The 55500-nt window shown below is 42.0% G+C and overlaps 1 protein-coding gene across 2 annotated transcripts; it reads right to left on the reverse strand.

The window, feature by feature from the left end:
* Positions 1-9215: 9215 nt before the first annotated feature.
* LOC144888237 (X-ray repair cross-complementing protein 5-like) lies at positions 9216-51980 on the reverse strand. Of its 2 annotated transcripts, none has more exons than XM_078769472.1 (9): positions 51793-51980; positions 33628-33750; positions 27911-28063; positions 25842-25956; positions 24689-24827; positions 24373-24485; positions 13568-13630; positions 12935-13072; positions 9216-9356 (listed from the first exon to the last, which is right to left on the reverse strand). In XM_078769472.1, the coding sequence occupies exons 1-9, from the start codon at positions 51843-51845 to the stop codon at positions 9237-9239; spliced, it is 1017 nt and encodes a 338-aa protein (XP_078625598.1). In that variant the 5' UTR covers positions 51846-51980; the 3' UTR covers positions 9216-9236. The 2 variants fall into 2 exon arrangements, with proteins under 2 accessions (XP_078625598.1, XP_078625597.1); XM_078769471.1 differs by lacking the exon at positions 51793-51980 and adding an exon at positions 41388-41550 and having other exon boundaries at positions 9220-9356.
* Positions 51981-55500: the final 3520 nt, after the last annotated feature.

Genomic DNA, 55500 nt, shown 5'->3' on the forward strand with positions numbered 1-55500 from the left:
AAAATCCCTGGCAAGCTGAAAAATGTTTTGACATTTCATGAAAATAACAGCAAAAAGTCTAGAACAGCACTCAGTGGAGCGCATACCTTCGCCAGGCTGAGCAGTTTACGTTTTATATTCCACTGATAGGCCGGATCTGCATCCGGACCTAAACCAAAATCGAATCAGCTTGTTCTTGTCACCTAACCAACTTTTGTCATAACTATTCCGCAACGTTTTGAAATATCCTGCTATATATCGTAATTGACCTTAATCTCAATGGTGAAGAATCACTTAAATTCTCGTTTCTGGATCCTCACCAAAATCAAATTAATTAGTCCTTGTCACACACACAACCTGTCCACCAAGTTTTGTCCGAATCCGTCCATAACTTTTTGAGATATCCTTCTTAGACAGACAGACAAACAGGGGTTAAATCATAATCTCTGTCCACCTTCGGCGTGAGAGGTAAAGAGGACAAAAAAACCCCAAAAACAACAACATTGTTTTGGCTTCATTAATCTCGAAGAATGTTCAGACTACTGGGATGAAAATGAGACTCTCTGCTAATGAGACTCTGTAATGCCGTTCACTCAAGCATGGGAAAGGAAGATCAAGCGATCTATATATAAAACTGTGTTTTATATATAATATATAAAACAGTTTGTGTGTGTGTAATGTTACCGATAGACTCCTAAACGGAGAGGCTCACGTGCTTGATATTTGGCATAGACATGGCCATTGAGCCTGGGAAGAACATGGCCTACCTAAAGATTTTACCGAGATCCATATTTTTTATTCATATTTACCTCAGCGCATTTCAGCGAGGAATATTATACACGGAATCTGAGCCGGTGGCAGAGCAGCATGCTGATTCGCTCAGAGCGATCACGTGATGTTCCATCCTTGCCGCCATAAACTCACAGTTACGCATTCGCACGTAATTCAGAGCGAAAAGCGATTGCGTTTTTTCACATTTCAGCGAGGAACATTGCCATTCACACCACATAGGTTTTTTTTTCTTTCATCTTTAGATCCATGTGTGTACCCTGGATAAGAATAGGTACACCGTATCCCTGAGTGTCGTAAAAGACGACTAAGAGGGTTGGCGTCAGGAAGGGCATCCGGCCATAAAAACATTGCCTCAAAAAGGGAACCATGACAATTACAACTACATATGGGCAGGGTACAGCCCGAAGTGGAGATCGGTTTCTGAGGTTTGGGACATGGAATGTCGGGACAATGACAGGGAGATCAGGAGAAGTGGTGGAAGTATTGGTCAGAAGAACAGTAGACATATGTTGTGTGCAAGAGACGAGATGGAAGGGAAGTGGTGTGAGAATGGTGAAGGGGAGGCAGGGACAGAAATACAAGTTTGTGTGGCAAGGGCGCCTGGAGGGCGTGAATGGTGTTGGTGTCCTGTTTTCTGAGGAGTTTGTAGACAGTGTGGTGAGTGTGACTACAGTGAGTGATAGGTTGATGATGGTGAAAATGATGATTGGAAAGCTCTTGGTGAACATCATCTCGGGATATGCTCCGCAGGTTGGTCGAAGCGATGAAGAAAAGGACAAGTTCTGGTGTGTGATAGAGAAGCTGATGGAAAACGTGAAAGATGAGGAAGTTGTTGTGGTAGGAGGAGACCTAAATGGACATGTGGGAAGGAGTATGGACGGTTTTGACGGAGTTCATGGGGGTTACGGATATGGTGTGAGAAATGGAGAAGGTGAAAGGATTTTGGAGTTTGCTGATTTGTTGATTTGTAATACTCAGTTCCAGAAAGAGGATAATAAGCTTGTTACATACACGTCAGGTGGGTCGACGACAACTGTTGACTACCTGATGGTGCGTAGGCGAGATAGGGGGCACCTACGGGACACAAAGGTGATCCCGGGGGAGGAGGCTGTTTAACAGCACCACTTGGTTGTCTGCGACGTAAGGGTGAAAGGTGCGAGGAGAGCTCGGCGGGTGAAGTACCAACCGAGAATGAAGGTGTGGAGGTTGAAAGAGGTGACAGTAAGGGAGGCATTAAAAGAGAGGCTGAGTAGGGTCGAGGATGATGTGGTTGAGCTTGAAAGTGGTTGGATGTCAATGAAAGCTAGTCTGTTGGGAGCCGTTGGTGAGGTATGTGGATGGACAAAAGGACCACCGAGGCACTCGGAAACATGGTGGTGGGATGATGAAGTTGGAAAGAGGATTGACGTGAAGAGGAAGAAGTTCAAGGAGTGGCAGAAGACGAAGGGTACGGGAGCAGAAACAGCAGAGCATGAAAGTTATAAGGCAGCCAGGAAGGCTGCAAAGAAAGAGGTAGCAAAGGCGCAGGAGGCATGTAGGAAAATGTTCGGAGAACGCTTGGATTCGGAAGAGGGTCAGAGAGTGGTATTCAGGATTGCAAAGCAGATAGCGAAAGAGAGGTGTGATGTGATGGGGGTGAGTTGCTTGAAGGATGAAGTGGGACAAATCGTTGTCGACCCAGATGGAATTAAAGGAAGATGGAAAAGATATATGGAAATGCTGTTGAATACAGAGAATGAATGGGATGGCAACATAGAGAGTAACCCAGTTTTAGGACCGGCAGAGAAGATAACTGAGAAGGAAGTTGAGGAAGCGATAAAAGCAATGAAGGGTAGAAAAGCAGGAGGGCCAACGGGAGTTGTGGGAGATATGTTGAAGGCAGCAGGAAGTTGGGGTGTGAAGAGAATGACAGAGATCTGTAATCTGGTGGTGAAAGAAGGCCGCATTCCAGTGGCTTGGGAACTGAGTACCCTCGTCCCTCTATACAAGGGGAAAGGTGACCCTCTGGAGTGTGGCTCGTACCGAGCGATAAAGTTATTGGAGCATGGAATGAAAGTCTTGGAAAGGGTGTTGGAGAGGAGGATAAGGAAGAAAGTGAAGATCGACGAAATGCAGTTTGGATTCATGCCAGGAAGAGGAACGACAGACGCGCTTTTCATTGTGAGGCAGTTGCAGGAGAAGTACATGGAGAAGAGGAAGAAGTTGTTTCTTGGGTTTGTTGATCTGGAGAAAGCATTCGATAGGGTTCCACGCAAAGTATTGACATGGGCATTGAGGAAGTTAGGAGTGGAGGAATGGTTGATCAGAGTAGTGATGGCAATGTACAAAAGAGCGCGCACAGCTGTAAGGACGAAGGATGGGAACAGTGGTGAGTTTGAGGTGAAGGTGGGAGTGCATCAGGGGTCGGTACTAAGTCCACTACTATTTGTAGCTGTGATGGAGGTGCTGGCTCAGAACGTAAAGGAGGGTTTACCGTGGGAGTTGTTGTATGCAGATGATCTGGTGTTGATTGCAGAAAGTATGGATGGACTGAAGGAAAAGATGAACACGTGGAAGGAATGTATGGAGACAAAAGGTCTGAAGGTGAATATCGGAAAGACGAAGGTGGCAAGTGGCAAGTGGTAAAGCATGTGGTGAGGTGGAAAGAACTGGGAAGTGGCCCTGTGCTGTGTGTAGGAAGGGTGTCGGAGTGAACTCCATTCAATGTACAATGTGCGCTGAGTGGGTTCATCAAAAATGTAGTGGTCTGAGAGGGTCATTAACCAGTGCGGCAGCTACATTCAAGTGTAAGGTGTGCACAAAGGGAGCTGCAGATGGAGGAGATGTTGAGTTGGATCTTGGAGACGGCGTGAAGCTGGAAGGTGTGAAAACATTTTGCTACCTCGGAGACATGCTGAATGGAGAAGGTGGATCAGACTCGGCAACGGTTGCTCGAGTGAGATGTGCATGGAAGAAGTTTCGGGAACTGAGTGGCATGCTGATGATGAGGGGAGTGTCGTTGAAGCTGAAGGGAAAGGTGTATGCTGCATGTGTGAGAAGTATTATGATTTATGGGAGCGAGACATGGGTAATGAACGTAGAGCAGCAACGAAGGTTGGAAAGGGTGGAAATGCGAATGGTTCGACGGATGTGCGGAGTATCGTTGAGAGAGAGGAAGACAAATGATGACTTGCGAAAGATGATGGGAATAGAGCCTGTGATTGATGCTGTGAAGAGGAACAGGTTGAGATGGTTTGGTCATGTGTTGAGGAAGGATGAAAGTGACTGGTTGAGAAGAGTGATGGAAATGAATGTAGAAGGAAGCAGAGGACGGGGAAGACCGAGAAAGACTTGGCTAAAGATGGTGGAAGAAGAAATGCGGGCAAGGGGGTTAACAAGGAGAGATGCAGAAAATAGGGCAAAATGGAGAAGATTGTCATGGGGACCGCAAGGCTAACCCCCGCTCTAGCAGGGAAAATGGCCTTTTAAAATGCATGTTGTTGTTGTTGTACCTTTAGATCCATTTTTTTTTTCAGCGAGGAATATTATACACGGAATCTGAGCCGGTGGCAGAGCAGCGCACTTATTCGCTCAGAGCGATCACATGATGTTCCATCCTTGCCGCCATAAACTCAGTTACGCGTTCACACGTAATTCAGAGCGAAAAGCGATTGCGTTTTTTCACATTTCAGCGAGGAACATTGCCATTCACACCACATAGGTTTTTTTTTCTTTCATCTTTAGATCCATATTTTTTGCCATAACGTAGCGCATTATGGCTCGCTCGAGCTCGAGTTAGCCAATCACCTGGGAACATGAGGCCACGTTGGCCACGCCCACGACACGACGCAGAGTTGCAATCTTGCGCTTGCGTCGTTTGTTACCACGTGTAAACGTAAAAGTGAAAAAAATGAATTTGTCTACGAGTGAGTGACTGGAAGACTGACTGTGATAAAGGCAATGGCACCGAAGAAAAGAAATTTGTCGCGTTCAACCTCCCGAGCAAGGAAAATCGCTGATCGGAGACTCCATGAAACCGATGAAGATACTTTTCACCATCGACAAGCCAATCAAGAACGTGTCTCTAGATTCAGACAGCAAGAGACAGAAGATGAGACAGAGGCACGTCTAAACGCCAATCAACAACGTCTGGCGAGGGCCAGACAGCGAGAGACAGAATATGAGACAGAGACACGTCTGAACGCTAATCAACAACGTGTAGCGAGGGCCAGACAGCAGGAGACAGAAGAACAGCGCCAAAAACGACTCAACAACTGGCAACCATCAGGCAGACGGCAGCCGGCCATTGCATGGGAGAAGGCTGCATTCAGTTACAATCCGAACACTGACTACTCCTCAAACGTTGATATTGGCTCCATGTCGTTCACCTGTCAGTTTTGCCATGCCTTGAAATGGAAGGGAGAAACACCAGGAATGTGTTGCAGGAGAGGCAATGTCCTTTTGCCTTCTCTCCAATCTCCACCGAAACCTTTGAAAGAACTACTTCAATCAACTACGACTCAATCCAGACACTTCCTGAAGGAAATCCGTAATTACAACTCTTCGTTCCAAATGACTTCGTTTGGAGCAGATCGCGTCGTCACTGAGCAAGGATTCATGCCTACATTCAAGGTGTCCCAAATTCAAGGTCTTGTGTCCCAAACCCATCCCTCTCTGTACCCACTGTACCCAGTCATACCCAGCTGCTCCTGGACTCTGTGTCCTTTCCTCTTGACAAGGTGGAAAAGTTTCTGTCAACCCTCGACTCTGATTCTGCAACTGGACCTGACGGCATCAGCCCACGGGTCCTAAAATCCTGTTCTTCCACTCTTTCACTCCCTCTCTCTGTTCTCTTCACCCTCTCTTTTGCTCAAGGTCATCTGCCATCTGCTTGGAAATCTGCCAACATCACCGCTTTGCACAAAAAAGGTGCAAAAACAGATCCCAGCAACTACAGACCAATCAGCCTTCTCCCAATTATCAGCAAAGTCATGGAATCCATCATTGCTTCAGATATGAAATCTTTCCTCTTCTCCAATGGCTTGATCTCTGATCATCAATTTGGTTTCAGACCTGGTCACTCTACTCTGGACTTGCTGCTTCTGCTTTCTCAACAATGGATGGAGGTCCTCAATGCCAAACAGGAAATTAGAGCTGTCTCCCTTGACATATCACGTGCCTTCGATACGGTCTGGCACCCCGCTCTGCTCACCAAACTCTCCTCTTTTGGTATCCATGGAAATCTCCACGCATGGCTGGCGGACTTCCTCTCTAGTTGTAGTCAACGTGTGGCCCTGAATGGGTTTCTCTCATCTCCTCTTCCTGTTCAGGCTGGAGTTCCCCAAGGCAGTGTTCTGGGCCCTGTGCTTTTTCTGGTCTTCATCAATGATCTCTCTGACTCTCTTGAAAATCCTCTCTATCTCTTTACTGATGACTCTACTCTCTGTCGCTCCATTCTTCATCCCTCAGATCGGCAGTCTGCAGCATCCTCACTCTCTGCAGACCTGGACAAAATCACAGACTGGGCATACAAGTGGAACATGTCTTTCAATCGTGACAAATCTCACACTCTTACGATGTCTCTCCAAAAAGACCGACTGGACAACCCTCCCATCCACTTTCTGAATAATCCTCTCCAAGAAGTTCTGTCACTCAAGCTTTTGGGTCTCACTATCTGCCATGATCTTTCCTGGGAAAACCACATTTCAAATCTGGCCTCCAAAGCCAGTCGCCGACTGGGCATCCTCCGTCGTGCGAAGTCCTTCCTTGGCACACCTGAGCTCCTCACCACATACAAGGCTTTCATCCGCAGCTCAATGGAATACTGCTCTCCCCTCTGGGCTGGTGCACCTGCCTCACACCTAGCTCGTCTTCACGCTGTTGAAACCAAAGCATTCAGAATCATTGGAATCTCCCGTGATGAAGCTAACTCCAAGGGCCTCTCACTCACTCACCGCAGGCAGGTTGGTGGTCTTTCCGTCTTCTACCGACTCCTCTCTGGCCTTGCCCCCGCTCTCTCTGGGCTCTGTCCAGCAAATATTCCTACAGGTCGCACAACATCTGCCTGCAACCCTCTTATGGTTAAACTGCCAAAATCAAGACTCTCTGCTCACCTTCACTCCTTCATTCCTCTTTTCTCCCACCTCTGGAACAAACTCCCTCACTCTCTTCAATCCCACTCCACCCTCCAGGTCTTTAAAACAGCTGTTCACCACCATCTCTTATCTTCCCCCATCCAAAACATTGATATTTTCTATCCCCGCTAATTTCACCCCAATTCCACTTTTTTGAAATACCAACTTCTGTCCTGGAAGTCCTTGGTGTCCTTGTGCTTGATACTTCTGCCACCCCCCTCCCCCCAAGCCCTCTCCCTCCCACACATCTCCCTGCTCTTAAATGTTGTGTGCCCTCAAGTGTTTGTGTGCTTCCCCTTCTCTTGTCTTCCGCTCCCTCTTTTTATATATTTTGTTTGTCTGGTTGATTTGTTTGTGAAATAAATGTCAGCTCTTTCATGAGCCTCGATTCAGCATACAAAAAAAAACAAAGAAAACGTGCAAGGCCAAGTATATGATGTCTCACAATGATGACATATAATTCACAGAAAACGTTGAAGCAACTGCGTAATATTGCGGTGATGTTTAACTCTGAGTGAGAATAGTTCTAAATTTTAAAAACTTTCATCTGATATTTGTGATTTATTTCAAACAAACTGTATTTCCCAACTACACAGCCATGTATTCCTATTAACGTTATGTAAAGTACATAAATTGTGTGGATTACATCATTTGTGGATGTGATCAATTGCCAGTAACCATCTATATCCCTCCCGTCCCCTTCCCTCCTCCCCCTGCCTTTTCCCCTCCCCCTCCACCTTCCCTTCCCCCTCCACCCTACCCTCTCCCCTTCCCCCCTCCCCCCTCCTCCCTTTCCCCCCTACCCCTCCCTTTCCCCCCTACCCTTCCTTTCCCCCCTACCCCTTTCCCCTCTTCCCCCTCCCCCCTCCCCCTCCCTCCCAACCCCCTCCCCCTCCCTCCCTACCCTCTCCCCTTCCCCCCTCCCCCCTCTCCTCCCCTCCCCCTCTTCTCCCCTCCCCCCCCTCTCCTCCCCTCCCCCCCGTGCCCCTCCCCTCCCCGGTAATGCCAGGTACTTCTGCTAGTATTTTATAACAATCAAGGGTGCTTATCATTCGGTACGTCATCCTCACTACAGTAAATCTGATCATGCTTCAGTTTTCCTGATACCAGCAAATAAACAGGAACTCAAGTGCTCAAAACCTGTCATAAGGATCATACAGTGCTGGTCAGAAGAATTCATTGTTCAGCTCTGAGGTTGTTTCGAGACAACAGACTGGAACATACTTAAGGACTCATCTGTTATCTGGATGAATACACGGACACTGTTATCTGTGCATTCTTCCCTTTTTGAAGTTAAATTCGACAACTTTGCTGCAATTTACTTGATGAAAAAAAACCCAAAATGCACTTTTAATTGGAGAGGGTCACCAGAGTATATAGATTACATTAGATCTGAGAATTAACAAGCCCATATTAAAGTAGATCTATGAAAGGACTCACACTAAAATACTGACACAAAGACCGATTACCATGGCCTTTCATTTCGGTGGAGGCTAAGTATCAAAACCTTGTTTTTATAACAAGAGTAGCAAGGCCCACAAACAGTAATCTGGTTACTTTCACAAGTACTATCCGTGCATAGCAGTCACTTCGCTCGATCACTTCATCAGTGATAGGTATTTCCCATGCTAGACTCGGTATTAGTTAATTTATTTTAGTCTCGATTCGTCATGGAGCTTGTTGTCAGAATCAGATAGTTCATGGTATCTGTGTTTTACATCCTGGGGTAAGTCATCAAAATACAGTACTTAGAAAATGCCATCGTGTGTTTGACAGGGTGGCTTCGCTGTCACGTTTGGTTGGCTCCAGTAATGGTGGACGGGCTTCGTATCCCAGATCGATGTGACATGAGTGAATACAACATATTACATGTCTATCTGTGAGACTCAATGAAGATGTAAAATGAAACACTCAAAAAAGGATCTTTTATTACACGTAATTGGTGTTGCTACTGTCGTCATGGCTGTGGTGGTTGTAGTTGTTGTTGTTTGTGTGCTCCTTCCATGTACTATTATATATTTTTTCTTGCTTCGAGAAGTATTACCAAGTATAATTTCGTGTGCTTCTTCCGTATCCATCACACTTTATTTTAAAGGGTTCCTACTGTCACAGAATAATAAAAATGTTACTGTTGGAACAGTTACGTTGAGCTCCAAATCTTGCTTCTTCTTCTTCTTCTTCTAATCTCAGAACGACTGGCTTTTAAAAAATGGACACCTTTATGATTAAACTGAGAGTAATTTTTGTTCCAAGTAAATTGATTGTGAGCTTTCCTATGGTGTCATTTTATCATTCTACAACAGCAGTAACCCTTTAGAATAAAGTGTGATGGACACATGGAAGATGCTCCTTTTAGTAATAGATTTTAAAAACTACATTACCTGTTGGTGCAAATTTTTTGCTATTCCGCAGAGAAGGAAAATAATAATCTCTGACATCTTCTGCGAAGGGAAGTTGGATGAACATCAAACACTGTGAGAAATAACACAAATAGTTAGACATACAACATTGGATTGGAATGTGAAATAAGACAAGTATCAACTCCACAACAACAACACAACAACATGCATTTTAAGGCCATTTTCCCTGCTAGAGCGGGGGTTAGCCTTGCGGTCCCCATGACAATCTTCTCCATCTTGCCCTATTTTCTGCATCTCTCCTTGTTAACCCCCTTGCCCGCATTTCTTCTTCCACCATCTTTAGCCAAGTCTTTCTCGGTTTTCCCCATCCTCTACTTCCTTCTACATTCATTTCCATCACTCTTCTCAACCAGTCACTTTCATCCTTCCTCAACACATGACCAAACCATCTCAACCTGTTCCTCTTCACAGCATCAATCACAGGCTCTATTCCCATCATCTTTCACAATTCATCATTTGTCTTCCTCTCTCTCAACAATACTCCGCACATCCACCGAACCATTCGCATTTCCACCCTTTCCAGCCTTCGTTGCTGCTCGACATTCATGACCCATGTCTCGCTCCCATAAATCATAACACTTCTCACACATGCAGCATACACCTTTCCCTTCCGCTTCAACGACACTCCCCTCCTCATGAGCACGCCACTCAGTTCCCGAAACTTCTTCCATGCACATCTCACTCGAGCAACCGTTGCCGAGTCTGATCCACCTTCTCCATTCAGCATGTCTCCAAGGTAACAAAATGTTTTCACACCTTCCAGCTTCACGCCGTCTCCAAGATCCAACTCAACATTTCCTCCATCTGCAGCTCCCTCTGTGCACACCTTACATTTGAATGTAGCTGCCACACTGGTTAATGACCCTCTCAGACCACTACATTTTTGATGAACCCACTCAGCGCACATTGTACATTGAATGGAGTTCACTCTGACACCCTTCCTGCACACAGCACATGGCCACTTCCCAGTTCTTTCCACCTCACCACATGCTTTACCACTTGCCACCACCTTCGTCTTTCCTATATTCACCTTCAGACCTTTTGTCTCCATACATTCCTTCCACTTGTTCATCTTTTTCTTCAGTCCATCCATACTTTCCGCAATCAACACCAGATCATCTGCATACAACAACTCCCACGGTAAACCCTCCTTTACGTTCTGAGCCAGCACCTCCATCACAGCTAAAAATAGTAGTGGACTTAGTACCGACCCCTGATGCACTCCCACCTTCACCTCAAACTCACCACTGTTCCCGTCCTTCGTCCTTACAGCTGTGCGCACTCTTTTGTACATTGCCATCACTACTCTGATCCTGGTGTTGTTGGGCCAGCGGCTAGGGTGCCAGCTTAGGATCCTAGGATCCTGGGTTCAAATCCCGGTCGATCGCTGAATTAACGCCAGGGGGGTTGACTCAGCCTGTCATCCTTCCGAGGTCGGCAAATTGAGTACCAGTTCACTGGTAATTCCTTGTTTGTCGTAAAAAGGCGACAAAAAGGGTTGGCGGCAGGAAGGGCATCCGGCCGTAAAACATTGCTTCAAAAAGGGGACCAAAAAACAACAACAACCACAGTCCCCAAAAAAGGCCAACCCCCGCTTGCGGGGAAAAATGGCCTCTAAAGGTGGTTTTTCATCACTACTCTGATCAACCATTCCTCCACTTCTAACTTCCTCAATGCCCATGTCAACACTTCGCGTGGAACCCTATCGAATGCTTTCTCCAGATCAACAAACCCAAGAAACAACTTCTTCCTCTTCTCCATGTACTTCTCCTGCAACTGCCTCACAATAAAGAGCGCGTCTGTCGTTCCTCTTCCTGGCATAAATCCAAACTGCATTTCGTCGATCTTCACCTTCTTCCTTATCCTCCTCTCCAACACCCTTTCCAATACCTTCATTCCATGTTCCAATAACTTTATCACTCGGTACGAGCCAAACTCCAGAGGGTCACCTTTCCCCTTGTATAGAGGGATGAGGTTACTCAGTTCCCAATCCACTGGAATGTGGCCTTCTTTCACCAGCAGATTACAGATCTCTGTCATGCTCTTCACACCCCCAACTTCCTGCTGCCTTCAACATATCTCCCACAACTCCCATCGGCCCTCCCGTTTTTCTACTCTTCATTGCTTTTATCGCTTCCTCAACTTCCTTCTCAGTTATCTTCTCTGCCGGTCCTAAAACTGGGTTACTCTCTATGTTGCCATCCCATTCATTCTCTGTATTCAACAGCATTACATTATATCTTTTCCATCTTCCTTTAATTCCATCTGGGTCCACAACGATTTGTCCCACTTCATCCTTCAAGCAACTCACCCCCATCACATCACACCTCTCTTTCGCTATCTGCTTTGCAATCCTGAATACCGCTCTCTGACCCTCTTTCGAATCCAAGCGTTCTCCGAACATTTTCCTACATGCCTCCTGCGCCTTTGCTACCTCTTTCTTTGCAGCCTTCTTGGCTGCCTTATAACTTTCATGCTCTGCTTTTTCTGCTCCCGTACCCTTCGCCTTCTGCCACTCCTTGAACTTCTTCCTCTTCTCGTCAATCCTCTTTCCAACTTCATCATCCCACCACCATGTTTCCGAGTGCCTCGGTGGTCCTTTTGTCCATCCACATACCTCACCAACGGCTACCGACAGACTATCTTTCATTGACATCCAACCACGTTGAAGCTCAACCACATCATCCTCTACCCTACTCAGCCTCTCTTTTAATGCCTCCCTTACTGGTGTTGGCTTAGCGGTTAGGGTGCCGGCTTGGGATCCGAGGATCCTGGGTTCGAATCCCGGTCGATCGCTGAATTAACGCCAGGGGGGTTGACTCAGCCTGTCATCCTTCCGAGGTCGGCAAATTGAGTACCAGCTTGCTGGGATGAATGATCCCGGTACCCCGGTTAGAATAGGTACACCGTATCCCTGCGCATCATAAGAGGCGACCAAGGGTTGGCGTCAGGAAGGGCATCCGGCCATAAAAACATTGCCTCAAACAGGGAACCATGATTGTCATGGGGCCCGCAAGGCTAACCCCCGCTCTCGCGGGGAAAATGGCCTTATAACGATCATTCATATTCATTCATTCTTACTGTCACCTCTTTCAACCTCCACACCTTCATTCTCGGTTGGTACTTCACCCGCCGAGCTCTCCTCGCACCTTTCACCCTTATGTCGCAGACAACCAAGTGGTGCTGTGAAACAGCCTCCTCCCCCGGGATCACCTTTGTGTCCCGGAGGTGCCCCCTATCTCGCCTACGCACCATCAGGTAGTCAACGGTTGTCGTCGACCCACCTGACGTGTATGTAACAAGCTTATTATCCCCTTTCTGGAACTGAGTATTACAAATCAACAAATCAGCTCCATCAGCAAACTCCAAAATCCTTTCACCTTCTCCATTTCTCACACCATATCCGTAACCCCCATGAACTCCCTCAAAACCGTCCAAAACGGAACTCTACAACTGGACGGAACTCTATCAACTCTACAACAAAACAAGAAAATACGGTGCACAACTATTTCAGCATAGTGGGTGTTATAGTTGCTAGGACAAGTACAGGTCGAGAGATTATCTTGAGGCATGTCAAAACTAATAAACAACAGCAAAAATAAAACATAGATGGAGGTCAAAAGTCCTCACCTCTTGTGTGTCGTTACTCACAGGGAAGGCAAAACCAATCCGAGGCATGGTAATGGCATTGTAAACATACCGCATGATGGCTACCTTTTCCAACTCGGCCAAAGCATGGATCAATGTCGACAGTGCTCGAGCTGCGTGCTGCAAATAATGGGTGAGAGCTTATATAGTGGGCTATTCACTGCAACTAGTGGTTGTGATGGGGAACACAAAATCTTATGAATGAACTCGGCCAAATGAAGATGCATTGAACTTCCAACTTGCTTTCCATCAAAACCAAAATTCTACACCGTTGTTTTCTTTTTTTGCTACACAGTGAAGCTCAAGAAGCAAAGCTAAGGTTATCTACTCTTCCAGCCAAACTTTATTTTATATTCATTTTTTTTAAATCAAATAATTGTTGAAAGAAAAGCATGGAAAATCTCTTGAAGCAATTTTTCAGTTTACATCATATTCTTGGATATTCTGTTGCAGTCAAAATGCTGAATTTGATACAAGGACATTTTATGAATGTACAATCAGGCAGTCAAAATGCTGAATTTGATACAAGGACATTTTATGAATGTACAATCAGGCAGTCAAAATGTTGAATTTGATACAAGGACATTTTATGAATGTACAATCAGACTCACTTACCTCATCATCTTTTCGAGGAGCAATCTGCAATACCTGGTTGCCCAGATAGTGATGGCGTCTGATCTGATGAAAAAAATCCAAGTAACTTAAATGTTACAAAAGAAAAAAAAGGAAAACGAGTCTTTCAAATAATTTTCTTGACAAAATGTTGAGAGAGGTGTGTTAACCACCAAGGGAAACGAGGTGAAGGGATGTTTCAGGTTTGAGTCCTCTCTCTTGCATTGAAGTGGTCATGCCCAAAACAACGCTTCAAATTCTTTCACACGGCAGTTGGTGGGCCTCTCTCAACATTTGGTTGAGAAAAATAATTGTCCTTAATAAAAACAAGCATTACGCCTAGGTCCCCCGTTGGTGAAGTGATGTGAGTTGACAAAGTGGAAGACGCAAGGCGGCCATCTTGGATTTTGACGTGGCGACCCAATTTTCAATAGCGTTCTTCCTTATGCGTAGATACACCCACACACCAGATTAGAAGTTAGTAGTTCGTTTATTTTTCAAGATATTTCGCTCAAAAGGTTCAGACATATATATGGTGGCTGCCATCTTGGATTTTGACATGCGACCCAATTTTCAATAGCGTTCTTCCTTATGCCTAGATACACCCACACACCAGATTAGAAGTTGGTACTTCGCTTATTTTTCAAGATATTCCGCTCACAAGGTTCACAAGGCTCACAAGACATACATGGCGGCGGCCATCTTGGATTTTGACGTGGCGACCTAATTTTCAATAGGGTTCTTCCATATGCCTAGTTGCACACACACACCAAATTAGAATCCGGTCCTTCGCTTACGCACACACGGACGCACACATGGACGGAGGGGAAAACCATAGTCCCCCTTTCGCTCCGCAGTGCGACGGGGGACAAAAACAGTTGCTAAGGGTACTAAAAGATGTACAACAGTTGGTGACGAAACTGTGCAAGATTTGTCTTTTGCCGATGATATGGTAGTTTGTTGGCAGATATAAAAAATCCTCATTACATTGGTATTGTCGTGTCCCCAGGGTTAAGACCCCAAGAGGACGAATGACCGAAACGAGCTTTAACTCTGAGACGTACTGCGAACTTGGCAGGATTATGTTTTCACACACGCATGAAGGTTTGAGGCCTTATCTGATCAGAAACACACGAGGTTATTCCGAACCCACAAACAAAGAAACGAACTAGGACAAGAAAAGTAAAATTCAACAAATAATGAATTTATTAAAAGTAATTGTAAACCAAATAAAATGAATATGAGGTAAAAAACGATTTCCTAATTTGAGACGTCTCCATTCAGACTCGTATACAAACAAGGGGAAAATAAAGTAAAAATAAATGACGTTTCGTTTCAAGCCGGCCGGCACTTAGCTTTGGGTCCCCAAATGGCTGGTAAGGCTGGCTGGTCATCGCCTCGAACCACCGCGTGGAAAACGCACAAAATGGCGTGAAGTCACGCTCCTCGACGTCCCAACGTGAGGTCCTTCTCACGCTGCCGACTGCCCTGAACCACTCTTGTTCAGTTCAGCACACGAGCCAAAGATGCCCCACCGCCCACGACCAAGCCGGAACAAAGAGAAAATGCGACCGCTTCCAATGAGCGCCAGGACAGAGAGAGAGACAGGGAGAATGCGACTGCCTACAACGAATGCCAGGCCGAAAGACACCAATATGGTGAGACAGCTTCTCTTTCCTTCAGCTCTCGAATGTTCCACGCTGACGTCACACTCTGTCCAATCATCGAGCACTACTCAATCATCCCATCGCCCTTCCACCAATCACGAAGGCAGTCCATCGTGTGAAGGCAGTCCATCGACGAGTCGTCGGGGGCCGAGGTCCAGTCGTCATTCGGGAATGTTCGGATGACGTCGGTGGTCGTGAGGCGGGATTTACGTGCCGATCGCCAAATGTGGCAGGTTTGTCGGACCTGGCAGCATGGTGAGCGAGTGGAGTCATTTGCCTGGCCGGCTTAGTTTTATAAGAACATTAGGAAAAATTACAAAAGGCATTTACACACAGGGGATTTAACTTTACAGACCCTATCTATATAGCACAACTCCACTCCTCCGTGTGGAGACACCTAAACACTTAACAGGACATTCGACTCTACATAGATACATTGAGATGGCTTCTTCTATGCGACACTCGGAGCATGCTAATTTATACGATTCTATCTCGACGAAGGTATTTCATCTACCCCCATAAACGTAACAGTATTAAAATGGGAAAAAACTAAAATTTCGTTTTTGTAATTAGCAAACAAATATAAATAAGTGAAACGGTGTTAGTGAACAGCAGAGATGTCAACAAGTCACTTGAGCAAAGTCTCAAGTCAAGTGTCAAGTCGTTGAGATCAAGTCTCAAATCACTCTCATAATACTTCAACTTGTGTCAAGTCCCACATTTACTTCTAAATCTTGTTGGAGTACAAGTTATCAATAATTAATTAAGACAAAGGGCTTCATTTATTGCAATGTATTTTCTGAAAAGCTGTTTAACTCAACTTCATACAGTGGAATTTTTTGCTTTGTTTGCAGCAAAAAAAATGTTTTGTTAAATTTACTTCTCATATCTAGTGTACATATTTGAACATATGGTAGTAGTCATTTTTTAGGTTTGTTGGTTGTAGACAGCAACCGCTCAGGGCAGTACTACCATTCTGACTTAGGAGCGTTAAAGTGGTGCCCGGAACCATCTTACACTCTCCGTGTCAGGATTGGTGGTCTTACTTTCTGTCTCATTCAAACTACAGCTACCGGGCTAGCTTCAAGCTCTCTTTCTCACAAACAAACACCATGCACTTTTCTTACTCATTTCAACTCCTCACCTTTACATTCTCTCTTTTATTTCTCTTTCCTCACATTTCCTCAGAGACGTCCAATTAAATATGAAAAGGTCTGAAAAGCTATAGGCCCCTAGTTTCCGGCATTATGGGGTGCAAAGAATCTCCGGTGACCTGCCTGTCTCTGCTGCAAACGAGAGGGGGGCTCAGGCAGTAGCAGTATCAGTCCTAACCAAGACCCCTACCTGTTGAATCAACAACCTGATTCTTTTTCAATTTATTTCACCAACATTTGTGGTCTTTCTTCAAATCTTTCCTCTGTTGAACATCATCAAGCAAGTACCTCTCTTAATATCTTGCTTCTCTCAGAGACCCAATTGTCACATGATGTTTTTGTTACCTCCATTAACATTTCAAACTACAACCTTCACTCACGATTCCACTTCAAAGGAGGAGTCTGTGTCTACTCCGACATCAACATGCCTGCTGTATGCCTTGTGGACCTCAAATCTCCAAACGTTGATGTCATCTGGCTTAAGATTTGTCTCCAGACCATCAATATTTTTCTCTGTTTCACTTACTGCTCTCCCAAATCTACAAACTTTATAGTGTTCTTTGACTATCTTAATTCCTGCCATGAGACCATGACATCCGAACACCCTCAAGCAGAATTCCTCTATTTAGGAGATTTCAATGTACACCACAGGGAGTGGTTGAAATCTTCCCACACAGATGTTGGGGGGAGCTGAAGCGCTTACATTTTCCACTCTCAATGATTTGGAACAAATTATCACCCACCCTACCCATATCCCAGATCGTCATGACCACTCTTTCCAATACTTTGGATTTGTTCTTCACCTCCAATCTGTTGCGTTAGAGTTACACAATTTCACCTCCAATTGGTTCTTCTGAACACAATCTTGTGAACATCACTTTACTTACCACCACTCCTTCTCCTCCGACTAAACACCAGTATTGGCATTTCAATAGTGCAGACTGGACTGGTTTACGAAACTTATTTTCTGATTTTCCCTGGAAAAACAACTGCCTCTCCTTGGACGATGCCTCTGTCTCTGCTGAACGTACAGCTGAAGTTATTGTTGCAGGAATGGAGGTTTATATCCTCTTCTCTTTCAGGTTTATCTCTCCTACCAACTCTTGGTTCAATAATTCCTGCTTTGCGGCCATTCGTGCAAGGGATGCGGCATATTCGACATGGAAAAACTCTTCTTCCTCCGATTCGCATTCAGCTTTCATATCTGCCAGAAATCACTGCAAACAAGTTATTCGTGAGGTGAAGCATTCCTTTATCCAAAATAAATGTGACAACCTCTCATCTTCTTCCACTAATAGATCTTTCTGGTCGTTAGCTAAAAGTATCTCCAACAACTTCTGTTGCTCAACCTTTTCTTCGCTTTTCCATTCTGATGGTACTAATCGCTGTCTCTCTGTCTGATAGAGCAACTATTTTCGGTTCTCTTTTAGGAGTGCAACATGGCAGTGATGGGCCAAATGGCCGCTTCCTTGCTTATGGTCGCACAAGTTCGGGCAACAACTCCGTATAATTGATGTAGTCCTGCATCCGGCCGTAAAACATTGCTTCAAATAGGGGACCGAAAAACATCAACAACCACGGTTCCCGCAAAAGGCCAACCCCCGCTTTGCGGGGAAAAATGGCCTCTAAAGGTGGTTATATGGAAATTAAATATTTAAATACAATAGGTTAGCTTCCTGACAGAACATTGACATTCACAGTCAAAGCTGACTCAGAACTGACTCACGCCCCACTCCCGGCCGAGGAGGTCACGTGGCATACAACGCACAATTGCCGAAAACGCTGTTATTTAATGTTTTCTTTTTACATCAATATGATTAGGAATTGAAAGTTTTTATTGCGACGTTGGCAAATTTTGGGGACATTGGCCCAGAGGGTTTGGAAATGTATAATGAATGAAAAACAAACATACAGACAGAGTCGTGTGTATGTGTGTGTATATATTAATTATATTATTTCATATGCTGCCTGTGGCTACTGGTTGCATCATTGCTGGGAGCATGAATGTGCCACTGATGCAGTGCCTTGTGATTCCAATAAGAAGACCACTCCTTTTGCATCTTGAAATGCATAGGGCTGCCGAAGCACTTTTGTAGACTATTGGGCACAACTCTGGACAGGTCGTCATTCCGACATAGGCAAACTCGAATGGCTCATTCTTCCCAGTAAGCCGATATTCATTTTCCCGACCTCGATGATAGGCTGTCAACCTACCTGGTGTTAATTCAATGGGTTTACTGAAGACCCTGAGATCTCAAGCAGCCACATTAAACCATTAAGCCAACACCAGGCTGTAACTTTCTAAAAATTAATTTAATTAATTAATCAAGAATTAAATAATTAATTGATTAATCAATAAATGATAAATGGAATGATTGATTAACCAATAAATCAAAAATATTCTTTATAGCCACATCACTTGGTCACTGTTGTGTCCAAATATCAGCATCCTAGCTCAAAAGTTGCCTGAGATATTGGCCAGATAAGAAAGAAAATAAACAAGCATTCTGAGTATTGCACTGCAATACATGTCCCCTACCAAAGTTCAAAGTGCCATAACTTTGTCAAAAATGATCGAATATGCAAATTTATGCACGGTTGATGCTGGTTTTCAAACTTGATCTGAGGTATGCTGAGACACACGTGTGTCACGCCTCGCCTCGTTGATAAGTCCGCAAGGTCGCTCCATGGAGCGGCCTGCATGTATTGCACTGTGTGAATTATATAAATTATTACCAACTCACGGTCTGAGGTACTAGCGATTCAGGAGATATCCTTTTTTTTTTTTTTTACATTTTCGTTTAATTAACGATATCTGCCAAACCATGTGCCCTATCGCAAATTCCAAAAGGACATTTTAGTAGACTGACATGCTGAACAGATTTGTGAAGTTTCCCCTCGATTGGATCAAAAATGAGGGAGGGGATCGGTTTTAAAGGTTCATGCTTAAAAACGTCATAACTCTGAAACCATCAGTAATCTATATATATAAAACACAGTTTGTGTGTGTGTGTGTGTGTGTGTGTGTGTGTGTGTGTGTGTGTGTGTGTGTGTGTGTAATGTTACCAATAGACTCCTAAACGGAGAGGTTCATGTACTTGATATTTGGCCCAAACATGGCCATTGAGCCTGGGAAGAACATGGCCGACCTAAAAATTTATTTCATTATATTTTTTTACCATATTTTTACCTCAGCGCATTTCAGCGAGGAATATTATGACCGGAATGGCAGAGCAGCGCGCTGATTCGCTCAGAGCGATCACGTGATGTTCCTTGCCGCCATTAACTCAGTTACGCGTTCGCACGTATTTCAGAGCGAAAAGCGAATGCGTTTTTTCACATTTCAGCGACGAACATTGCCATTCACACCACATAGGTTTTTTTCCATTTCATCTTTAGATCCATATTTTTTGCCATAACGTTGCGCATTATGGCTCTCTCGAGCTCGAGTTAGCCAATCACCTGGGAGCATGAGGCCACGTTGGCCACGCCCACGACAGGACGCAGCGTTGCAATCGATCGCTCAGAGCGATCACGTGATGTTCCTTGCCGCGCGATTGCGTTTTTTCACATTTCAGCGAGGAACATTGCCATTCACACCACATAGGTTTTTTTTTCTTTCATCTTTAGATCCATATTTTTTTTCAGCGAGGAATATTATACACGGAATCTGAATCGGTGGCAGAGCAGCGTGCTGATTCGACGATTCGCGCGCCCTCCCCCCTCCCACCCCTGTCCCCCCTCTCCTCCCGTCCCCCCATCCCCCTCTCCTCCCCTCTCCCCCTCCCCCCTCCCCTCCCCCCCTCACGTTTATACACGGAATGCCGGGTACTTCCCCCCCCCTCTCCTCCCCTCCCCCCTCCCCTCCCCTCCCCTCCTCTTCCCCCTCCCCCCTCTCCTCCCCTTCCCCCTTCTCCTCTCCTCCCCCCTCCCCCTCCCCCCTCTTCTCTCCTCCCCCCCTCTTCTCCCCTCCCCCCTCTTCTCCCCTCCCCCCTCTCCTCCCCTCCCCCCCGTTCCCCTCCCCTCCCCTTCCCCCTCCCCTCCCCCACCCGGCAATGCCGGGTACTTCTGCTAGTTTATTATATTTTTCAGTTCACGATCAATTATCGATGTTTATATATGTGTTGCTCGGCTTGGCTCCGCCCCTCCGGAAAGCGCGCGCTGTGTCGCGCTGTTGACGTTCGCGAGACGAGGCTGAGGACGCGCAGTGCGGCTTGAGGAGAACTCGAGAATAAGCAAGAGATATCCATTTTTAAAAATATTTTCGTCTAATTAATGATATCTGCCAAACCACGTGCCCTATCGCAAATTCCAAAAGGACATTTTAGTGCTGAACAGATCTGTGAAGTTTCCCCTCGATTGGATCAAAAATGAGGGAGGAGCTCGGTTTTAAAGGTTCATGCTTAAAAACGTCACAACTCTGAAACCATGTGACGCATGACGTCATGCTCGCTGACTTTTTTGTTCGTCATGGGTATGCGATTCTACCTGCAAAGTTTGGCCTCGATCTGTTCAGCCGTTGCAGAGAAAAAGGTGTTTTCGTGTTTTCACGAAAAGCAATATGGCGACCGAACCACGTGACCTGTGACGTCATAATTACCATTAAAATATTCTACAGACCGAGTCCATCATATGGTGAAAATTTTATCTCAATCGGTCCTATTATTGCAGAGAAATTGGTTTTTAAAGGAAATTAAAACTTAAAATGGCACTGAGTTAAGGATCATCAGAATTATCAGAACTAGGACGTGCCCGTACGTGGGTGCCCGTTCCTTGCCAAAAAAAAAAAAAAAAATGTCTTCGCCCATGCATGCATGGGCGTGCCCATGGGCCCATGGGCGTGCCCGTAAGTGCGTGATGTGACCGTACAATGAATGTATCGTCACGACGCCGCAGCTCGGATGGCGCTGCAGTTAATCGGGCCTGTATCGGCAGAGTTATTATAAACGTGTACTACAATCGATCGTACCTTACAGCGTCTGCTCGCCACGTTCAGCATCAGTACGTCGTCACTATGACTATCCGTAAGTCCGGAAGTGACGTCCTCATTTGACTGTCCGGAAGGTCGCATATCGCAGTTACGATGAATCGCAAATTAGTTTTAATTAGTTTTAAAACATAGTTTAACGCCAACATAGCGCCAACATAGTTTGCCAACGTGAAATAAATGAATACGCTCTCAAATGTGCCGTCCGAGGCAGAGTCTGTTCGCCACGTTCGGCACACGTGATAGCTTGCTGCTCTCTGATTGGTTGAATCGTTTTTTGGACATAGCTCGGTAACTACTTGTCCGATTAATATGAAACCTTGAAAAGGCACATCCTCAGGTCCCCAGCAATATATCTGGCAAGTTTCAAGTATATCGGACCCGTGGTTGTCGAGAAACAGCGGTCACAGACAAACACACAGACACACAGACAAACACACACACACACAGAGATTACTGGAATTATAGATAGACTAGGGCATGCCCGTACTATATATATATATCTAAAATTATATCCCCCCCCCCCCCTCTATTTACATGAAATGGTTTGGTCCATTCGCAAAGCCAAAGCGAACGGCTTGCGAGTACGGTGACAATCCCCCCCCCTCTATTTACATGAAATGGTTTGGTCCAAAGCGAATGGCTTGCGAGTACGGTGACAATCCCCCCCCCCCTCTATTTACATGAAATGGTTTGGTCCAAAGCGAACGGCTTGCGAGTACGGTGACAATCCCCCCCCCTCTATTTACATGAAATGGTTTGGTCCAAAGCGAACGGCTTGCGGAGTTTGGTAAAGAAATCGCCATAGCTCGGTAACTACTTCTCCGATTAATATGAAACCTTGAAAAGGCACATCCTCAGGTCCCCAGCAATATACCTGGCAAGTTTCAAGTATATCGGACCCGTGGTTGTCGAGAAACAGCGGTCACAGACAAACACACAGACACACACACAGAGATTACTGGAATTATAGATAGATTACCAAAGTTCAAAGTGCCATAACTTTGTTTAAAATGATCGAAACGTCGTGAAGTTCGAACTTGATCTGTAACTTATCATGGGGAAACCATGTGCCAAGTTTGAAATCATTAGCATTAAGTGTTTAGAAAAAAAGTCCGGAAAACTGTTCTTTGCGTGACGGACTGACGGACTGACGGACTGACGGACGGAGGGACGGAGTGCAAACCTATAGTCCCCTCCGGTGCACACCGGTAGGGGACTAATAAGTGATTAATAATGAAAATAAATAAATAATAATGGGAATATCATTAATTATTAATCAATTGGCTCATAGAATACCTAAACCACCACCGTTTCATCCAAATCTGTGATTAAAAAAAACAACTAATTAATTCAGTCATCAATCAAATGATTAAATAATTATTCGATTAATCAATAAATCAAAATGTCCTTTATGGCCACATCACTTGGTCATTGTCATGTCCAAATATCAGCTTCCTCGCTCAAAAGGTTCCTGAGATATCGCCCGGACAAACAAGAAAGAAAACAAACAAAAAACAACCGGAGTGAAAACTGAGTACTCCTTTTCAGCAAATGTCATCGCCGGGCCCTCTTCGGTGCCTGGCGATGACGTCATGCAGCGCCTGGAGATGGCGTCGGAAAGGAGCAGTGCACAACAAGGAGCAAGGATGTGAAATTTGCTGCACATGATGTGCAACGTACGCAGAGTAAAACAAATGTTCATTTATATCTGAAGGATGTCTAATAAATAAAGAAGATATCAGCACACCTGACACTAGGCCGAGGCTTCAGACTTTTGCACGCTCACGAGACTGCACCGTCGAATAAACTGTTCCAAACCATCATATTTGACGGGATTTTTACGAGTTTCCTATAAAAATTTTCTGTGTACAGTTTTCATGGATTGCCATATGAGTTGTTAGTGTGCATTGGTGACGTTTTAAGTACAGAATACGCAGCTAATGGAGAAGCAGGCTGGTCTGCTAAAGCACCGGCATTGACCTCAATCAGGTAAACCAGAGAAATCACTTTAGTGGCCAAACCGAATGAAGTGGTATTGAATTGTGGTATTGAATGCAAAAAGTGATATTGAATTTGACAAATGATATACTACTCTGTTAAACAATTTGTAAATTTACCAATTAGTAAACCCACCTTCCATGAGCCTTGACCTCTATTATAAAGATTGGGGTATGCTGTGCACTGCAATAATTACCTCGGTCACCAAAGGTGGATGGAGGTTATGTTTTCACCCCTGTCTGTTTTTTCTGTGTTTGTTTGTGAACAAAATATCTCAAAAAGTTGTGGATGGATTCGGACAAAATTTGGCAGAGATGTAGCGTTTGTCACAAAGACGAAATGATTCGATTTTGGTGAAGATCCGGATTCGGCTACTAGAATTTTTAAAGTGATTCTTCACCATTGGGAGACAGGGCCAAAAACAATACATAACAGGATATCTCAAAAAGTTGTGGACGGATTTGGACGAAACTTGGTGGACTGGTTGGGTATCCGACAAGGACAAATAGATTCGATTTTGGTGAAGATCTGAATATGGATTCGGATATGAGAATTTTTTTTTTTTTAAGTGATTCTTCACCATTGTGAGATAGGTCCAAAATGATACATAGCAGGATAACTCAAAAAGTTATGGACGGATTTGGATGAAGCTTGTTGGATAGGTTGTGTGTGACAAGGAAGAATCGATTCGATTTTGGTGAAGATCTGATTATGGATTCGGATATGAGAATTATTTAATTTTTAAGTGATTCTTCACCATTGAGTGATATGGCCAACCAGGCGGAGGTATGCTCTCTACTGAGTTCCATTCTAGTTGTGTTTGATTTCAATTGCATATGAGAAGTTGATTGCGAAAGCAAAAGTAAAATGATTTTTTTTCCTTTGTATTATTTTTGGAACAAAGTCAAAATATGATCAGAAATGGAAAAACTTTCCAACTTTCAATATAAAAAAAATTAGATTATAAAGGTCTTAAAGAATATAATTGTATTCTCGCACTTGAGCAGCTGTGGAGAAGCCAAGAACTGAGAAGCATTTCCCATCAGTTTTGTACTTCAGCTGCTGTTCATCTGCCAATGCAAATGGGATGATGTCCCTGCCATAACGATAACCTGTGCAAAGCCACAAACAACGTTGTCAAGGAACTTCGAAAAAGGCAATGTAACCATAGTTAAAGTATTGGAATTACATTTTATGTGATCAATATGTTTGGAAAGTTATCCAGGATAAACCGGATAGCAAGTTAATCAATGTTGGGAGGACTGATTAACAAGAAAGTGGTTTTAATACGAGTCTCAAATGAAGCATTTCTCACCCTGAATGAGGTCATCTTTCTTCACCTCAGTCTCATCCTCATCGTCCAAACAATATACATGCTCACGCTTTACATCATCTGCAAGCCGAGACTCTGCATTCACTGTAGTCCAAGATTTCCGTGGTGTCTCCTCTGTGACCTGCACATGGCAACATGTGATGAGGGACGATGACCTAATTTGGTGTGTGAAAGATACATTCTGTGAGAATTTCACCTGAAATGTGAAATGTAACAGTTTGGGTCATGAATATATGAAAGAGTTTAATTATACAACAATTGCAGGCATGCAGGAACTGAGTGAGGAGGATTGCGGGAATGAAGAGGATGGATAGAAGGAGGATGCATGAAATGAGGGAGGAGAGATTGGTGTGCATATGAGCTTGATGGGGGAGATTGGTAAAAAGCCGGCTGAAGTCAGCTGGACACAATGCAGATGGAGGAAGAATGGCAAAGAGAGCGAATAGGTTGAGGGAGCAAGGTAGGAGGAATAAGAAGTGGACCACGTGTGAGAGGGGAAGATTGCGTGAGGAAGGCTATCAATAAGGTGCGGGTGGTTGGAGAGTGGAGAGAGTTGGCTGAGGACAGAGGGAAGTGGAGGCGTATCGTAGTCAACGCATGATTAGAAGCTCGGTACCATTGGACCACACCACTTATAAAGGGAAGAGAAGGAGAAGATGAATAATGAGCAGGGGGGAAAAGTTTGACTGAGATAAGCGACCTTGAAGCTACTTGAACTTCTGCTACCAATGACCTTTTGAAAGATGTGGTGGCATTATGTTTGGGGTTTGATGCACTCCAACCTGTAGTCTCTGGTTGGGGACTGTTCAGCTGCTCCAACAATATGTGCCTGCAACCATCAAACATACACGTCTACAGGATGTTCAGGGCCCAAATACTGTACTCCTCATCCCCAAGGTATTGGTGGAGTATTGGACATTAACCAATCACATGAGAGGCTGTGGAAAGTCTCCAGCCATGGACATTAGGCCGGAGTGCATTAAACTAAGGTTTATTTTTCTGACTGCAAACTTGTAAAGGTGGTGTTGTGGTATAATGCATGATGAATGTTCAACATTATTATTGGTTGTTCCACACACACAACCACTTTCTTGTAAGAAATTAAAGGCTCAAAACAGGTTAAAAGTTTACTTACCACTTTATAAGCGCTTATGGGTATAGAATAGTCGGACCCAATTGTCAAACAGCATTGCCAAGGGTAGGGCCTTTTCTCCAACTTCTTGAAAAAGGCAAGTTGCTCCATAACATATCTGAAATTTGTGGCACAGCTGTGACATAGGTCCTTCACACAAAAACACCTAATTTGTAATTCAAGAAAGTCCTGCAAGACGTCTCCATAGTTCAAAGACTAGACATATTTCAACCAAATGAAGCCACTGTTGGCTTACAACTTTATATTCCTGAAGGAAATGGGTGGAATCTTAGATACAGGAAATCATCAGGACGATCATACCTGTGTCATATAAATAACCCGTTAATTTATTGGTATGCGAGAAGGAGAGCGAGAAGCTATTTTCACAGTGGATACGAAATTGTCGACGATTACATTTGACATTTTGAATGCAACAAAATTGGTTTCATATCAGTCAGTTCACCTTTGCTCACTGAACAAAATTCACACACACACACACACACACACACACACACACACACACACACACACACACACACACACACACACACACACACACACACACACACACACACACACACACACACACACACACACACACACACACACACACACACACACACACACACACCACTGTTATATGAGACAAACACAGTCAGTGAGGTTGGAGAAAGTGTGCCGTCACTTCCCGGGGCACTCTCGGCAAACTCACAATCAGCGGAGCATTTCCTAAGGAAGAATTTCCAATTTCCTCCTCCCCATAGATGCCAACCTATGGGGCTTGTGCGTCCTCTTATTCCTTTAAATACTGAACCCCAAGCAAAGAAACAGCACGTGTACCTTTTTTAAGTCTTTGGTACAACTCAGCCTGTCATCCTTCCGAGGTCGGCAAATTGAGTACCAGCTTGCTGGGATGAATGATCCCGGTGTGTACCCCGGTTTAGAATAGGTACACCGTATCCCTATGGATAAGGCAACTAAGGGTTGGCGTCAGGAAGGGCATCCGGCCATAAAAACATTGCCTCAAACAGGGAACCATGAGGTCATGGGGCCCACAAGGCCAACCCCCACTCTAGCGGGGAAAAATGGCCTTAAAACGATTTATTCCTTCACAGCTGCACTCTGGTGTATGCAGTTGCTCTCATTGAAGAGGACAATCGTCTCCTGACAAGGGGTGAACAGTATTTGCTTCAAATTGTGACAGAACATCGCAAGAGGTTTCCCGATTGCAGAAAATCAACACTTATCGGGCAACAATGAGTGGCTGGCAACAATGGGTCACTGTGCAACCCCTAAAACTTGATGTATTCAAAAATATTTCACATACAGAAGTTTTACCTCAATACCAAAAAAATTTAAGGTTAAGAGTGAAACAATTCAATTTTTTTTTTCTTCCTTATTTGCCTATTTTTTTGCCTAAGAACCACCCTACTGTTGAGTGTGAAAAACCCAGCTGCAGTGCAGTTGTTGACACACTCAAACCGGTGCGCCTGGCACGTACTACCATACCCTGTTCAAAGGTACTTAATTAAATCTTTTGTCTTGCCCAATCACCCTCTGAATGGCACACATACACAATCCACGTCTCAATTGTCTCGAGTCTTAAAAATCCTTCTTTAACCTGTCTCCTCCCCTTCATCTACACGAGTTGAAGTGGATTTAACAGGTGCAATCAAAAAGGGATCGTAGCTTTCACCTGGATTCACCTGATCAGTCCAGTCCATTGCATGGAAAGAGCAGGTGTTCCTAAGGTTTTGCACACTGAGTGTATCAGCAACGTTCCAAAGGGGGTGGAGACAAGGAAACAAATTCTGGATATTTTATGATGTTTAATATCAGATTAATATTGTTTGTCAAAGTAGATAAGCGGTTGACTCCCAAATCATTGGTGAATCTTGAAATGTCATGAATTTTTGAGTGAATCCAGGTGAATCCTTCTCTGCAGTAATCAAGACACCATGTTCATTAAACAAGCATACTTGAAGATTAAATGACCTACAAAACACACACACACACACACACACACTACTCAGCAACCGAGAAATTATTGACGGAAGTGGTTCATGCCTTACCGGAAAGTGTACACTTCATCTAAGCTGTCTAGGCCATCCGAGCCCTTCAGAATTTGCTGTACGACATTCAGGCCTTCCCTTTGCTGCGGACTCACATCGTAAGTCTCCTTGCCATCTCCTTGATTTCCCACTTTATCCAGTGGAAATGGAAGACTATAAAGAGCACACAAAAACGACTGAGCATTTAGCAATTCAAAGAGCACCTTGCCTAGATATACTGTTGTGGCCAAAAATATTGGCACAGTTTCCACTTTTTTCAAATAATGTACCATTTCTTCCAGAAAATTGTTGAAATTAAAACATCTTTTGGTATCGACATATGTATTTCTTTGATTTGCAGTGGAACAAAAAGAAAAAAGCTGAAAGAATTCCTAAATCTTACCTTATTCCACACAGAAATCCTAAAATGGGCCGGACAATATTATTGGTACCTTTTAGAAGTTGTTAGAAATAATTAGATTTCAAGCAGGTGATTCTCCTTTACTTTGAAACCAAACTCACCTGTGGTGAGTTGCAGGTGCCTGCAATATAAAAATAATTCATTCAACCAGTTTGAATAGAGAAAAAGAGTCATTCTGCTGTTTTGTGTCACTGTGTGTCCGGCAATGAGCATGGAGAAAAGAAAAGAAAACCCGAGAATTGTCTGAGGAGGTCAGACAGAAGATTGTAGCCAAGCATGGACAATCTCCAGGCTACAAGTCCATCTCCAGAGACCTTGATGTTCCTGTGCCCACTATACGCAATGCTATCAGGAAGTTTAAGGCCTATGGCAATGGAGCCAACCTCCCTGGACGTGGCCGCAAGAGAAAACTTGATAGAAGATTGCACGGAAGGATTATTCGAATGGTGGAGAAAGCACCTTAATCAACTGCAAAACAGATTTAAGCTGACCTTCAGACACAAGGTTCGACAGTTTCAACTCGCACCATCCGTCGCCAACTCAATGAAAGGGGGTTCTATGGTAGGAGACCCAGGAGGACCCCACTGTTGAGAGACAGAGACATAAGAAAGCCTGACTGGAGTTTTCTAAAACACACCTGAACAAGCCAAAATCCTTCTGGGAGAATGTCCTGTGGACAGATGAGACCAAATTAGAGCTTTTTGGTAAAGCACATCATCTCTATGTTTACAGAAAACAAAATGAAGCCTTCAAAGAAAAGAACACCTTCCCTACAGTCAAACATGGAGGAGGTTTAGTGATGTTTTGGGGTTGCTGTGCTGCCTCTGGCACTGGGTGCCTTGAATGTGTGCATGGCAACATGAAATCAGGAGATTACCAAGGCATTTTGAAGTGCAATGTTCAACCTAGTGTCAGAAATCTGGGTCTCCATCGAAGGCCATGGGTCTTGCCACAGGACAATGACCCCAAACACAGTTCAAAAAGCGTTCAAGACAAAATTGGTTCAAGACAAAACCCTGGACTGTTTTAAAGTGGCCAGCAATGAGTCGAGATCTAAATCCGATCATACACCAGTGGGGAGATCTGAAAACAGCAGTTGGGAGATGGCATCCTTCAAATCTGGGAGAACTGGAGCAGTTTGCATGAGAAGAGTGGGCCAAACTGCCAGTAGAAAGATGTAGGAAGCTCATTCATGGCTATAGGAAGCGCTTGACTGTAGTTGTTTTGTCCAAAGGCTGTGCTGCCAAATATTAAATCTAGAGTGTCAATAACTTTGTCAATGCCATTTCTTTTTGTTTTCTGATTTAAAAGGATATATTAAGTTCTGAATCAAAAACAAAGGTTCTGTAATATTAACAGTGAAATAAAGAATTGTGGAGACCAAATACTTTTGTCAATTTCAACTTATTTTTCGAGAAAATTGTGAGTTCTTTGAAAAACGTGCAAGGGTGCCAATATTTTTTGCCACGACTGTATAAAATACATTAGATATGAACAATCTATATGTTTGTGTGGACTGACATATTCACCCACATGCAGATGGATTGCAATAGCCTCTCTGTGTGAGGCTAATAGACAGAGATAACAAAATAACAGCTTGAAGTTGGTAGAATCCTTAATCACCAAACTTGCAAGAATCACAGAACAAAAACACCAAACGAGATTTTTTTTTTGACCAAAAAATATTTACCTCCGCCACCAAAGGTAGATAGAGGTTATGTTTTCACCCCTGTTTGTTTGTCTGTGAGCACAATATCTCAAATGGTTATGGATGGATTGGAATGAAACTTGGATAGGTTGAGTGTGTGACAAGTGTTACGGATTCGTCACTTCCGTTGTTGTGGTTTTCATCCACTGTAAACATTTTTGATTCCATGTACTATTATTGTTGTCGTAAGGGATAGAGATTACTATTTTCAAAAGGTAAAAAAGTTAATGTTTTAAATGAAACCGGAACCGGACAACGACGAAGAGAAGAGGAAGAGAAGGCGGAGCGAGTGAGTCGGACAAGAAGCCTAGCTGCTTCGAGGTCTGGAGCGAACGTTGGCGACCGAGAGTCATGAGTGAACTTTGGGTTTCCCAGGAAAGGCATTCCTGCGACAGAGTTGTTATCGCTGTGACAGATCAACCTGCGTGGCAGGTTTTGCGGTTGATTCCGAGGAGAATCATCGTAGTGCCGTTACGCCTCGAGAACGGGCCATCGGCCATTTTGACTCGCGCGCTTTGCGCATCGCTCAAGGTTTTTCACTTCGTTTCAACCATTTTCACCGCATTCAGACGTTAATCTGGTGTGCGTGTGTCACGTGACCTTTGAGTGGGAAATTTGCGGTTCGCCGATTTGGAGCCGTGGAACGTCCATACCCGAGGGTGTGATTTTCCAGTCGCCTTGAGGGCACCTGTGCGCAGCTTTGGCAGCGGGCTGTGACTGTCAACCCAATGGGATTCTGGTCTCGGTGCGACATCGTACGGACGATCACTGGAGTGGATCGACTTTGGCTTGAAGCCGGAATCAACTTTGGCTTGAAGCCAGGAATAGAGACATTGGGAATGTTCTTCTTTTCGCTCACTTGGAGCACAGTGAGTTATATTGTACGAACCTGATGGTACCATCATAGGAAATATATATTGGTTGTACAATTGATTACTATTGTTGTTGTAGTTATTCTTGTGTGATCTTAATACAATATTTGTTTGTTGGTAACAATTGGTGTGGCTTCACCATTGATCTTTGACATACAGAATAACACATCTTTCTGCCGTGACTCCTCTCGGGGCTCGGAGGTACACCGTGACCGGGGTTTGGCATGTAACACAAGTACAAATTGATTTGATTTTGATGAAGGTCTGAATGCAGATCTCGATATGATAACTTTTTTTAATTGTAAGTGATTCTTCACCTTTGAGAGATAAGATGGGGTCAAAAACTATATAAGGATGGTATTTTAAAAAGTTGTGGATCAGTTACGACAAAACTAGGTGGATGAGTTTGTTTGGTGACAAGATCAAGCCGATTAGATTTTGGTTCAAGTATCGATGCAAATCCAGCCTATCAGTGGGATACAAAACATAAACCTTTTAGCCTGGAGGCTCTACCGAGTGCTTTTCTAATTTAAAATATGTTTAGCGCTGAGAAAGGCCCTGCTCTCTTACTCCCACCCTCCGCACTTCTCATAGCTGAAACATTGGACCTTCTGAGCCTTTGCCCCTTTTTGGTATAAACCTTGAGTTTTTATTTTATTTCTACGTGGTCGAAGGCTCATGGAAGAGCTACAAAGTTGGTTATTATTTTGCCTTTTTAAAACTTTAGCACTCACATTTATGGTGAACTAGCTGAAAGCACCCGGCGTTGCCCGGGTTCTTTTTGAATGAATTTACTACTACAATTCAGCTTTTACTCGCGGCCGTAGAAGATCGACTACTATAATTCAGCTCAGCTTTTAATTGCGAAATGGGCCCAGCTCGGCCGAAGCGGCCTCGCCACCTAGCCTATAACCTTCCTGGGGCCCGTCCCGACATTTTTGGTTATTTTTGAATGAATTTACTACTATAATTCAGCTTTTACTCGCGGCCGTAGAAGATTGCCCACTATAATTCAGCTCAGCTTTTAATTGTGAAATGGGCCCAGCCCGGCCGAAGCGGCCTCGACCGGCCTCGCCACCTAGCCTATAACCTTCCCGGGGCCTGTCCCGACATTTTTAGTTCTTTTTGAATGAATTTACTACTATAATTCAGCTTTTACTCGCGGCCGTAGAAGAATGACTACTATAATTCAGCTCAGCTTTTAATTGTGAAATGGGCCCAGCCCAGCCCAGCCGAGGTGGGTCTCGACCGGCCTCGCCACCTAGCCTATAACCTTCCCGGGGCCCGTCCCGACATTTTTTGTTTTAGAGGTTTCCTCCTATCTTTCACCGTTCAGGAGATTAGCACGTGCAGACAAACAAACAAACAAACAAACAAACAAAAACTTTCTTTTATATATACATAGATATAGAACGTGATGAAATGAAACGACCTGCTTTTATTCTACACATCTGCCCATTCACAATCCCACAGCCTGCAGCTTTGTGGCGGCTTTTTATGAATGACATTTCAAAAACATTTTGCACAATGGAATTTTTCTGTATCGGCAAGATTAGCGTCGTCGCCGAAAATGTTAGCGTTGGAGTTAAGCATTTTGTTCATATGGTTTTCCTGTTAAGAAATACAATGCCCTCATGTATCACTAAGATTTGAAAACACCAAACCATTTGGAAGACTGCCTGAGATGCAAATGAGGGGCAAACTATTACGGCCAACATTATTCAAATCCGAAAAAGCTCCTTGTAATGATATTTGTTAAAAATATTAACTCCAGAGAGATCTCAGTGAAGTACGATCATAATCAGTTTTCCAAAGGACAAAAGCAAAGGCAATTTAGTTTGGCTATTGCATACAATCAGTCGTTTAAACACGTTGTTTTGTCATTAATTTATTACAGATCCCACGAGGACAAATTATTAGTATGCACTTCTGTCCAATCTTTCAGTTGGAATCATTCTACTTCCTCCCAGTGGGAAGGAGGTGTCCAGTGCTTTGGTAACACTTTCCTCAAACCGATAAATCACGTATCCAACGGTGGAGACACACAGAACACTCAATTCTGGAAAGAACATCTGCTTTGAATGCCCAGGAGAAGGAGAATGGAAAAGCATTCTGCTAACCTGCTTAAAATGTGCAATGAATTGCATCTGCTCACGGCAGGAGTTCCATCAGTTTGCTTGGACAAAGCACTGATTTGGAACCATGAGGGCAAAATACACATTCAATTCGACAGCACAATACGCTAGTTCATCTTGTTAGGAGAAGCAGAAAACTCTGCACGATAAACATCATCTAATATTCTAGCTCAACAGGCCTCGATCATTTTTGCAAACATGGTTTTCATTTGTTTCCTGTAAGTAATCATTCGGGATGTGCAGTATAGAGTTTCATTAAAATGAAGTCCGAGACAAATTTGGTTAAACCAATAGACAGATTTAATGGTCGGATTTAATTAAAGAAACTGATTTTTTACGGAAGTTGTCTCAAATATCTCCTCTGAACGACGCTTTTGCTGCATTTTGAAATCCGGCAAATCACACGTCCCTAGAAGGTAAAAGCTGGCAATGAAATGTTTAAATCCCTCAAATGATTTTCCATGAGCCTCAAACTTTGTACTTAAAAAATAAAGTGGTGATAAATAAACCATACATACTGAAACAAGTCATTTATAAACTACTAAATGTGGCGAATCAGCATGCGAGGTGGATATAGCATTATAGCAATCACTCGTACGTACAAGAACTGCAGCATTATTCCAAGCTTATTCAAATTGGCCACGATAATGTCGAGGTTGTCGGTGTCTGCTGTGCAGCTGAGGTCAGACAGCATGCATATGCACATCCTCTCAAACTTCTTGCCTCTGTGGAATGCAACAAGTGGTGTTTTCTTGCAGCTTAAAAACACAAATACATAATTACTGCAGACGAAGAAGAGCAAAAACACTTGCCACTTCAAAATAGCTTTCTACCAGAAATACTAATGGCATTACAAACATTAGCTAAAGTTATCCCCAGATGGTGGTGGATGAGTGGTGGTTGATCTAATCAACAGTTTAATATGAGTGATTGTCAAAAGAGAAATGAATGCACATTATGTTTGTGCACTTAAAAAACATTGTGATAAAGAAACCGTACATACTAAAACAAGTCATATCATTACAACCACAAATTAATAAATAATAAACAAGTCATGGCATTACAACCACAAATTAATAAATAATAAACAAGTCATGGCATCACAACCACAAATTAATAAATAATAAACAAGTCATGGCATTACAACCACAAATCAATAAATAATAAACAAGTCATATCATTACAACCACAAATTAATAAATAATAAACAAGCCATATCATTACAACCACAAATTAATAAATAATAAACAAGTCATATCATTACAACCACAAATTAATAAATAATAAACAAGTCATATCATTACAACCACAAATTAATAAATAATAAACAAGCCATATCATTACAACCACAAATTAATAAATAATAAACAAGTCATATCATTACAACCACAAATTAATAAATAATAAACAAGTCATGGCATTACAACCACAAATTAATAAATAATAAACAAGTCAGATCATTACAACCACAAATTAATAAATAATAAACAAGTCATATCATTACAACCACAAATTAATAAATAATAAACAAGTCATGGCATTACAACCACAAATTAATAAATAATAAACAAGTCATATCATTACAACCACAAATTAATAAATAATAAACAAGTCATATCATTACAACCACAAATTAATAAATAATAAACAAGTCATGGCATTACAACCACAAATTAATAAATAATAAACAAGTCACATCATTACAACCAGAAATTAATAAATAATAAACAAGCCATGGCATTACAACCACAAATTAACAAATAATAAACAAGTCATATCATTATCATATAATAATAATTATCATATAATTATCATATCGTATAATTATCATATAATTATATTAATATCAAATTATCATATAATAATAATAATAATATATAATAATAATAATAATAATAATGATATAATAATTATCAAATAATAAACAAGTCATATAATCCCTGGTGTTGGGTTAGCGGCTAGGGTGCCGGCTTAGGATTCTAGGATCCTGGGTTCGAATCTCGGTCGATCGCCGAATTAATGCCAGGGGGGTTGACTCAGCCTGTCATCCTTCCGAGGTCGACTAATTGAGTACCAGTTCACTGGTAATTCCCTGTTTGTCGTTGAAGACGGCAAAAAGGGTTGGCGTCAGGAAGGGCATCCGGCCGTAAAACATTGCTTCAAAAAGGGGACCAAAAAACAACAACTACCACGGTCCCCGAAAAGGTCAACCCCCGCTTTGCGGGGAAAAATTGCGTCTAAACGGTGGGTTTTTTTTTTTAAACAAGTCATATCATTACAACCACAAATTAATAAATAATAAACAAGCCATGGCATTACAACCACAAATTAATAAATAATAAACAAGTCATGGCATTACAACCACAAATTAATAAATAATAAACAAGTCATATCATTACAACCACAAATTAATAAATAATAAACAAGTCATGGCATTACAACCACAAATTAATAAATAATAAACAAGTCATATCATTACAACCACAAATTAATAAATAATAAACAAGCCATGGCATTACAACCACAAATTAATAAATAATAAACAAGTCATATCATTACAACCACAAATTAATAAATAATAAACAAGTCATATCATTACAACCACAAATTAATAAATAATAAACAAGTCATATCATTACAACCACAAATTAATAAATAATAAACAAGTCATATCATTACAACCACAAATTAATAAATAATAAACAAGTCGTGGCATTACAATGACAAATTAATAAATAATAAACAAGTCATATCATTACAACCACAAATTAATAAATAATAAACAAGTCATGGCATTACAACCACAAATTAATAAATAATAAACAAGTCATGGCATTACAACCACAAATTAATAAATAATAAACGAGTCATATCATTACAACCACAAATTAATAAATAATAAACGAGTCATATCATTACAACCACAAATTAATAAATAATAAACAAGTCATGGCATTACAATGACAAATTAATAAATAATAAACAAGTCATATCATTACAACCACAAATTAATAAATAATAAACAAGTCATGGCATTACAACCACAAATTAATAAATAATAAACAAGTCATATCATTACAACCACAAATTAATAAATAATAAACAAGCCATGGCATTACAACCACAAATTAATAAATAATAAACAAGTCATGGCATTACAACCACAAATTAATAAATAATAAACAAGTCATATCATTACAACCACAAATTAATAAATAATAAACAAGCCATGGCATTACAACCACAAATTAATAAATAATAAACAAGTCATATCATTACAACCACAAATTAATAAATAATAAACAAGTCATATCATTACAACCACAAATTAATAAATAATAAACAAGTCATATCATTACAACCACAAATTAATAAATAATAAACAAGTCATATCATTACAACCACAAATTAATAAATAATAAACAAGTCGTGGCATTACAATGACAAATTAATAAATAATAAACAAGTCATATCATTACAACCACAAATTAATAAATAATAAACAAGTCATGGCATTACAACCACAAATTAATAAATAATAAACAAGTCATGGCATTACAACCACAAATTAATAAATAATAAACGAGTCATATCATTACAACCACAAATTAATAAATAATAAACGAGTCATATCATTACAACCACAAATTAATAAATAATAAACAAGTCATGGCATTACAATGACAAATTAATAAATAATAAACAAGTCATATCATTACAACCACAAATTAATAAATAATAAACAAGTCATGGCATTACAACCACAAATTAATAAATAATAAACAAGTCATGGCATTACAACCACAAATTAATAAATAATAAACAAGTCATGGCATGACAACCACAAATTAATAAATAATAAACAAGTCATATCATTACAACCACAAATGAATAAATAATAAACAAGCCTTATCAATACAACCACAAATTAATAAATAATAAACAAGTCATATCATTACAACCACAAATTAATAAATAATAAACAAGTCATCATCACAACCACAAATTAATAAATAATAAACAAGTCATATCATTACAACCACAAATTAATAAATAATAAACAAGTCATGGCATTACAACCACAAATTAATAAATAATAAACAAGTCATATCATTACAACCACAAATTAATAAATAATAAACAAGTCATATCATTACAACCACAAATTAATAAATAATAAACAAGTCATGGCATTACAACCACAAATTAATAAATAATAAACAAGTCATATCATTACAACCACAAATTAATAAATAATAAACAAGTCATATCATTACAACCACAAATTAATAAATAATAAACAAGTCATATCATTACAACCACAAATTAATAAATAATAAACAAGTCATATCATTACAACCACAAATTAATAAATAATAAACAAGTCATGGCATTACAACCACAAATTAATAAATAATAAACAAGTCATATCATTACAACCACAAATTAATAAATAATAAACAAGTCATGGCATTACAACCACAAATTAATAAATAATAAACAAGTCATATCATTACAACCACAAATTAATAAATAATAAACAAGTCATATCATTACAACCACAAATTAATAAATAATAAACAAGTCATATCATTACAACCACAAATTAATAAATAATAAACAAGTCATATCATTACAACCACAAATTAATAAATAATAAACAAGTCATGGCATTACAACCACAAATTAATAAATAATAAACAAGTCATATCATTATAACCACAAATTAATAAATAATAAACAAGTCATATCATTACAACCACAAATTAATAAATAATAAACAAGTCATGGCATTACAACCACAAATTAATAAATAATAAACAAGTCATATCATTACAACCACAAATTAATAAATAATAAACAAGCCATGGCATTACAACCACAAATTAATAAATAATAAACAAGTCATATCATTACAACCACAAATTAATAAATAATAAACAAGCCATGGCATTACAACCACAAATTAATAAATAATAAACAAGTCATATCATTACAACCACAAATTAATAAATAATAAACAAGTCATGGCATTACAACCACAAATTAATAAATAATAAACAAGTCATATCATTACAACCACAAATTAATAAATAATAAACAAGTCATGGCATTACAACCACAAATTAATAAATAATAAACAAGTCATATCATTACAACCACAAATTAATAAATAATAAACAAGTCATGGCATTACAACCACAAATTAATAAATAATAAACAAGTCATATCATTACAACCACAAATTAATAAATAATAAACAAGTCATATCATTACAACCACAAATTAATAAATAATAAACAAGTCATGGCATTACAACCACAAATTAATAAATAATAAACAAGTCATATCATTACAACCACAAATTAATAAATAATAAACAAGTCATATCATTACAACCACAAATTAATAAATAATAAAGAAGTCATATCATTACAACCACAAATTAATAAATAATAAACAAGTCATATCATTACAACCACAAATTAATAAATAATAAACAAGTCATGGCATTACAACCACAAATTAATAAATAATAAACAAGTCATATCATTACAACCACAAATTAATAAATAATAAACAAGTCATGGCATTACAACCACAAATTAATAAATAATAAACAAGTCATATCATTACAACCACAAATTAATAAATAATAAACAAGTCATGGCATTACAACCACAAATTAATAAATAATAAACAAGTCATATCATTACAACCACAAATTAATAAATAATAAACAAGTCATATCATTACAACCACAAATTAATAAATAATAAACAGGTCATGGCATTACAACCACAAATTAATAAATAATAAACAAGTCATGGCATTACAACCACAAATTAATAAATAATAAACAAGTCATGGCATTACAACCACAAATTAATAAATAATAAACAAGTCATGGCATTACAACCACAAATTAATAAATAATAAACAAGTCATATCATTACAACCACAAATTAATAAATAATAAACAAGTCATATCATTACAACCACAAATTAATAAATAATAAACAAGTCATGGCATTACAACCACAAATTAATAAATAATAAACAAGTCATGGCATTACAACCACAAATTAATAAATAATAAACAAGTCATAGCATTACAACCACAAATTAATAAATAATAAACAAGTCATAGCATTACAACCACAAAGTGGTTTCCAGTTCAGATATTTTTACACCTGTTCGTCAAATCTGCTGTTGCCACTTCAACCTAATTAAAACCATGTTTTGCAAACTGGATTCATCGTGTTTTTCTGTTGCATCTTCATTCCCGTGTTGCTGTTATATCCGGTCCAATCTTTCGTGTTAAATCGTATCTTGTGCTGTACATGTCAAATTCTTTTTTCGTGTTGTTCAAGGCCTACTTTAGCTCCGCCTTGTGTAGCAACTGTGAAAATCGTGACCTTTTTGTCTCCACATTGCTCATTTTGCTTATTTGTTCCCAAATATTTTATTTCTACCTGCTCAACATTATCCTATTTCCCCTCCTCACTTAGAAAACAAAAACAAACAAACAAAAAAACAAAAGAAACATTATTTTTCCACTCCACAGTGATGTCATTCTACTTTAATTTTCATCTGCCTGTACTTCCTGTATTCCATTATTTTCCCCCCCTTTCTCAATATTTTGAATATAAACGGTTCTTCCTTTAAAATAATTTCAAAAAAGCTTCACTTTCCTTACTTCTCCATAAGGAGTGCCCCACGTGTTCTTAATCTTCACTACGATGTATTCCTCTTCATTGCCTTCTTCTTCACGAAGATTATTTTCCAAAGTTGTCTGTCATCCAAGTGCTTGCCGTTCTCCCACACCAATAGCACCATCTTTCCTGTTCCTTATATGAAAATTCTTACCTCCCATTCATATTTATCTCCATTTATACAATTTGGAATCAGCATCCCTCCACTTCATATCCCCCCCCCCACCCCCTCAATAAAGCTTCATGTCCCACCTTTCTGCATCCCTCCTCACCACATCCTCAATCCTTCCACCTCACCCTACCCCCATTTTGCACCCTCGCAATGCCTCATCCCCTGTCCCTACCTGTGTGGACCTCAAACATCCAAGGTCTCCATTCCAACCTGACAGAGCTATCAATGCAGACCACTGCCAATAAACCGGACATCATCTGTTTAACAGAATCCTTCATCCCACAGGATGTCCCTGACTTCTTAGTGTCTCTCCCCGGATATTGTCTTCTCCAATTTGATAGGCCCGAATACCACCCCGGCAGAAGAGTTGCACTTTACATCAATAACTCAATTTCTCACTGCCCTTGTATTGATTTTACACCTCCCAACCCACAGAAGTACTTTGGCTGCAACTTCCCGTCTGCTCTCTTGTTTGTCGGTGTCTTGTACCTTCCTCTGAACAGTGACTACTCCATCTACATCTACATTCTCTCTCCCACTCTCTCCCTGACAACAATGACTAATGTTTAACCACACATCCCAACTCTCTCTTCCTCACATGTGGTGATTTAAATTGTCACCATGCGAATTGGCTCGGTGTTGGTACCTCTATCACCAGCCATGGCACTTCAGCAAAGGACTTATGTGACTCCTGACTCAATCTGTGAACTTTTCGAAGAGGGATGCAAATCCTCCCTTCTGGACTTGGTGATGACAAATTTCCCTGCAAATGTCACCTGCTCTTCCTCTGCCCCAATTGGTTCATCTGATCATGTGCTTGTGAAATTCAGCATCTCTCTGGCAATTCTCACAGAGCTGCCTCGGCCCCGGCAAGTCTGGCATTTCACTCAGGCAGTTTGTCAGGAACTACAAGCAACCATCTCTCTTCATGATTGGTCTCCAATATCTATTGCCCCTGATATTAACTCAGCCTGGGAATTCTTCCACAGAAAACTTCTCTATCTTATGCACAGATCCATCCCATCTCATCATCGGTTATCATACCCTTCTTATCACCCATGGCACACTGAATCTTGTGGTGAGGCAGTTGCTCTGAAACAACTTGCCTTCTCTTCCTGGAAAGAAAACACGACCCAAGGCAATATCAGCACATTCGACAAAGCCCACAAGTGTGGTTTTTTCTTCCTCAGAGTTTACTGCTGCATCCATGTTGTCCACCCCGTGCATCCTCTCCTAGCCCCGATTCCTCCCCACACCTATTTTTTGTCCAGGTCTCCCTCTATTTTGTCTTTCAACCCTGCAGTTGGTGTTCCCCATCTCTCTTCTGTTGGTTTTGTTACATTGCATCCTGTTCGGTTCAGTGATATAACTCTTCCATGAAATATCAACATTGTATATTTTTAAAATCTGATGTGCAGCTTTGCAGATAAACAGGCTGATGGGCAATTTATAAAGTGCGTTCACGAATACTTACGATGATCTTTGCAGGACATCCATGCTTACCACGAGGGCATCCAGGACTGCATCATTGAATGTTAAGGCTGAATAATTTAAGGGTGGCATACAAGATAGCACAAACAAAGCAAAAACATGCAAAAATGCCCACCAAAACATCTACAACACAACAACAACAACAGGCATTTTAAGGCCATTTTCCCTGCGAGAGCGGGGGTTAGCCTTGCGGGCCCCATGACAATCTTCTCCATTTTGCCCTATTTTCTGCATCTCCCCTTGTTAACCCCCTTGCCCGCATTTCTTATTCCACCATCTTCAACCAAGTCTTTCTCGGTCTTCCCCGTCCTCTACTTCCTTCTACATTCATTTCCATCACTCTTCTCAACCAGTCACTTTCATCCTTCCTCAACACATGACCAAACCATCTCAACCTGTTCCTCTTCACAGCATCCATCATAGGCTCTATTCCCATCATCTTTCGCAATTCATCATTTGTCTTCCTCTCTCTCAACGATACTCCGCACATCCACCGAACCATTCGCATTTCCACCAGTTCCAGCCTTCGTTGCTGCTCTACATTCATGACCCATGTCTCGCTCCCATAAAACATAACACTTCTCACACATGCAGCAAACACCTTTCCCTTCAACTTCAGCTTCAATGACACTCCCCTCCTCGTCAGCACGCCACCCAGTTCCCGAAACATCCACAGTCTAACAATAATCCAATCTTCTTTTGTATGCAGCACAATGCTGCAGGTAGCATCATTTGCTGGGACACATCTGTGCTGCTGATGCAAATGGTTCGGTGGATGTGCATCTGTTCGGACACATCTGTGCATGCATCTGTGCCCCATCGAGGATAGAGCAGAAATTTGGATTTTGACTGTGGTGTTGCTGATAGCTTGCCTGCTCTTCACAGAGGACACTGTGGGATCTAGAACGTCCATTAACCAATGCCGGATGGCAGGGAGACCAGTTCAACGTCCATCTGGGGGACGGTATGCACATTCATGAATTACCCTGCATGTGAAACACTGAGACGAGAGTTTGTAGCTGGGTCGAGGTCCCAACCCAGGCTAGACAGCTCAGAAGCGACTGTGCATACCTCAAATACCTATTTCTAAATAGTGTAAACTCACAAATTATCGTATCTGGATCTTCACCACAATCAAATCAATTGGTACTTATGAAGCACACAACCTGTAAACCAAGCTTCGGCCAAACCCGTCCATAATTACCTGCTCACAGACAAACAGACTAAACAGTAAATATTCCGTTCTTTCATAACCTCCACAGAAAAGAAATATGCACCAGCTCGGCTTGACACTACAACCCACACTTATAAGCATCATCCAGAAGAATGTATCATATATCTATTTGTTCCCTCAATCGCCTCAACCAATCTCTGGGGGATCAGATACAACTTTAATGCCATATTCAGGTCAGGAAGAGCTCATATAAATTGTCTGTTCTCACTTGACAAAGAGGGAGTTGGTGGAATCTGACAGGGGTTTCAGTATTTGATTAGGCCAATGTCATGTGTCTAGCCCCACGGAGCTCGATTTTTCATTTTCGCCCCAAGGTCAAGGTCACAAGGTCACGAAATTTAGAAAAGTCGATTTTTTATGGTTTTATTACATTGTTCGCTTCCTGATAGGGTGAAATGTCATACATGATCTTATATTATCACATACATCATGAAATACAAGTTGTCCAACAAATTTCAGAATCTTCGACCTTTGAAGGTCACAAAGGTCAAAGTTTCAAAGTTGTCGGAATCGAACCGAATTTTCGGTATTGTGCAGCTAACTACGCTCATAACTGATTATACATTATTTTCTATCTCATTTCAAGGTCAGTAACCTTCGTTTTGACATTTCAAGGTCACAAAGGTCAAATTTTCAAAGTTGTCGGAATCTAACCGAATTTTCGGTATTGTGTAGCTAACTAACCTCATAACTGATTATACATTATTTTCTATCTCATTTCAAGGTCAGTAACCTTCGTTTTGACATTTCAAGGTCACAAAGGTCAAATTTTCAAAGTTGTCGGAATCGAACCGAATTTTCGGTATTGTGTAGCTAACTAACCTCATAACTGATTATACATTATTTTCTATCTCATTTCAAGGTCAGTAACCTTCGTTTTGACATTTCAAGGTCATAAAGGTCAAATTTTCAAAGTTGTCGGAATCGAACCGAATTTTCAGTATTGTGGACCTAACTAACCTCATAACTGATTATACATTATTTTCTATCTCCTTTCAAGGTCAGTAACCTTCGTTTTGACATTTCAAGGTCACAAAGGTCAAATTTTCAAAGTTGTCGGAATCGAACCAAATTTTCGGTATTGTGGACCTAACTAACCTCATAACTGATTATACAGGGCGAGTCAAAAGTAGCGCCCGATTTCTGTTTTTTCGGCCGTCAGATTCTTTCTGGGATGTCATGTTGTTAATAATTGTCAGGTATAATTGTTGTTAATAATTGTTGTTAATAATGTTGTTGTTGTTGATAATAAATATTGTTAATATTGTGAATAATAAATAATTGTTAATAAATAGAAATCTGGCGCTACTTTTGACTCACCCTGTACATTATTTTCTATCTCATTTGAAGGTCAGTAACCTTCGTTTTGACATTTCAAGGTCACAAAGGTCAAATTTTCAAAGTTGTCAGAATCGAACCGAATTTTCGGTATTGTGTAGCTAACTAGTCTCATAACAGATAATACATTCCTATTTATATTTTTTCAATGTCGATTTTTACCTTTGTCATTGAATACCGCTCGCTCGTGAACCATCGTCGTCTCCTGACTTGTCTTGTTTTTATCCTCTTGCACCGGCGACGCAGAACGCTAGTTCTGTGCTTGAATTAGCAACTATGTATGAAAACCTCGAGTCCGTTTCAACTTCATGCATTTGCAAAGTATAGGACTTCACTCAAGATCAGTAAAAATGTCAAAATCTATTTATTATTTAACAACAAGCACCCACCGTCCCTCCACCACACCACCCCACACCCCGTGACAGCTTACCATCAAGAAAGGAAGTGTGCTGGAAGAAGGTATCTTTAAAATAGCAATCTATTTGCCGAGTGTTTTACAAACCATATGTGGAAAATAAGAGATGAGAACACAAACACTAAAAACGCCCAAACCGTTGCAATACAAAATGATTAAGTGAGGTGCCGACATTTGCCAAGCACGTGCAAAAATACAAACACGCGCTTTTCATTGTCCACCAGAGGCTTAGAGTATGCCTGTTACGAGCCGGCTCCGACAAAGGCATCCTTGCTTTGCCGTGATCAAAACAGGACTTCCCGGATGTCTGCTGAGACACCAGATATGCGGGGTCATTTGGACAAAAGGGTCAAATGCTGTCATTTCACAGGCCTCCAGATGTGTCAAACTGAGGCTCCACAATTCTCATCAAAAGTTATTTGTGGTCTCTCTTGTTGTCAATAAAGGCGACAAAATAAAAATTGATCTTATACACAGACTGCTCTGTGATATGTCTGATCATATTGGGAGAGGAGAATGGAAGAGGGATCAAAGGTCAATTTATATCCATAGTTTTGTCAAGTTACAAAAATAGATTCATTATATTGCAGCATATTGCAACTTGTGAAACATTACATACGAATATAAAGCCCGTCAAAAATGGCAGGATGGAACAGTTTTTGACGGCACAGCCACGTGGGCATGCCAAAGTCTGAAGTCTGGGCCAATGTCGTTATGTATGTTTGTTTGTATGCGACGAAAACGTCTTCTTCTTCTTCATAATAAAATTAACACCCGCTAAATTAACCCTCTTAATTACGTTTAGACTGCTCAGACCCACCCCTCAGATCTTTGACGACCCTACAATTCTCCCAAGACCCTCAAGACAACCAAGACCCCTGAAGACCCAAAATACCCTGAAAGACCCAAAACACCCCAAAGACCCAAAACACCCCAAAGACCCGAAACACCCCAAAGACCCGAAACACCCCGAAGACCCGAAACACCCCGAAGACCCGAAACACCCCGAAGACCCGAAACACCCCGAAGACCCGAAACACCCCGAAGACCCGAAACACCCCGAAGACCCGAAACACCCCGAAGACCCGAAACACCCCGAAGACCCGAAACACCCCGAAGACCCGAAACACCCCGAAGACCCGAAACACCCCGAAGACCCAAAACACCCCAAAGACCCAAAATACCCAAAACACCCTGATGATCCAAAACACCCTGATGATCAAAAACACCCTGATGATCAAAAACACCCTGATGATCAAAAACACCCTGATGATCAAAAACACCCTGATGCCCCCAAAGACCCTCAAAGATCCTTTAGACCCAAAATACCCTTAAATACCCCGAAGAACCCCCCGAACCAAAATACCCCAAAGACTCTTAAAGACCCAGAGGAAACAAAAGACCCTTAAGACCCAAAAGCCCCTGAAGACACCGAAGACCCAAAAGACCCTGAAGTTCCAAAAGACCCTGAAGATCCAATCCACCCCAAAGACCCCAAATACCCTTAAAGGCCCAGATGATCCAAAAGACCCAAATGGCCCTGAAGACCCAAAACACCATGAAGACCCAAAAGACACCGAAATGGTCAAAGATGCCTCTCCCTCTGAAACAACGTGTGGTGAGGCGCGCGGAGCTCGCCGAGTCACGCTAGTTTGTCCAATATACTACTGCTTTACGCACATTAAAACGTTTCGATCACAATTGAAGACCATAGAATTATAACCAGGCTAAGTCACATTTTTATAGATATTGAGTTAGTGACATTTTTACATAAAAGATGGCTCTCTCCATCGTCTAAAACCACTACCTGGGTGATATCTGTATCATGGCCTGAACTAGAACCGAGTAAATAGGTCAAAATACAGAATTACATTCAGGCTAAGTCCACCTATGTGACTTAGCCTGGTTGTAGTACTCAACGTGAAGTGGGCACATGGCTCATGCCTGTCAGCCATTTTGCTGAAGTCAGCTTAGCTCATGTTTTTATGACCTGATACATTTCATATAGTAAGGGAAACATATGAAAATCTGTTAACTAAATTGTTACCAAACAATTTCTTCACCAATATGTTTGTAAAGGTGTGTAATAACATGTGTTAAAATGTTGAAGGTCAACACCCGTGGGAAACCCAGAAAAAAAGCTGTTGAATTCGGGTACCGAAAAATTATTTTCGAGAATTTTTATTTTTTTTAATCGGCCCTTAAGTAACTTATGAGGGGTCAAATAAGGGTTTTTCATGATTCTGAGTTGATTGTTAACATTTATATTTCACCACAGACACTCCTTTGTGGAAAAATAATTTCTAAATATATCTCATTTTCTACTTTGCAGGACATGGAGTCTAGCAATATGGATGAAGACGTTACTCCACCTGTGCTCAATTGCTTCATCTGTGCACGCTCGGATACACCAGCTGAAAGGCTCATACAGGCAACTCCAAAGGGATACTCAACTTTATTGAAACAAGCAGAAACTGTCGAAAATGTTACTGTTGTGGAACGTATGAAGGAGGCTCAAAAGGAAGGAAAACTGAGGTACCACCAGAAGTGTAAAAATGATCTGTACAACAACTTTGTTGCAACCACCAAGAAGTCAGCTCAAGCATCAAAGGCAGAGAAAGAGTCATCAAAGTTGAAGAGAAGACGCACTACTTGTGAGTTCAGTTCATCAACTGGCTGCAGTTCTAGAAGATCACAGTCAGTTGACCTCCTGTATAAGGATGTATGCATTCTTTGCAACCAACCAGCCCAGCTCTACAAAAATAATCCAGCACAAGCTAGAAAGAAATACAGAGTGCCAGATAATTTGACTGCAGATACACTGAAGGCAAGCTTGCTGAAGACAGCACGGAGTCGCGGGGATGACTGGGGCACTGAAGTCACTGGACGCCTGGAAGGGATCAACGACTTGGTAGCAGAAGAAACACTGTACCATTTGCGATGCAAACTTATGTTTGCGAGAGGTGACAGTTTGTCCAAGACTGATGAGGAAGGAAAAAGGAAGAGAGGACAGAGGAGTATTGATGAGGAGCGAGAGGCAGTTTTTATTGAATTCTGCGAATGGTTAGACTCAGAATTAGAGCATGGGGTAATGAACATGGACCAAGTCCATGAAAAGCTGCAGGAGTTTGATCAGTCAACCCTCGACTCTGATTCTGCAACTGGTCCTGACGGCATCAGCCCAGGGGTCCTAAAATCATGTTCTTCTGCTCTTTCACTCCCTCTTTCTGTTCTCTTCACCCTCTCTTTTGCTCAAGGTCATCTGCCATCTGCTTGCAAATCAGCCAACATCACCGGTTTGCACAAAAAAGGTGCAAAAACAGATCCCAGCAACTACAGACCAATCAGCCTTCTCCCAATTATCAGCAAAGTCATGGAATCCATCATTGCTTCAGATATTAAATCTTTCCTCTTCTCCAATGGCTTGATCTCTGATCATCAATTTGGTTTCAGACCTGGTCACTCTACTCTGGACATGCTGCTTCTGCTTTCTCAACAATGGATGGAGGTCCTCAACGCCAAACAGGAAATTAGAGCTGTCTCCCTTGACATTTCACGTGCCTTCGATACGGTCTGGCACCCTGCTCTGCTCACCAAACTCTCCTCCTTTGGTATCCATGGAAATCTCCACGCATGGCTGGTGGACTTCCTCTCTGGTCGTAGTCAACGTGTGGCCCTGAATGGGTTTCTCTCATCTCCTCTTCCTGTTCAGGCTGGAGTTCCCCAAGGTAGTGTTCTGGGCCCTGTGCTTTTTCTGGTCTTCATCAATGATCTCTCTGACTCTCTTGAAAATGCTCTCTATCTCTTTGCTGACGACTCTACTCTCTATCGCTCCATTCCTCATCCCTCAGATCGGCAGTCTGCAGCCTCCTCACTCTCTGCAGACCTGGACAAAATCACAGACTGGTCAAACAAGTGGAACATGTCTTTCAATCCTGACAAATCTCACACTCTTACAATGTCTCTCCGAAAGGACCGACTGGACAACCCTCCCATCTACTTTCTCAACAATCCTCTCCAAGAAGTTCTGTCGCTCAAGCTTTTGGGTCTCACTATCTGCCATGATCTTTCTTGGGAAAACCACATTTCCAAGCTGGCCTCCAAAGCCAGTCGCCGACTGGGCATCCTCCGTCGTGCGAAGTCCTTCCTTGGCACACCTGAGCTCCTCACCACATACAAGGCTTTCATCCGCAGCTCAATGGAATACTGTTCCCCCCTCTGGGCTGGTGCTCCTGCCTCACACCTTGCTCGGCTTCACGCTGTTGAGGCCAAAGCTTTCAGAATCATTGGAATCTCCTGCGATGTAGTCAACACCGAGGGCCTTTCACTCACTCACCGCAGGCAGGTTGGTGGTCTTTCTGTCTTCTACCGACTCCTCTCTGGCCTTGCTCCCCCAGCTCTCTCTGTGCTCTGTCCCCCCAATATTCCTTCAGGTCGCACAAGGTCTGCCTGCAACCCTCTTATGGTTAAACTGCCAAAGTCTAGGCTCTCTGCTCACCTTCACTCTTTCATTCCCCTTTTCTCCCGCCTCTGGAACAAACTCCCCCACTCCCTTCAATCCCACTCCTCCCTCCAGGTCTTTAAAACAGCTGTTCACCACCATCTCTTATCTTCCCCCATGGAAAACCTTGATCTTTTCTACCCCCGGTAATTCACCCCAGAGTCCTTGCAGTGTTCATATGTTTTATTCCTCTCCCACCTCCCCCCAAGTCCTCCCGATGTCCCTGCTCTCAAATGTTGTGTTGTGTCCTTCCCCCTCTTCCCCCTCTCTTTTGTGTCCTTCCCCCTCTCTCCCCATCTTGTCTGCCGCTCCTTGTTTTTTGTGTTTTGTGTGTCGGTTTGTCTTTTTGTGTGATTAATGTTAGCTCTTTCACGAGCCTCGATCTTGTATACAAAAAAAAAAAAAGAAAGTCACCAGAGAAGAGCCTTTCTTATTCAAAGCATTGGCTAAAGATAAAACTTCTAGAGAAATACGAAGACACCTTGTATTTCACAACACAGGAAAGAAGGGCAGATGTACTCTGTCTCAAAGATGGCACCGACAATATTCTGCGAGCGCATCATGCTAATCTTGACCATGGAGATGAGAAGACTCAGATCATAAAGACGGCACTCAAGTTCATATCCAATGATATTGCCTTGATTGATTTAGGTCCAAAGTCATACCCCACCACACACAGTATGACTGACATCGATAGTCAGCTGACACTTGTTCCTGCAAGCCTTCAGATGTTCTTGAGACCGATTGTCAAGACAGACGAAAGAGTTGCCGTTTGGGGGCAGAATTTTATTAAGGCCTGTCGACCTCGGTCTGGAGTATTGCCACACCAAATGGGGCTTGCCATACAACTTGATCATAGATTTGGGTCAAAATGGATGCTCAACAAGTTCCACCGGCTGGGATACACCGAGTCTTACACGGAGACACAAAACTACAAATACTGCTTCCTTAATAGTAGGAGTGGAGATGATGTTCCAGATACTTCTGGCACTCTTGACACCATTGTGGAGGAAACCGATGAACAGATCAATGATGAGGTTGCGGTTGATGCTGCGCTTGAGGATCAATCAGTGATGACAGCCAAAGTGCCAGCCAGTGAACAACATGTTTCGGTACAACAATTCGGTACAACAATTCGGTACAACATGTTCTCAAGGAAGGCAGCGGCAGGAGTGATCAAACCAGAGACTCTACCTCCAACAGAGGGTGCAGCTGCACAACATTCACTCCGTGCCTACTTGCAGACCCGGGACTGGATCCTTCTACAGAGCATGTCTCTGAACCCCAGTGACTATGGATGGACAATAGGTGTGCATGGGTATGAGCCAGTTCCAACACTGGACCCCACGGCTCCTGAGGAGCTATTGCAGTTCACGAGCTGTAATTGTCATGGAGATTGCAGCAACCGGCGATGCAGCTGCAAGAAGAATGGGGTCACGTGCATCTCGGCCTGTGGAGTCTGTAATGGCATTGCATGCAGAAACTGCAGTCATGATGTTGTTGAGTCTGAAGAAGACATAGACAATGACTGTTGAAACTTCTGACATTGTGAATGAGAAATAACTCTTGAGTATTATATATGTATGTGAAATAAAAGCTACTTTGTGTGTAAATGTAAAAGTGAAAATATAAATGTTAACAATCAACTCAGAATCATGAAAAACCCTTATTTGACCCCTCATAAGTTACTTAAGGGCCGATTAAAAAAAATAAAAATTCTCGAAAATAATTTTTCGGTACCCGAATTCAACAGCTTTTTTTCTGGGTTTCCCACGGGAGTTGAACTTCAACATTTTAACACATGTTATTACACACCTTTACAAACATATTGGTGAAGAAATTTTTTGGTAACAATTTAGTTAACAGATTTGTGAAATATCTCATAAAATGCCCTTACTAATAAAATATAAAGGTAAGCTTAAATAATATTTCATTTATCCTCTGGAAAGCAGAGAACACAAAATGCATCATGGTATATCTTCCATTTCGGGGAATACATTCATTTTCTTCAGATTGGACTTGGCCCGATTGTAATACTAGACAACATGTGCAGGCAAATGTATTGAAAATCACATGATGTCCTATTCATAGTCAGATTCGTTGTCCATAAGGACGCAATTCTATATTTTAACTCTCACAAACCCAAGCTGATGAGCATGCATAGGCCTATAACAGACATACAGGTACTTTCAAGAAGTTCACCTCCCAGTATGATGCAAAAAGAGGTGCCTCAGAGGTATGCAGCTGTTTGGAAAAATACTTTCAGACGCATGAATCCAAACCTCGCTTGGTCTTATTTACTGATGGATGTCCTGGTCAAAATAAAAACAAAACTGTAATAGGTTACCTGCAACATCAGATAGAAACTGGACGTTTCGAAAGGATTGACCATTTCTTTTTGACCAGAGGACACACATTCCTGCCTAACGATAGAGATTTCGCCAGTATTGAAATATACAAAAGAAAAAGGACGGCCTTCGTTGTGGATGACTGTAAGGAAACCATCGAAAAAGCACGAGAACTCAATCCATTCAAAGTTGTAATGATGAAAAGTGGCGAATTCAAAGATTACAAAGCATGGTTAGATAAGAAAGTCAAAGCTCAAATGAAATATCAAACAGGGAACAATGTGCCTATCAGGAAACTGATGTGGTATTCGTATGGCATAAGTGAAGAGCTAGACTTTGGCTCCGAGCATTCCCGGCTCATACCTCATAAAAATGAGGTGTGGGCAAGGCACAGCTACAGTCAATTTGAGCCCTGGGTCAAGTTCAATCCATACAAAAGGAAAGCAAATGAAGCAGCCAACAATCCACAACAGAAATATCCTGATGGGCATGTTCCTCTTAAGCTAGAAAAATATAATGATCTTCAGAAACTAGTGAATAAGAATATCATACCTCGAGAACATCAGGATTTCTACCGAAATCTGCCACATGTTGGACATGTGCATCGCAAAAATGGCAACAATGATGAAAGTGACAGCGATGGTGACGATTACGAACACTGAATGAGGCCTTGTACTCCTGAACTACATGAATATCGACTAAACATTTAAACATGTTCATAATCTGAACGTTTCTAGTTATCTGAACATTTCTAGTTTTCTGAACATTTCTAGTTTTCTGAACGTTGGTCAAATAGTTACACTTTTATTGAATAAATCACTCATGATAAAATTACCGGTATATTTCTGTTCCTTGTGCTCTTTTAAACATTTACTAAGCAACGCCCACTTGTGTCAATATTACAAATGGGCCAAGTCCATTGTGACTTAGCTGGTTATAATATTATATAATATTAGCCGTATTGGGGTGTTGGAGTTTTGCCCTATTTTTACCCCATAGGAGTGATGAAAACATACATAACTGTTTCATTGAACCTTTTGGTGATGCAGGCATGAAACAAATATGATCACTTAAACGTAAGTGAGCAATATAAACATAAAAATATTTTTCACGTTTTTCTCGAAATGACTAAACTGTGACTTAGCCTGGTTATAATTCTATGGTCTTGAATTGTAAACACGTTATCATTTCATGGGGCACTGTATGAAGCCATGTGCCGGAGAAATAAATGAATGATGCTCTGATAATCTTCTTCTTCCTTCAAAAGTGGCACAAGGCTGCCGGGTATCATCATTGGCCGAGGGTGAGGCTGCGCCACTGATGCAGTGCCCTCTGTAGGTTAGGAAAGGAATTTTGAATGTGTTCAGGGTGCCAGCAACAGCTCGCCTAATCTTCGTGAAGAAGGACACCATTGGATCTTTAATGTCCACCAACCAATGTCGCAGTTTATAGCTGGGCCTAGATTCAAACCCAGGAAAGTGCACGTCCCTCGAGGTATAAGCTATTCTGTAAGCCTATGCTCTGCTAAATAATTAATAGGTGTGCAGAAAAATACAAGACCAAACAGTGGTGCCAAAAACAAAAAAGGATAGCAGGGGATGCAGATGAAAGATGGTACGAAGCATATTGTATCATGTTGAAAGTAAATATGCAACTTTAGACGCTGAAAAACCAATCATATGCTAATGAATGACCAACAAAGAAAACTAAAGGTTTGGGCATTAATCACTAAAATGATGGTAATTCTAAAGAAACCAGTCAAAGATGTGGGTATACAGATCAGATGGTAACGTAATGCAACACCATAGCACTTGCAGCTGTTTGGAAACTTATTGTCTCGCTGATTCAATTATGTAGCCTCAAGTCCTTCTATTTGCAGAGGTATATATATATACATATATTAAAAAAAAAAAATATATATATATATATATATAAGTTCAAAACACACCTGGTCACAAGTGTTGCCGGACTGACCGGGTCCTCAGTCGAGGTCCTCAGCATCATCCCGTTTCAGCCCTTCAACCTCGATATGGTCAGCTAAGGTGGGCCAGCAGGGGCACATACACATCCACATGCAGCAACTGCACCTGGATGCATCGATACCCTCACCCCCAGCCAGTGCGAACAACAACACCTCCACATCCAGAATCCACAGCACCAAACAAACATGGTGGAACACTCAAACACCCACCTTTATACCCTTCACGACTCACCAACAAAACACACCAAATCATTCATACACACACATACACACCCATACACACACAACACCAACAAACCAACCACCTACCCGTACATCATACACCACTCAACACACAAAAACACACAGTCATGCAAAAATTAATTCATGCAAAAACACACACCCTCACCCACTCACTCATATACACAAAATAAGAAATAATAATGGTAACAAAACAAACAAACAAAAAAAAAAAAACAGACAACCAACCTACACCGTTCGACGTGCCTCCATAAACTTCCTCCATATCCAAACTGAGCCTTTCAAGGCAACCTGGGCCACCTTGTCACACATCCTCCTTCTTTCTGTCCCACACACTCCCAGCCTAGCAAGAAATGCAGAAAAGGAATTGCCAATATACCCTCTACACCCCACCTCAAATGGCTGACACGAAACTCGCCAACCCTTCTCCCGGCACTCTGCCTCTAGCTCACTGTACTTTCCTCTCTTCCTCTCGTGCACCTCCTCCATGTTCTCTTCCCAAGGTACCGACAACTCCCCAAAGATGACATGTCTTGTTGCACTTGATCAAATGACAATGTCAGGCCGCAACCTTGTCACACAGATCTCCTCTGGGAATACCAATTGTGGCTTTAGGTCTGCCACCACCTGCCAATCACAAGCATCTGACAGCCCTCTTGCTTTCCACCTCCTCCTCTTTCCACCTCTTACCACTTGGCCCTCTTTGACAAACCACACCTCTCCCCCCATCAGTCTCCTTCTCCACTCTTCTCCCTCTCGATCTCAGCACCTCTTGTTGCACCATCTGCACCTGATCATGTCGTCACCTGTATCTTCCTGCTGCCAATGCTACTTACTGAGCATGCACTCAGTGCATGCTGCACCGTTCCCACACCTCCACACAAATAACATCTCTCCTCCTGCAACAACCCCCACAATCTCAAGTTTACTGGTGATGGAAGCACATCATACATTGCCCGCAACAGGAAATTCAATAATATTGGCTCCATCCTCCAAATCTCTTGCCACTTCAATATCCTCACCCGCACACCTTCCCACTTAGTCCAAGCACCTTGCTGTGCCTGACCGACTGCTTTCACATATCTCCCCTCCTCTTCCTTTCTTCTCACCTCCCTCTCAACCATCTTCTTCCTCTCTTTCACACATGCCTTTCCCCATCGCTCATGCTCCATCCACCCCAAGCCATGCTTCCCATGCTGAACCATCCCCATGACCTCCTCCTGTTGCAACCGCTCCTCCATCTCGTCCACTTCTGCTCTTGCATTCCACTTCCGACTTCCCTTCTTCTCTGGGAGAGCATTCTTTACCACTGCATCACTTGAATCCCACAACATCATGAACTCCCGCACCCTCACCACCTTAAACTCCTCGGTGAATGATGTCAAGGGGAACTGGTGTTTTCCACCCTGACCATGAAAGGCAATGTTCGTCAAACAGCGTGGGACTCCCAACCACCTCCTCACAAACCCACTCACCACAACCTCCATCCTCTCTACATGCCCAATTGCAATATCATACATCATCAATGGCCACAATACTTGTGGCATCAACCCAAACTTCAAACACCATACCTTCAACTTACCTGGCAAACCACATCCATCAATCCTCTTCAAACCTCTCAAAAGCTTGTTTCTGACCTCCTCCACTCTTCCCACATCATTCAACTCCACTGTATACCATCTTGCCAAACTCATCACAGGTCTACCAATGATGGAACCACCTCCCCTCCCAGCTCAAACCTGTGCATGTTATCCACCACTCCTCGTCTCACTACCACACTCCTCGACTTTCTTGCTTTAAATCCCATTCTTGCCCACCGCATCAACCTTTCCAGTCGTCCCAGTATCTCGACTGCTGCATCAGCGGACTGTTGGACTTCTTTAATGATGAAAGGAATTTTGAATGTGTTCAGGGTGCCAGCAACAGCTCGCTTAATCTTCGTGAAGAAGGACACCATTGGGTCTTTAATGTCCACCAACTAATGTCGCACAGTTTATAGCTGGGCCGAGATTCAAACCCAGGAAAGTGCACGTCCCTCG

This window comes from Myxine glutinosa, unplaced genomic scaffold (genome assembly GCF_964187855.1).
Source record: "Myxine glutinosa unplaced genomic scaffold, kmMyxGlut1.1 SCAFFOLD_2642, whole genome shotgun sequence".
NCBI classification, from domain to species: domain Eukaryota; kingdom Metazoa; phylum Chordata; class Myxini; order Myxiniformes; family Myxinidae; genus Myxine; species Myxine glutinosa.

What these genes read in the sequence shown, in the direction of transcription:
- LOC144888237 (XM_078769471.1), bottom strand. Translation starts at nt 41,527, where the DNA reads ATGTTTTGGTGGGCATTTTTGCATGTTTTTGCTTTGTTTGTGCTATCT. An exon ending in GGAATAATGCTGCAGTTCTT is followed by an intron (nt 28,064 to 33,627) that starts GTACGTACGAGT and finishes TGCTCTTTATAG; the next exon opens with TCTTCCATTTCCACTGGATA. An exon ending in TGAGTAACGACACACAAGAG is followed by an intron (nt 9,357 to 12,934) that starts GTGAGGACTTTT and finishes TATTTCTCACAG; the next exon opens with TGTTTGATGTTCATCCAACT.